General features: G+C 45.4%; 2 protein-coding genes across 2 annotated transcripts in view; one reads left to right on the top strand and one right to left on the bottom strand.

The window, feature by feature from the left end:
• The window catches only part of rgs19 (regulator of G protein signaling 19), a 55660-nt gene extending 50367 nt beyond the window's left edge, over positions 1-5293 (top strand). Inside the window, exon 6 of the mRNA XM_056274155.1 lies at positions 2001-5293. Coding sequence (XP_056130130.1) covers positions 2001-2189 — 189 coding nt within the window. The 3' untranslated portion in view covers positions 2190-5293. The remainder of the gene's footprint in view (positions 1-2000) is intronic.
• A 10894-nt stretch (positions 5294-16187) lies between these two features.
• Positions 16188-50957, bottom strand: tcea2 (transcription elongation factor A (SII), 2). The gene is made up of 11 exons (XM_056299638.1): positions 50796-50957; positions 45120-45182; positions 37774-37879; positions 36253-36334; positions 30848-30981; positions 28597-28653; positions 26548-26702; positions 24183-24329; positions 22639-22710; positions 22200-22257; positions 16188-16420 (listed from the first exon to the last, which is right to left on the bottom strand). The coding sequence occupies exons 1-11, from the start codon at positions 50889-50891 to the stop codon at positions 16188-16190; spliced, it is 1203 nt and encodes a 400-aa protein (XP_056155613.1). The 5' UTR covers positions 50892-50957.
• Positions 50958-72089: the final 21132 nt, after the last annotated feature.

Here is a 72089-nt window from a genome sequence, read left to right on the forward strand (position 1 = left end):
AGCATCGTGTCAACGCCACAGCCTACCTGAGTATTGTTGCTGACCATGTCCATCCCTTTATGACCACAGTGTTCCCATCTTCTGATGGCTACTTCCAGCAGGATAACGCGCCATGTCATAAAGCTCGAATCATCTCAGACTGGTTTCTTGAACATGACAATGAGTTCACTGTACTCAAATGGCCTCCACAGTCACCAGATCTCAATCCAATAGAGCACCTTTGGGATGTGGTGGACCGGGAGATTCGCATCATGGATGTGCAGCCGACAAATCTGCAGCAACTGTGTGATGTTATCATGTCAATATGGACCAAACTCTCTGAGGAATGTTTCCAGTACCTTGTTGAATCTATGCCACGAAGGATTAAGGCAGTTCTGAAGGCAAAAGGGGGTCCAACCCGGTACTAGCAAGGTGTACCTAATAAAGTGGCCAGTGAGTGTATATACACAAACACACACACACACACACGTGTGTGTGTGTGTGTGTGTTATAGAACACTGGTTGCTTTATTTAGAGTGAGTGCTTAAGGTTTTGCTTGTCAGACCTCATCACCAGAGTGTGTGTGTGTGTGTGTGTGTGTGTGTGTGTGTGTGTGTGTGTGTGTGTGTGTGTTATAGAACACTGGTTGCTTTATTTAGAGCGAATGCTTAAGGCTTTGCTTGTCAGACCTCATCACCAGAGTGTGTGTGTGTGTGTGTGTGTGTGTGTGTGTGTGTGTGTTTCTGTGTTAACGCATGTTTGAGTTTATGTGAATGGTCATTTGCATACATGTGGTTATGTGTGTGTCTACAGTGAGTTTACAGGAAACTATAAATTGCTGTCCTGTTATCATGGTCACACACACACACACACACACACACACACACACATGCACCCACACACACATGCACCCACACACACACACATGCGTGCACGTGGGCTAAACAAAATACTAAAGTGAGCAGACATGTGAGTTAGCCAGAGAAGATGAGGAAAAGGCATGTGTGGGTCTGTCTCCTTCTTTCCTTCTGTTAATCTTTCACTATCTGCTCGTGTCTACACGTCTGTTTATCGCTCTCTTTCTCTGCATGTCTGTCTCTCTGCCAGTCCATGACTCTACCTGTTTGTCTGTCTCTCTGCCTCTAAAACGAGGTACTGATAAGAGGAGAAACATGCCCTTCTAAAAATAACTACTAGCGCCTTGACTAGTCCACGCTGATAAGAGTCTGCTATGATTAGAGTAGAGAAAGGAGTGGGAGGATATATATATATATATATATATATATATATATGGGTGGCACGGTAGCACAGTGGTTAGCGCAGTCACCTCACAGCAAGAAGGTCCTGGGTTCGAGCCCCGGGCTAGTCCAACCTTGGGGACCGTCCCGGATTGTCCTCTGTGTGGAGTTTGCATGTTCTCCCCGTGTCTGTGTGGGTTTCCTCCGGGTGCTCCGGTTTCCTCCCACAGTCCAAAGACATGTAGGTTAGGTGAATTGGCCGTACTAAATTGTCCCTAGGTGTGAATGTGTGTGTGTGTGTGTGTGTGTGTGTGTGTGTGATGGCCTGTCCAGGGTGTCTCCCTGCCTGCTGCCCAATGACTGCTGGGATAGGCTCCAGCATCCCCGTGACCCTGAGAGCAGGATAAGCAGTTCGGATAATGGATGGACATAAATGTAGAAAAAGCTCTAGTTGGATGATTGATACTCTGTTATATATATATATGTGTGTGTGTGTGTGTGTGTGTGTGTGTGTGTGTGTATATATAATATATATATATACACAGTGGAAAAAAGTTCTAGTTGGATGATTGATACTCTATTTAAACCATGATGACGTTTAACAAGTCTGCAAAATCCGCTTTAATTACAAAAAAATATGAATTAAATTGATCAGAATCTACTTTTCATGAAACTTTGCTATTTCTTGTTTTCTTGCTCTTTTTGTCAAAGTTTTTGTGAAGTACGCTTTCGGGCTGAAGTGCAAAGAAGTTTGTTTTTGTTGTGTATCTCAACTGTCTCCAGGTGAGCCTCGACTCTCGGGTTCGTGAGGTGATCAACAGGAAGATGCAGAGTCCCACGCCCCACACCTTCGAGGACGCCCAGCTGCAGATCTACACACTGATGCACAGAGACTCTTATCCACGGTTCCTCTCCTCCAACTTCTACAAATCGCTCGTTCACGGCGGCTCGCGCACCTCCTCCGAGTCCTAGAAGTGCTGCCTGCTCCTCTTCTCTCCTCTCAGTCCTGGACTTAGAGAATAGATGCCAAGACCTCCTGCTCAGCTCTCCTGCACACACTCCGCTCCTCAGAATTGTAGACTTCCGAGAATGTCGACAAGACATGCCCTTACTCTTCTCCTCCTCCTCCAAATCATAGACCTCCACCTCTGCTCTCAACTTCTCCGCCCCTCACCTCCTCCTCCCTTAATTCCAGATTTCTCTGGGACTGGTGCCAACATCTTCTTATTTCTCACTGTGCCTCCTCTTCACTCCTCTTAATCTTCTCTTTCTAATCAATTTCAAGTCTCCCCTCTCCTCTCCAGAGAAACCTGTACCTGATTGCTCTCTCCTCCTTTCTTTCTTCTTTTATTCCTCCCTCTCTCTCTCGCTCTCTCTTTCTAATTTCCTCCGCTCCTTCAGCCTTTGTGTCTTTTTCATCCGTCTACAGGGTTCTTGTGGATGTTGAAAGTTTAGACAAGTCACAAAATTAGCAAATTGCTTTTTTTCCAGGCTTGAAAGGGTTAAAAGCAGAAAAACAATCACTTTACTGAAGGGAGCAGGAAACTCATTTTTATTTTCAGTATGCGGCCTTTTTTTTTTTACCTTAACAATTGATCCCTAGGTACTACCTAGGTGATCGTTTTAGCTAGCCAAAACAATAACTAGCACCACAAAACCACGAAAAAAATATGCCTTTCTTTTTGGCATGGCCATGGAAAAAGTTGGAACGGCGGCGTTGCAACAGAGGAAAAGAGGCCTTGACTATTCTGTCCTTTCTCCTCTTCGCTTGTCTTTTCAATTCCACCTTTAATTCTGTCTCAATCCCCTTCTCTGTCCTTGTTTCCCTTCTCTTCTTTCTCCTCACCGTCCTGTGCATTCTGTTCATTGGTACCACTCAACAATCCTTCAGTCCCTCCCCTCCTTCTTCTCTCTCCTCCTCTCTGGCCATCTGGTCATCGTTCCTCACTTGTTTTTTTTTTCACCAAAAACGATGCGGACCACCAAAAAAGGAGAAGGAGGCATTTTGGGATGCATTAGTTTGGGATACAGTGTATTTCACAGAGGAAGTCATACATGAATATATGTTAATTTGGGAGATTGCGTCTCAAAGGGGGATACAGGTCTCCCCTGCCATTGGATTCTTACTGGTTTTGTTGCCAATACCCCTCCCACTTCAACCAGCCACCTTGAGGAGCCAACTGAGAAGTGGGGATCCTCCTGTCAAACCACAGCACTGACTCCGCCCCCAACCTATTTGGCACCTCCCCCTTCCTTTATGGCTGCCGTTAACGTACGTTTATCCTCCCAGTCTCAACTGTACCGACAGACAGACAAACAGACCTCTGTTCCTCTTCTTCTCTTTCTCTCTTTCAACTGGACAACACAGGGTGCTCCCTCCAGCCATTCCACACCGATGCCAACACAGTTCCTGCTTTTTTTAAGTTTATCATTGTTTATGTTTTCCTGATTTCACAGCTCCTCTCTCTCTGTCTTTCAGTCATTCCACCTTTGTGAAAACGACACTCCCACCTCCTTCCGACTACTGATTTACAGACATACAGATGGACAGACAGAAGGATGTCTATTTTTTAAGAGATATGTATGTGACACATATGATAATGTTGCTCGTGTTTTTTTTTTGTTTTTTTTTAAATTAATCGCCATGCTGTCCTCCTGGACTTTATCCAAAAAAGGAGAGGATTCTTCTTAAACTGTAACGATGCCCTTTCCCGCAACGCCAGAGACCCTGCAATAAAACACTGGAGTTCTGAGATAAAACACACACACAAACACACACATACACACATATACACACACACACACACATGCTATGACAAGCTTACTTGTGTTACTGCACTTGTGGAAATATAGCCTTAAATTCAATCCTACATCCACTTAAAAACAACAACAAAGAACATTATCTTGATTTAAAGTTTAGGAGTCCTGATAGTTAAACTGTTGTCTGTTCATTAACCGAGAGGCTAACTGCCCGGCTTTTTAAAAATATACATCATTTGTTTTAATTTTTGTGCTTATAGTCTTTCTCTTTTTTTTTTTGAAGACTAGGTGTTTTGTCAAAGAAGGTTGAATCAGTTTATCTGGATACAGTGACTCAACTAAGTGACAACTATTTGCAACTATAGTTGCAAATAGTTGTCACTTAGTTGAGTCATTCTTTGAATCAGTTTATCTGGATACAGTGACTCAACTAGGTGTAGTTGCAAATAGTTGTCAATTAGTTGAGTCATTGTATCCAGATGAACTGATTTTCTTACCTGTATTATTGAGCATGCATAAAGGCTAGGTGTTTGGGTTTTGGAGGACATGACACTTCTAACGGTTGCACTCATTCTTAAGTAGAACCCTTTCTTAATCCTCAGCCCTCAAAGGACCATATTTACTGAGTAAGGACAGGCTGAAAAATATTCTTGTTCCTCCATTAATCCTTGATCTTACCATATCAAGACTCAAACTTTCTCTCACAGGTATTGTAATACAGGTGCACACAAACACATGCGCGCGCACACACACACATAAACACACACGCGCACACACACACACACACACCAGGGCGGCCTACCTGGGCACTGCTGCTGTTGACCTCTGCCTCTGTGACCTCTCACATTTGACCTCACCACTGTTTGTCGGCGTCACGGTGGCCTGCTCATGACTGGCCGCCTGAGGCCCCGGGACCGAGCCATGGTTGGTCAATTCAGGGAGGGGGGCAAGAGGAAATCCCAGGTGCAAAAACAAATTTTATAAATATATGTGTATATATATATATATATATATATATATATATATATATATATATATATATATATATATAGTGTGTATATAAAGAGATAGATTATAACGATTATTATGAGACAGGATTGTTACACCCAGGACTTTGTGGGAAACGTAGTTTGAGGACATCAGAAATCTTTGTTATTCTCCGAGGAGCAGGAGAAGACAAAAATTTATGATGCCTAGGTCTTCAGCAGACTGGTCACTGAGAATGCATTTATCTTAGTATTGTTAATGTTATTTATTTTATATTTTGTTAAAACTGTGATTTTAATTGTACATATATAAACGGAAACCCTTGAACATCCAAAGCAAAGCGGTGTCATTTGTCTGCTCTCTGAGTGTGCATGTGTGTGTGCATGTGTGTGTGTGTGCGTGTGCGTGTGTGTGTGTGTGTGTGAGAGAAATGAACATGTCTGATGTGATGTTTGGGGAATTATTGCTTGACGAATGACTACAGATAGATGCATTCTCCCCCTGGGTGTCCCCGGTGGGAATGGGACCCTTAACCCAGGCGGTGCTGGTGCCTTGCTCCACCCATCATGCTGCATAAGACTACTCCTCAAGTAATTTTTTACAACATCAGCTCATTTTTACAAGTCACTGGCATGAATCTAGCCTGAGAACCCTCTGATAAGGTGTATTCATGTTACCCATAACATGTGACTTTTCTGTAACAAATCAAAAGAGATGGACAGACCCGTTTCGTGATAAGACCCAGTAACGATATTATCTGTGCTTCAGGCCTCTGTAAAGACCCCCTGAATGTACAGCGAGTCACACATCTGGGGTGATTTCATTCGTTTGATCTTGGTACTCATTCATTAATTCATTCATTTTTTCCCCAAGCCGCTTATCCTGATGAGGGTCGCAGGGTGCTGGAGCCTATTCCAGTACTCATCGGGCGGAAGGCGGGGAAACACCCTGGACAGGTCGCCGGTCTGTCACAGACATTAATAAATTAATTTACAATATACATTAATTGTAAATGAAACGAATGAATTAATTGTTCGACCGTGTGACATGGTGTGATCTGGGGAATAATTAAAAATGCTGAACTGTTGCCACATAGATAGTAAGACAACAGCATCTGTCTCAAAGGAAATCCACATCAAAGACTTTTCTCGGAAAACAGGGGAACAGCTGAGGTGGCGGGTGGCATCACAGTCTTCAGACAAGTTACTCATTGCTTGTTCATTTCAAACCTAACATTACACCACGGGGGGCGTAGTATGTTTCACTACAAGGCATCCGGGTAGCGTGGCGGTCTTCCTTCCCCAGATAGCATCCGGATATGGGCCATTTCAGGCAATGATGCCGCACTCATGGCCTTCTTCTGGCCCTGAGAAAATGGATGTGAGCGTGAAGTGGCCCACATGTATAATAGCAAATATGGCCCAAATATGCCAGATCAGATGTGGGCCTTTTTTGGCAAAGATGCGGCGCTCTCAGCAATATGTGATCTGGACGTGACCCTGAGTGGCCTGTGTGGTAAATGGTGAATGTGGCCCAAATATCACAAAACAAATATGTGCCACCCTTGGCAAATATATGTGACACATGCGGCATTGCTATGGCTTGGTTCTGGCCAGGTTCTGGCAAACAGGAGCGGGCCGCCCAAGTGCCATCATTCCACGCGATATGTGGGCCGGATGAAAAAAAGATGAAAGTCGGGTGTGGGACGGGTCCAGGCCACAGCAATTTTGCTATCTGCCTACCAACATGAGGATCGCCGGCTCGAATCCCAGTGTCGCCTCCGGCTTGGTCGGCCGTCCCTACAGACACAATTGGCCGTGTCTGCGGGTGGGGAGCCGGATGTGGGTATGTGTCCTGGTCGCTGCGCTAGCGCCTCCTCTGGTCGGTCGAGGCACCTGTTCGGGCTACATTCCCCCGATGAAACTCCTCACTGTCAGGTGAAAAGAAGCGGCTGGCGACTCCACATGTATCGGAGGGGGCACATGGTAGTCTGCAGCCCTCCCCGGATCAGCAGAGGGGGGTGGAGCAGCGACCGGGACGACTCGGAAGAGTGGGGTAATTGGCCGGGTACAAGTGTAATATCGTGTTATACACTTTGAAGTGTAATATCGTGTTATTTGTATGCAGATTGGTGCTCATATACACACATCACACACCAACACCTAGTCGACACTGGTGCCTGGAACTGTCGTTTTACAATGCTCGACTCCTCTTTCTCCGTGTGTTTGTGTACGGTACATGGGAAGAAAGAGACAGAAAGAATGTATGTCATCTTTTCCATGGTTCACAGCAACTCGATCTGTTTATGTTTGGAGGTGCTTAACCAGTGTGTGACTGACACGCACGCGCATTGGGATAGGTACATATTCCACCATGACAACACACACTATCTCTTTTTCCCCCCCACATACACAGACAACACAAGCACACACAAGCACATCCACTAACCTACCTACACACACGCAAACCTAGCCACACCTGCACAAATTCCCTCTTTCCCACATTTTTAAAACCACAACACATACACTCCCACGCTCACCTATAATTTCTTTTTATCTCTTATCCAGGTTTCTCCCAGCATGCTCTTCTGCCTGCCTCTGCAAATCTGCACCACTAATCTTCATCTTTCCTCTTCGCTTATTTCTACTGTGCAAGTAGAAAAAAAAGCAGGCAGAAAAAAGCAGCATAGTGTATTTAAATGGTTAATAGTGACTGTAATGTCTCTTTGACATGTCACAAATAAAACATGATCGTCTCCTGGGATGTCCCCCCACCCTGGAGAGGTTGTGCTCGGTGAGAGAAAGATACTAACAGGCAATCTAATATATGTGAAGTTTCTAACACAAATCTTACACAGCCTACCACGCTGATTAGCACATCAAATTGTCTTCCCCACTTCTGCTCATTACAGCAATCATTATTGTAGCGAATTCGGGGGACAACGGAACCACAGGAACTGCCGCGGCCGGGAAGCGAACCTGTATTGTCCGCACCGCAGGAGACATCGCTAACCGCTAGACTAAAGGGTCAGATCCGTCAGCCAGCGGCCAGCGTGTCTTCTTATCCATGCACGTTACAGTATCATCCAAGATCTGTAAAAATAAAAAAAGATTCCTGTCTGCAGAAATATTACAGCTTTCTCTGCCATGGGGTTCAGTTACATGTTAAATTTGATAAAAGTTGCGGGCGTTCGGGTGGCGTGGCGGTCCACTCCGTTGCCTGCCAGCACGGGGATCGTCGGTTCGAATCCCCGTGTCACCTCCGGCTTGGTCGGGCGTCCCTGCGGACACAATTGGCCGTCTCTGCGGGTGGGAAGCCGGACGCGGGTATGTATCCTGGTCACTGCACTAGCGCCTCCTCTGGTCGGTTGGGGCTCCTGTTCGGAGGAGCTGGGGGGATGGCGTGAACCTCCCACGTGCTACGTCCCCCTGGCGAAACTCCTCGCTGTCAGATGAAAAGAAGCAGCTGGCGACTCCACATGTATCGGAGGAGGCATGTGGTAGTCTGCAGCCCTCCCCCCGATCGGCAGACGGGGTGGAGCAGCGACCAGGACGGCTTGGAAGAGTGGGGTAATTGGCCGGATACAATTGGGGATGGAACAAAAAGAGGGGGGGGGGGGTCCAAAAAAAATTGATAACATTTCTTAAATTCTTCTAATTCTGCACCAACAATTATTTTGTATACAAAGGCACCTGGAGTCTACCTTGTGCCCAAATGCATGCTGGGAAAGACTCCAGTGCCCCACCCTGACCAGAATAAGCAGGTATAGTAAGTAAATGGGTGGATGGATCTTTTTTTGGGGGGGGGGGTTCGTAATGGTGGAACTGTTTTTGAAATCAAGCTTTTTAATTCTTGTTCATATGCAGTAGCGGCCCGTGGCCATAAAGACTAGTGGGGCGCACACTGGCTCCAGCTCCTGGACCGCTAGAGATGCCTGTAGCGGACTCTGTGGACATAATTCACCACAGAGCGGTTGAAAAACATCTCTCTCAACGCTCTGATTCACCGCAATCGGTTGAAGTTCTGTTTTAGGGAGACACGGCCCCTTTAAGAAAGTGCTTCCGGGTTGACAGGGTGGAGCTACGACTATAGACCACTGCACTTCCGCGTTCGAACGTTAGAGCGGGGGGCGCTAGAGGGGGATAGAAGCCGGCAAGTTTGAACACGGTTTAAATGGTTAACTATGTCGCTACGTTGCCTGCTGCAGACATGAACCGATATTTGCGAAAAATTCGCAGTATCGGTGGCCAGTGTCCTTTCAAGGGACAGTAGTCCGGGTGCATGGGGTCCTTTGCATTACACCCTGAAATGATAAAAGGCAAAAATTAAATCACGCATCATGACCTAGAGCAGCCATGGGGAAAAGACATAGGAACTAGGCTACATTTTCAACAAATGTTTGCAATTTATTTCATTATTAATTTTTACTGGATTACACATGACTGCATACAATGATGCATGATATACTACTCAATAAGGATGACAATAATAATGTGATAACAATGTTTGTATTTTAACTGGGTAAGGGAGACCGGGGTTACCCCTTGTTTCTAGGAAAGATAAACAAAATTGAGCATGTGACCAAATATTCAGGGGGGAGGGACCATTTTATGATTTTTAATGGATAAAAATACATATGGTTTTGAAGAATGTGATCCCATTCAGACAGGTTTAGCTAACTGTGGAATTCCACATAGCCACCGGCTCTTGACATTTTGGTGATTATAAAATGTAGAATAGACGTAACCTATTATTAGCTAGTTAAACTAGCTAACATTACCAGTGATGAAGTGCAGACCGCAGACGTAAACATGTTTGCTGTCAGGATCCCAAAGTTGTCCATCCTTGTCTTTCCTTCTGATCGCCTGGAGCCATTTCAATCGTTTTTCTCCCTCCTTCTGCCTTTTAGGCAATACAAAAAAACGAATATTTGGGTTGTTTTTCTTGTTAACAGTACAGTCCACCACACAGCAACTTTTGGGCATCGTAGCTATGGCTAGGCTGCATATCTAATACAGTGCGGCTTGGGTTTTCTATCCCCCTCTCCTGGCGTCCTGTTGTCAAGGTACCCGTAAGTGTTCCAGTGGTCTATGATCATTCGAGCAGCGCCATGTTGCTCCTTCGTGTAGTCAATACGCCCAGTTCTGGGCGGCAGGTGGGGAGACACTCTGGACAGGCCGCCAGGGCCATCACAGGGCCCACACACACACACACACACACACACACACACACACACACACACACACACACACACACACACACACACACACACACATTCATACCTAGGGGCAATTTAGTACGGCCGAGTCACCTGACCTACACGTCTTTGGACGGTGGGAGGAAACTGGAGCCCCCGGAGGAAACCAACCCAGACACGGGGAGAACATGCAAACTCCACACACAGGACGACCCCCAAGGTTTGACAACCCCAGGGTTTGAACCCAGGTCCTTCCTGCCGTGAGGTGACCACGCTAACCACTGCGCCGCTATACCGCCCACAGCCAGACTCACTGACAAAAATGTTCATGTTTTTACAAAAAGTGAGTGGAAGCATGCCTGGGTAAGTTGTATTGATAGGGATGTATGACCTGAGGTCTGACCACGACAACCAAACGAAATGAAGATGGTTTGAAAAGTCAAACTGAGAGTATGGCTCCTCTTAAACAGGAGTTTTCACGTCAGATTGGTTCAGTGTACGTCATCGTAACTGGCTGGCTAGATTAGATCTGCCCTAATGACGAAAACTCGTGCTGAACTGGCACGCATGAATAATAAATAACGTAAAACAAATGGCAAGACCTGTTTGAAAATGCTACCTGTGCCTGTGCTGTACATGCATGTTTGGCTCACTCTGTGTGTGTGTGTGTGTGTGTGTGTGTGTGTGTGTGTGTGTGTGTGTGTGTGCGCGCGTGCGCGTGTGTGCGCGTGTGTGCGCGTGTGTGAATGCCAGAGGGGATCTCCAATCAGACAGTTTTTAAAAAGATGGAGACAGAGAGCTTTGGCTTGGAGGCCAATGAGATTTACACCTCTGTGAACGCTCTCTCTCTCTTCACAGCCAGCAAATTCTTCTTTCGCTTTCAAACATAGTCGGTCCATTTATTCTGAGCCCATGTGACTAACCCTTCCTATCATTCCTTCCATCTCTCTGTCAGCCTTTCTAACAACGCATTGCTTTCCAGACACCTCTCGTCCATGTCTTTGTTCAACTGCCCACTCGTTTCGTCCACACTCGTCAGTGATTGAAATTTCAAGTTACTTAATCTTGCTTGTGTTTCCTACTTATCTGCACCCAATTTCATCCTTGGAATTATTAAATCACTTCTTTGTATCCAGCCATTAGTCCATTTAAGATCAGAAGGACTGAGTGGAAGCTCTTGCTGTACTTCTCTTCCCTCTTCTGGCTTTCCTCTCTCTCTCTCTCTCTCTCTCTCTCTCTCTCTCTCTCTCTCTCTCTCTCTCTCTCTAAATCTCCTATCGCCATTTCTACCCAGCTCTCCGCTAACGTTGTCATTTCAGACTCCCTGTTTCTGTCAAAACCAACAACTTTACATAGAGAGACTACAAACTGTTTTCCAACAACCCCTTGATGGGACCAGAGACGGCCGGTTGTCAGGCTGTGTTTTGGCTCATTTCCCCACAAAATATACATCTGTTATGTCACAAGGCAACGTTTCTCAAGACCAGCGTCAACGAACCAGTAGTAAGATGGGGAATTTTCCTTTCGTGTACAATAACAATAACTCTCTCTCCGTCTAAGTTCTATTTATTCATTCCTTTTTATTTTATTTTATTTTGGCTTTAGGGCTAACGGTTTCAGATCGAGTTTGTTTATTGGTTTTGGACTACTTTTGCTGTAGTCTGTGTGTTTGTCATAGTTTTTTTTTTTTGTTTTCAGTGTGAGAGAGATGGCATCTTCGGAGACGACCTCCCTCTCTATCTGACGCGCAGTGCGGGTTCAGCCTGATCCGGTAGAGGCGGTTCTCCTGGCTGTGGGAGACCGTGTGGGAAACGCCAACCTGTCCCACGCCTCCAGGATGATCAGAAGTGTGACTGTTTTCCATAGAAAGTGTTTTGTGGCTGAGCTAATAGCAAGCGGCGTCCATCTGCACGTCTCTCCGCTCGCCGTGCCCTCCACGCGGGTCACCGCCTCCGGCGTTCCCCCGTTCACTCCAAATGAGGTGTTGGAGCAGGAGCTGCCGCACTTCGGGAAGCTGGTGAGCAGTTTTAGGACTGCGGGGTTAGGCTGTAAGAGCGATAAGCTGAAACATGTCCAAGCCCTCCGGAGACAGGTGTTCATAAATCATAAGTAGGGTCATGATGAGTGTGTTGCATTGGGTGATCTTCCTCTTAGTGTTTCCTCCAACTGTTTATATCATCTCTCTCTCTCTCTCTCTCTCTCTGTGTGTTTTATGCACAAGGTGAGGGTCAGCTAAGAAAGAAGAAAACCACTTTATTGTGTCATTGTATTCTTACAACAAATTGTACTGTTATAACGAATGTGTTCTCTGCATTTAACCCAACCTATTGTATAGAAGCAGTGGGCAGCTGCAGCGCCCGGGGACCAACTCCAGTTCTTCTTTCCATTGCCTTGCTCAGGGGCACAGACAAGAGTATTAACCCTAACATGCATGTCTTTTTGGTGGTGGTGGTGGTGGCGGGGGGCCGACAAAAGAGGGCAGTCACTTCAGAAATGATCACACAGCAAAGTTAGACCTAGTTTTTATTGTTGCAGGAAACGCACGGCGACAAAGAGAACGAGATAGACTGGGGTTTGTGGTGGAAGGGCCAGTAGTTTGTGTCTCATGGGACTAATTTCTCTGATGGTGTAGCCATTCCATTTTCTCCATAATAATGATATCAGAGATAGTGACAGGCAGGGCTTTAGTGGTCAGAGCAGAAATACAGGACCCATCTTTCTGTTTCTTTCATATATATGCTCGGAATCAGGGTCCAGACAGGCTGGACATCTTTCAAAAAACAAAGGTTTTCTTAAAACAGTGTGTGGTCAGAGCGAATGTGTAGTGATGGGGGGAGATTGGAATAGTGCTACATTAGACAGAACAGGAGAGGAGCCCCACTTACAATCATCCACCACTTTATCACAGGTGATTTCACAATCAGGTGTAGTAGCTGTATGGAGAGTCAAACATCCCCCAGGTAAGACAGTATACATGGGTTAAGGTGCTAGATGGGAATGTAAGTGCAGCCAGACTGGACAGGGTTTACATATCACATAGGTTTAGCAGCAGGTTATGGAACAGTCACTTTCACCCAGTAGGTTTCACTGACCATCACTTAGTCACTTTAGGCTTTCACATCTCATCAACCACTAAATTAAACGCATACTGGCACTTGAATGTTAAGCTGCTTCAGGAAAATGATTTCTGTCAAAAAAACTTTTTTGGACCCCCCCTTTTTTTTTCCTCCCCAATTGTATCCAGCCAATTACCCCACTCTTCCAAGCCGTCCCAGTTGTTGATACACCCCTTCTCCCAATCCGCAGAGGGCTGCAGACTACCATATGCCTCCTCCGATACATGTGGAGTCGCCAGCTGCTTTTTTTCACCTAACAGAGAGGGGTTTCACCAGGGGGACCTAGTTGCATGGGAGGATCACGCTATTCCCCGCAGTCCCCGAATAGGCGCCCCGACCGAACAGAGTAGGCGCTAGTACAGCGACCAGGATACACAGGCTTCCCACCCGCAGACACGGCCAATTGTGTCTGTAGGGATGCCTGACCAAGCCGGAGGTAACACAGGGATTCGAACCGGCGATCCCCGTGTTGGTAGGCAACAGAATAGACCTCTACAATACCTGGACACCCTGTCAGAAATTCGAGACATTCTGGGGAATCTAGAGAGAAAGGAAGAGGGACTTTGTGTCCCTGAGTTCATTGTGGGAAGTGGGCAAGGCACATATACGAGTTTTCTGTTAACAGTATACAAGTCATTCCATAGTGAGTGTCAAAAGAGTGATTCAGGATTTAGAAAAATAAATCAGGGATTTGGAAAACAGTCCATTCACTCACAACAGCACAGATGGTCTCAGGCCTCAACAAAAGAAACAGGAATTAGGTTAATTTTTATATGAAAGAGTTAAAGGGGATTTGGTCAGGTCAAGGTTCACCAGCGTTAGAGACATGGATGCTCCCACCTCCTTTTTTAACCTGGAGAAATCTGTCTATCAGACTAAATACATGGTTTGTTACCGCCTCCCTGATGGTGCAGTGACACCTGACCTGGTTGAGATGAGATAACATGCCGTAGAATGCTACAGCGCCCTCTCCAGGATAAAGGACTGTAACAGAGTGTGCAGATGAGCTGCTGCAAGGGCTTCCTCAGTTGAGCTCTGAGGATAGAGCCATCCCTGGATGCCAGAATCTCCCTGGAGGAGCTCAGTAATCCTATGGGTCAGATGGCTTCTGGTCGAGCCCCTGGGTGGACTGCCTGCAGACTTTTATAAGCACTTCTGGAAGTGTTTGGGAGCTGACCTGTGGGAGGTGCTACAGAAGTGTTCTCAGACAGGTCTGTTACCGGCATCCTGTCAGCATGCAGTTCTTTCACTTTTACCCAAAAAAGGCTGGCTTCACTTTAGAACTGGAGACCAGTGGCTTTGTTATGCACAGACTACAAACTTCTTTCAGAAGTGCTTGCCAATAGGCTTAAAAACTTTCTGGAATTGATAATCCAGAGACCAGTCATACTGTGTACCAGACAGATCTATTATGGACAATATTTTTCTCATGAGAGATTTGACATTTATAAAATGTATAATTTTGATGTTGGAATTATATCATTAAGATCAGGAGAAAGCATTTGATAGGGTTGACTGTGGTTTCTTGTTTTCCAATTTAAGAGCTTTTGGTTTTGGAGATGGTTTTGTGTCACTGCTAGGTTTGTTGTATGTGGAAGCCTTCTGTTTGGTGAAAGTGGGTGGTGGGCTAAGTTGTCCAGTACAGGTTCAGAGAGGCATTAGAAAGGCATGTCCTATCTCTGGACAGCTATACTCTGTAGATATTGAGTCTCTTCTGAATAGATTAAGATCCAGGCTATCGGGACTTATGCTACCAGGGTTTCCTCAGCACCCCTCGCTGGTGATGTCAGCTTATGCTGATGACATTACTGTGTCAGAAACCAGAGAGATTTGGGGTTCCTCGGTAGTAGTTTAGACATGTATGAAATGGCATCTTCAGCAAAAGTGAACTGGGAAAAAAGTGAAGCTCTGCGGGCTGGGCAATGGGCAGACAAGGACAGGCCAAAGATACCAGGAAAACTTAAAATGGGGAAGGCAGGGCATGAAAATGTGGGGTGTTTTTCTGGGAACAGAGGAGTTTCAGAGGAAGAACTGGGATGATGCTATGGAGAGTGTGTGTGCCAAACTGTCTAAGTGGAAATGGCTGCTACCTCAGCTTTCCTACAGAGGAAGGGTCCTGATTGTCAATACCTTGGTTGCCTTGATCCTTTGACACATACTGATAAGTCTTACCTCCACCAAGTGGCCTCATTGAAGGAATTCAGAGGGCCATTGTGGATTTCTTCTGGTCAGGGCAGCACTGGCTGAGATCAGTGATACTGCACCTTTTGGTACAGGAGGGAAGACAGGGCCTGGTAGACATCGAATCACGGCTCGCATCCTTCAGGCTGCAGATAGCTGCAGAGACTGCTTTACAGCTTTGGCCTGCCATGGACAGATACTGCCTATTTGCTGCTAAGGAGGGCTGGATGCCTAGGATACAACAAACACTTGTTCTTGCTTCAGCCCCAGTCCATGGATTTAACTGGTCTGACACCTTTTTTTACCAGTCTGTCTTACAGGCATAGCAGGTTTTAACATTCCACCGGGACGCTGTGATGACACCAGGGCTGTGGCTCTTTGAGGAGCCCGTCTTTGGAAACAGTTCCATCGCTGTTTTGTCTTCTGTTAGTCCGATATCCAGACTGAGAGAAGCTGGGTCATCCCATGAAGACATCCATCATCCATTTAACTGAACTGCTCAACATCAAATCCAGCAGACTGCTGCTAATCCTGGTGGAGGAGGTCCGTACTTCCCTGCCAGAAGCCCTCAGTGTTTCCTGAAGATCGTATGGGATGATGAATGAGTAGGTCTTTATTTCCCTGGCTGTTTCTCCTGCTCTTAGACAGTGGCAAGATAAGAACATCCTGCTGTCTCTAAAGACCCTAGAGTTGGAGACTTTTTAGACTATAGGGGGGATAAGCAGCCTGTTATATCAGTGTGAAGGTTTCAAACTTGCGTTCCCTGGCAGGGGGGAACGTGTTGAGGTGGACAGAGTTTTTTTGGTGTGGGGTCATTCCCAAGGGGCTGTTGGCAGTCCCTGTACAAACCTCCCCTTTAACAAACAGACAGGTGACCTCCAGTGGAGGATTGTACATGGGGCCATAGCTACAAATAGGTATCTGGTGCACCTCAATCCTGGCACAGGGGACAGCTGTCCTTTCTGGTTGCAGACAGAAACAATACGTATATGATCTGTTTATTCAGTGTTCCAAACTGGTTAGACTATTCAGCCTACTACAGAAAATGGTTTCAGGGCTTAGGAGAACATTTTTTCTTTGTCTTTTTTGTCTATGGTCCACACTACTCTGCAAAGAAAAGATCTATACACACATTAATGAATTTCATTTCAGGACTGGCCAAATTAACTATTTGGAAAACAAGGAAAAACCTTGTGATAGGCGAGGGGTCAGAAGACGTGGTTCTGATTCTGCCTGGGCTGCTGGCAGCTTGGCTCAGAGGGGAGTTTGAATTTTACAGACTGACAAAAAAGGTTTTGTGAACACTTCCCGAGTGTGCAGGGTGTGCTGTGCTCAGTCAGATAATTTTTTGGTTCTGAATATCAGATTTTTTTTCTTTGGTATTTTTGTTTTGGGTTTTTGAATGAATTTGTTTTGTTGTAATTTTTGATAACAGAAAAGGTTGTGTAAATGGAACCAGATAGAAATAAAGGTGTTTTAAAATTTTTAAAAAAAACTCTCTCCCTCTGTTTCCACAACAAACAGTGGATGAGGTTCTCTCTGCTCTGGTGTCAGCTGGCTTTCAATCAGGAACAAAAACTAACCTGGATTTCTCACCCGGCGTCAGAGAAAGATAGTTTGTGTTGTGTTTATTGTAAACCTGGTTTAGAAAAATGGTGGCATGTGGAAAACAGATAGGTGTATAGTTCTCCTGCTACAATCCAAAGGAGGATATCAAAAGCAGCCATCACCAGTATTCAGGCTGACTTGGATTCTGTTTTGTGGTCTCTAACCAGACACCGTTTTAAAAAGTTCAGATGTGTTAGTCTATAGTTATAAAGTTGTACTTGTGATGAGTTATGAGTTCCCTCAGGGGAGGAAAATAAAGCTCTATTGCATTCGATTACATCTCATGAGATAGGAGAAAATGTTTTGTGGTAAAATAAAAAAGATTCTAAAAATCAGATTAAACTATCTTTACTTTAAAAACACTTTAAGACATTTTTTCCCACTTGGGCATTTTATCTGCTGACCAAGATTCCTGCTGCTAAATCCTGTCCTATGTATCCTGCAAAATAGCTTGCAGAAAAATCCAAAAAAAACGAAAAATGAACAGCTTTGCTTTCTTCTCGTTTGCTGTGACACTTGCATCCAGGAGCGATGAGGAATGGTCCGTTTTAAACTCTCTATACTCTTATAAGGGCTCAAAGCTCCCTCAACTTTGTCTCATCAGCCATGCTGCCAAAAAACATTTATCCTCCTGTCCTCCAAAAATAAAACTATTCCCATTCCCACAAGTCCAGCTGGAGCAGAGCGTACAAACTGATCCAGATTTGTGCCAAAGAGAGCTAAAAATGGACTTTTCAATCCTCGTATGAACAACAAGTACACAATACCATCTCTCTTCCACGGTGTTTTAATCAAACTGATGCCAGAACTGATATGGACAGATTTTAGAGCGACACAGCTGATATGGACAGACTTTAGAGCGACACAGCCATCTTGCTAAATCTCCCGTCTCCTGGTTCATGGATCTTTGGCAAACCATAATCTGATTTTTAACTGGGCATCACAAAACTTGTAAACCACTCGAACCTTCAGTTTAGAGGGAAACGGGGGGGTGGGGTGGGTTATAGCACAGCAGCAATAATAACTAAAGGCCTCCCATCTTCAAATGACCTATATGCAGAGAAGCCATGTGGATCACAGAAACACAACAGACAGCCAAAGGTCCTGTTCACAACGACTGTAAACTTTGCGAAGAAAACAAAAAGACTGCATCACAAATAATGTTTTCCTTCTCCTCCACGTGTCTTTAGCTTGGTGTCTGAGTCACTTCATTTATTTATTTGGGGGGGGGGGGCATTCTCCCCCATTGTATCCGGCCAATTACCCCACTCTTTCGAGCCGCCCCGATCTCTTCTCCACCCCCTCTGCCGATCCGGGGAGGGCTGCAGACTACCACATGCCTCCTCCAATCAATGCGGAGTCGCTAGCTGCTTCTTTTCACCTGACAGTGAGGAGTTTCGCCAGCGGGAACGTAGCGCGTGGAAGGATCGCGCTATTCCCCCCCCAGTCCCCCTCCCCCGAACAGATGCCCCGACCAACCAGAGGAGGCGCTAGTGCAGCAACCAGGATACATACCCACATCCGGCTTCCCACCCGCACACACGGCCAACTGTGTCTGTAGAGGTAACACGGGGATTCGAACCGGCAATCCCCGTGTTGGTAGGCAACGGAATAGGCCGCTACGCTACCCGGACGCCCCTGAGTCACTTTTTGATAATTTATCAACTATGTTCAATGAAGGACATTTTCTGTGAAAGCAGATTAGCACGTGCCTCGAGTAAGGCCAGGGGCCTCAGGTTCAGCTTGTTCTTACAGGGTTCACCTGAAGCCGTTCACATACGTTACAGTCTGTTTACACCGTTACCGTGGAAACGGAGCTCCAAACCACTGTTTAGACACAAAGGGTTTTCATTAGTTTCATAGCAAACAGGAACTGAATTCTGTTACCATCACCACTGTGATCAGCGATGTAGATATTTTCTGATCCACAACTTCAACATCAGCCTTGTTTTTTCCCCTCATCTGTCCATTATTTTTCAGTCCGTCACAACCAATAACTAAACTTAAAAATAATAATAAAACCAAAAGCCATCTTATTTTTCATCTTTTTGCAGATTGTGTAGCAAACCAAAGACATTTAAAGACATTTTTCAAGTGAAATATCTTAAGATACTCAAGCTAAACCAAGATGCACAGATTAAACTTCGACCCAGCCGCCAATTTCAGTAAAGCAGCACAAAAAAAAAACTCATCCAAAATTATACCAATCATTAATTTCAGAAGTGATCTGCATGTTTTCATTCTGTAGTTGTGGTTGGTGAACTTTTTCCAGTCACAATGATGATGGCATGGAGCATGCTTTTATTTATGGGCAGCAGGATGGTGCCTTCAATACCACCAAATCACATTAATACCCCTTACATACCATTTCTTCTGTAAGGACTGTGCGTGTGAGAGAGAGAGAGACAGACAGAGACAGAGACCAAATGGCCTCTGTGAAACATGAAATCAAACAACAGTCCCACTGTAGCAGTCTTTTCTTTTGAGCCTTTTCTGCGAATAAAATTTAATTTTTAATCGTGACAAGCCTGTTTACTGTTCCAGTTGAGGACCTTCTTCCCCAGTGTACCAGAGAAGACAGTTTCCAAGTAGATGTGCAGATAATGACTAAACGTGGAAGAAGAAAAAAAAAAAGCACCACTGGGAACTTCTGCAAAATACATTCCACTATAAGAGAAGCAGGCCAGCTGTCTCATGTTTACCATGTATGTGTGAACTCCTAGAGCAGCTTCAAAGATCCAAAATTTGGTCATCTCACAAAAGAGACATGTCAGTGTAAATATCAATTGGATTTAAAAAACAAAAAAAACAACTATGTAGCAATGATTTTTTTTTTTTATTCGTGATCAGCCTCCATGTAAATCGAAGAGCAAAATAATTTGTGACACACTAAGGCATAGAAAGGCCCAATGACTCCAACAGGCCTGAATGGGATTTCAAGTTTTAGGCTTCACACTCTTCATCGTCAAACACACAAGTGTGAATCAATCGCGCTTCACAAAAATAACAAAACCAAAACCCAAAGACTACATCTGATATTACATTTCATATATCAGGTTTATGGTTATGTAAAAAAGAAACTGTACAAAACAAAAAATAAAAAAATAAATAATATTTTAGACGGTTCTTCATCCAAATTCATTTCATCTCTTGTCAGGTCACTTCATAAAGGGACGACATCCACATGTTTCCTCTTCAACAGAACTGGGGAGAAGGAAAAGAGACAGTGACACAAATAAAACAGGTGAGACAGGGAAAGAAGAAGAAAAAAATGAATAAAAAAATAAATACAAGTTATAATTAAACTACTCAACTGAGGATGCAGGTTTTATCTGGCACATATCTCCTGAGACTGTGCCCGTCTTTGCCGGGACCAAATTGACAGATGGTATAGACTGTGTTACAGAGACGAATGTGAACCAAACTGTCGGCCAGAAGACACAATCCCACCACGGTGACCACTTCTAAAGTACACAGTTTACCACACTTTAATGATGGCTATGGCAATACTTATCGGCTAACAAGAACTAGTTAGTGATATTTTATGTTTGTTTTTTGTTTTTCTAATGGTTCCTTAAACTCTACACTTTTCCTTAACCATTTTATTTTTATGGTTCTTTAAACGGTAGACTTTTCCTTTAGACTTTCTAAAGTAACGGAAATACTTCAGCTATTTTTATTTTATTTATAATAATAATAATAATAACTATTATTATTATTATTCATTTTATTTATTTCTAACTATTTTATTTTTATGGTTCTTTAAACTCTTAGACTTTTCCTTTAGACTTTTCTAAAATACCAGGAATATTTAAACTATAATTTTTTAGACAGTACACATGTGATAGCAAGCAGTGTAGTAAAAACATTCAATAACATTTTCCTGCAAGATTGCATGGAAGTCCCTTAACCACAGTGAAAAATACCCTGTTGGGGTACATGCCCCTTTCAACTGGGAGAAACAGATTTGTCCCACGGAAACACAATTGACAGGATACTCAACATATAAATACACTCGTGAGGAACCAACTTGTCTCCTGTTGGCAGATTCAAGCCACACATCATCAAAATGTCAATGACCCACACTGAAACGTTCTCAGCCAGTCAAAGATAAAAAAACAAAAAAAAGAAAACATGTCAGCCTCTATTTCTGGCTGCCTCCACTGTCAACAGGACCGTGACATGTTCACAATTAATCACGTTGTAATGCTAGGACACATAAAGAATGACTGGTAGCAATGCTAGCTAGTTACAGTACCCTACAAACTCCTGGATAGGCTGTGTGAATCTGCACGTCCTCTTGTCATTTGTGCAACAGGAACGTGTGATTAACTAGATTTAAAGTGTTCCTCTCTAAAGCAGTTTGGCAAATCTGTACCCCAGTTTTCTGCAAGGATCCAAGGATTTCTGCAAGGGCAAGGATTCTGTCACTTTCCGAGATGTTTTCCTAAAACAAGTGTTTGATACATTGGCATATAAGTTCTTTTTCTTGAAATACTGTCTCTCTAAATCCGCATCAAATACAAGTTTTCGCTAAACGCTTTAAATCTTTCTTCCAAACCTTGAATATGCTGTTTCAACAGGTTTGACCTTAGGCTCACCCTTACTGTAAATGGGAGGATCCCCACCTATGAAAGATGCCTACCATGTGAAACTCTCTTTTGTTTCCTACTAGACAGCGGTCTGTGCCTCACAACAAAACAGACATCCCACAAACCACCAGCCTTCTCAAATTAGTCCCTTCACCTCTGCTTAGAGGTGAGAGCTGAATAACAGATCCAGGGTAGCAGGGGAAAGGGGGGGGGGAATTATAGGGGATTATGGAAAGAGTAATGACAGAAGCACAAGGAGGGAAGAGGTGAGTGAGGTTGTGATAAAGTGAAGGTAAAAGGTAAACAGTCAGAAAGAGAAGGATGAAAGGGAGAGAGAGATGAAGCAGGGAAAGTATAGAGAAAGAAGGTAAACAAAAAGCATTGCTTACAGATGGTGAGCAGAAAGGAAGAGAGGGAAAGGTGGGCCATAGAGAAGGAAGGAAGGAAGAGAAGGGAATTAATAATTGATGGTGTCTGCTGCCATCTTGTGGTGAGAAAGCCCCGTACACCCTAAATGCCTCATGTCACCCTCAGTCCTTACCAGCAAACCCAGCACTTCGACTTTCCATTGACGTCCATGACAACAGTAACTCATGCACCTATTGCGAAGGCACAAACTCAAATGCACACTTTGTTATTTTTGGTCATAGACGTTTTGTGATGAAATTGTTTCATTAGTGAGTCAGTAGAATTGTAGGTTATGATAATGCAATTAAGGACTTGGTCAGTTTTATTTCAGTACAACTGAACCACAGGCTTCATCCATCCATCCATTATCCAAACCGCTTATACCTCTCTCAGGGTCGCGGGGATGCTGGAGCCTATCCCAGCAGTCATTGGGCGGCAGGCGGGGAGACACCCGTAATTACCATATGTAGCAGCCAATATGAGAAGTTAGGGTAACTCTAGCCTGGAAAAGTGCACTTTTTGGGTGATTGTTTAGTGATGGTGTGTCAGTAGTTTAATAAAGAGGGTTGTACCTTCCATCTGTTGCCACAGAAGTTGCATAGCACAAATGTAGTGACGGACTCATCAGCGCTGACCGTCTGCACCTGACCAAACACATACACAGCACCTCACAGTCAGGAACACAGCAGGCAGTGGGACATTTCCAGAGTGCTGGGCATGGGCCCTCTCCAAACAGCATTAGCACTACAGGTCAGTAATTCAGTTTTACACCTTGATTTGGGTAATTTCTGTCTGTAGTCTGGACAGTAAAATACACTGAGTGGAACACAGTGGGAATCAAGGGACCTGTCCATGCAGTTATGTCACACATGAGTCCCCTTTTCAAATGACCATCAACCACATCAAAACCTCAGTGGCTCCGTTTCCATCTCTAACCCACCATGGATCAAATAACCCTGGTAATCAAGACAAGGGCAAGTAGGCAATTACATTAACCACCAGATGTTTTAGATGGGGTCAAAATTACTCTCAGGTATTGGCATTTACTCAAAGTAGTCAAATTTGACCCATCGTTATGCATGCTCAATAACCCAGGTAAGGAAATCACAAAGTCGAATCAGTTCATCACAGCATTTATAGGGAGGAACATTTCACACTTAGATGAGGGATGAAACGTTTATCTCAATAAACTGTGTGCTGATGAACTGATTCAACTTTCTGTGAATAAATTTGACCGTACCTTTTATTTATAAGTAGCCTTAGACAACCACTGATATATTTATTATAGACAGGATCCTGGGACGATAACACAAGACCTCCCCTGGAAACACTAATCTCTTCTGAATACTTCAGCAACTCACTGATATATGCAGCAGCTCTGCTTTATTAAATATTACAAAGAGTCAGATCATATAGTATAACCTATCCCAGCGCATCCAGATAGCATGGCGGTCTATTCTGTTGCCTACCAACACGGGTATCACTGGTTCAAATCCCCGTGTTGCCTCCGGCTTGGTCGGCTGTCACTACAGACACAATGGGCCGTGTCTGCAGGTGGGAAGCTGGATGTGGGTATGTATCCTGGTCGCTGCACTACCCCCTCCTCTGGTCAGTCGGGGTGCCTGTTCGGGGGGTGGGGGACTGGGGGGAATGGCGTGATCCTCCCATGCGCTACGTCCCCCTGGTGAAACTCCTCACTGTCAGGTGAAAAGAAGCGGCTGGCTACTCCACATGTATCGGAGGAGGCATGTGGTAGTCTGCAGCCCTCCCCGGATCAGAAGAGGGGGTGGAGCAGAGATTGGGATGGCTTGGAAAATAGGGTAAATGGCCGGGTACAACTGGGGAGAAAAGGGGGAACAATTTTCAAAAAAAAAAAAAAAAACTCTGCATAAAGAAAAAAATAGCACTGCAGCTGTTCATAATGGTTTGGGGAACTCCCCCCCCCCAAAAAAAGAGAATAACATCCCATATCTTATTATGCAATCACTATACTGAGATTACAAGTATTATTAATATCGGGTATAAGTGTTGATGATGGGAACACACTTTTTTAAGGGTTACAACTTGAATCAATATGGATGGATAAATACGGTAGTGTATCTGTCGTGGGTTGTACCTGTGTATAAGTGCAGTTCTTGCTCTGACAGTTCTTACAGATAAACATATCTGTCTCCGTCCCTCCTACTTTGGACAACTGGTGGTTTCTGAATGACTTTTTAGTCAGATCGTCCCTGATCTGCTTCAACTCAGCGCTGGCCATCTCCTAAAAAACACACACACACACACACACACACACACACACACACACACACACACACACACACACACACACACACAGTCAATTTTATATAATGTTTGAAAAAAGCTTGTCACAAATTGCATCATGAAGGAGCTGAATATTATGAGGTCAGTGTGTGTGTGTGTGTGTGTGTCTGTGTGTGTGTGTGTGTGTGTGATATTCATGAGAGTGGATATGAGAGCACCACGTGAGCTGCAAGAACAGGAATTAACAACAGTTAAAAATAAAACAACAGCAATACAGTATCTATATGCCATTAATCCTTAATAACCTTGTACTACAGCTTACAGGTCTTGGAGATCATAATCTTAAATGGTGACCTATTGTGTTATTGAGGCATTTCATTTCATCCAGGCATTCTGAGTTGATTCTGACAAGTGCAAACAACTCCATGTTTACTGTTTACTATGGGCTACACCAGTGTTTCTCAAACTTTTTTTGGGGGGGGGGGCACTTTTTAAAAATGGTAAACCATCACGACCCAATTTCCAACAGACCTATCTATCTATAAGTTGTGAGAAGAGTGAAGTTGTGCATAAATGACCTATAGTGGTCAGGTGACCAGTTTTACTGCCATTTCCAATCACCTTACATTATCTTGACTAGGTAAGCCAGCCACTTCAAATATATATATGGTTAATAAATCACAACTTTGTTTCATGCACATTATTGAAAAAAAAATACAAATTTTAGAAACTTTTTTGATTTTCCCTCATTTTCTCCCTAATTGTATCTGGCCATTACCCCACTCCCGAGCCGTCCCGGTCGCTGCTCCACCCCCTCTGCCTATCCGGGGAGGGCTGCAGACTACCACATGCCTCCTCTGTTACATGCGGCTTCCCGCCCGCAGACACGGCCAATTGTGTCTGTAGGGACCCCCAACCAAGCCGGAGGTAACACAAGGATTCGAACTGGTGATCCCCATATTGGTAGGTAACGGACTAGACCACCACGCCACCCCTTGAAATGCTCACGTCTCTAGCTATTGTAATCAAACACTCAGTCAATCAAGTCTGAACAGTCAACAATCAATCCGTTAACCACATCAGGTCTACTCCACATCCAAGTTCATTAGGCCCATTATGTGCTGTTTATTAACCTGAATATTATCCTTTTAGACCTGTTCCAAATATGCAATTGTGCATATTAATTTTACTTACACCTTGCTTATGTGGTAGGTGGCCCTGCTTGCTTTTTAGCAGTGCATTCCAGTCCGGTGGACAAGAGGACTGGATGCCACCCGGCTTTGTCAGGCATCCCTACAGACACAATTGGCTGTGCCTGTGGGTGGGAAGCTGGATGTTGGTATGTATCCTAGTCACTGCATTAACGCCCCCTCTGGTCAGTCGGGGCGCCTGTTCGGGGGGAGGGGGGGTTGACTGGGGGGAATAGCATGATCCTCCCACGCGCTATGTCCCCCTGGCGAAACTCCTTACTGTCAGGTGAAAAGAAACGGCTGGTGGAGCAGCAACCGGGATGGCTCAGAAGACTGGGGTAATTGGCCAGATACAATTGGGAAGGGGGGGGGGGTAAAAAAAAGGTGTACTAAGGTGTACACCCAAAGGTGTACTAAGGCTGGAAGAAATTCTGCAAATGTTATTTAGCAACCTGAATAAAATCTCACGACCCGGTTTCTGGGAATGATCTGCCACATCTTGAGGGTCACAATTCACTTCCAATCAGACAGCAGTACAGACCATTTCTGATTTGAAAGTATTTTCAATAAAGTCTAAACTGCTTCAAAGAAACAATGACTCTACCACATCATATGTAAAGAGGCCCTCAAACTGCCTTCTTTAATGGAGGAGTCAAGATGCTGATGAGATGCCAAAAGTGCAGTAAAATAACTACATGAATAAAAATTGTGGTTACAGTGAAATAATATGGACCATTATCTTAAGGCATATCACCAATAAACACACACCCGAGTTGAGAGAGGCGCATAAGTATGTGTGCAGAACAACATTAGGTAGGAGCAAAGCTTGTGTTGATGTTTGTGTCAATAAATGCCTTGCCCCCTGCACAACATTCAACCACGTCCACAATAATAAGTATATACATTATACAATTTGCACATGCGCACACACACAGTGAACACAACACACACCCTATACTTCCTCCACACACAAGAACTGTACTTACACACACACACACACACACACACACACACACACACACACACCTCAGCAGTCATGGTGGCAATGCGTTCAGGTGAGATGGTTCCACACAGGACGTTCTTGCGGAGATCTGGGTTCTTCTGGTCCTTCAGGTTGGAGATGCGGCTCCGTAAGCGGTTTTTGTACTTAATGTCTGTCGCCTTGAACTCCTGGAAGATCAGTGGCCACGAGGAGCAGTCAAGAAAAACACATATCATGTACGGACTCAAACACAAAGACACACAAAGTGTAGATGGACATGCGCGGACACAGACACAACGGTAAAGAAGCAAAAGCCTAGGTAAACACAATTTATAATAAGTGGCTGAGGGTCTGACTACGCTTCCTCAGGTTGACTCCCCTCAGTGGCTACAAAGGGTACTACTGTAGTCTGCAAGCCCAACCAGACATATACCTAGAGTCTGTTAGTTCATCAGGCAAAGAGGAGCAGAGAACAGGCTCAAGTCTCTGTTAAGCAGAGCGCTGCAGTGACCAGCTATATAGAAAGAGGGCAGTACAGTGCCACATGAAGTTCCTCTCAAAACCACGCCCACTTTTGGCTGAAAACAAACCCGTCTCCTCATAGAAAGTAGTTTGGGGGTGCCCCGGTGGCTCACCTGGTACCACATAAGGCTGAGTCCTTACCGCAGTGGCCTGGGTTCAAATCCAGCCCGGGCCCTTTGCTGCATGTCATCCCCTCTCTGACTCCCCCTGCCTTTCCTGTCTCTCTGTCAAATATAGCAGAAAACACCGACAGAAAAAAAGTAATGCTAAACTAGAAGATTTTGATAGAAAATCAAAGGGTATGATGATATTATCTCAAAAAGCTGTTGTGTGGTCGTTTTTTTTTTTTTTTGCAATTCCACTTTAACTAAATCCTGAGTTGAGGTTCGCAACTTTTCCAAATATTAAAACAAAGCCATTTGTTTGAACATTGTGGGCCAATGCTGCTCAAAGGGATGGTTGCCAACATTTTTCCAATTCCTATTGGTCGCCAATGGTGGTCGACAGAAAATATTTTACTTACTGTATCTTTAAGACTTATCAACGAAATGCATTGATTATTTAACATGCTTGTAATTTAAGCAGATATATAAAGATTGTGCGGCACGGTGGTACAGTGGTTAGCACGGTCGCCTCACAGCAAGAAGGTCCTGGGTTCGAACCCCAGGGTAGTCCAACCTTGGGGGTCCTCCCGGGTCATCCTCTGTGTGGAGTTTGCATGTTCTCCCTGTGCCTGAATGGGTTTCCTCCGGGTGCTCCGATTTCCTCCCACAGTCCAAAGACACGTAGGTCAGGTGAATCGGCCATATTAAATTGTCCATAGGTGTGAATGTATGTGTGCGTGTCGGCCCTGTGATGGACTGGAGGCCTGTCCAGGGTGTCTCCCCACCTGCTGCCCAGTGACTGCTGAGATAGGCTCCAGCATCCCGTGACCCCCAGTTGGGATAAGCGGCTTGGATAATGAATGGATGGTTAAAGGTTTTAAGCTTTCAATCAAACAGTTGACTCATATATTGCTTAAACATTTACAGGCCAGATAAAATCAGATAAGTAATCATTTCATATTCAAAATGTGTTGACATACATAATTACGGTTATAATGACACATCAACCATAATGACGGTTGATATATGGTGAAGAAACAGGTTCTTGTGAAAGGATGAACTTAAGTATGCAGAGACTTGAACCTCCCTGGCCTCGGGGTCCTGTGAAGTACTGAGACTATTAACGTTTATAGATTCTCCCATTGAATAACACTTCCTTCCCTGTAGGCTTTGTGATTCCCTGTAGGCTTTGTGACTGCTTTTGCGGATACTTCCTCTCATAATATGAATAGAAACTACGGCAAAGTTGGCCAATCAGATCAAACCTACCGATTCCTGCAGTTGCATTCTTCATTTCAGTTCCAAGAACACAAACCTACACACAATATTTGGACACACTGATGAACAATGTCCGACTTAGTTTTTCTGGTACCACTGTCACCAGATCCTGCTCTGGAAAACAAGAAGGTTGGAAGAGTTTGAGACAGCGGCCTTCGGACAGCAGGCGAACAACAAGAGAAAGGATATAGTCTTCTATCTGCTCTGCAAGGTGGTCACAGTTGGCGCCAATGGTCATGTGGTCACCTGCAACAACAACAACAGCAAGCACCGAGTGATGTTTGTTGGAAAGTTTTAATGCCGATACTAATCTGTGTGTGTTACAGATACTCAAAACAAAATGCTTGAAATCACCCTTTACTCCCTCAACACACAAACACCTGCTTTTCTCTACACTTGCATAGCATACATGCCAGCCCCACAGACATACAAACATAAACACGTGCATGCACACAGGCATCAAACTCAACTATGAAAGTCTCAGTTTTGGCCCAGCAGTTATGCAACACACACTTTCCATATGATGAGATTATTTCTTGTTGCTCTTTCGGTTTCCAGAAAGTTTGTGTTGTTTTCATTGTCATCTCATTCATTTGTCACTGATTAGATTTAGGGATGTCGCAATCAACTTTTTTGTCCCCAATCCTATCTGAGTCATTTTATATTGAATATCTGCCAATATCATTTCCCGAGCTGATGCTTTTATTTTCCGCTGTAATACAGTAGCATAGCGCACAGTTTGAGCACATTAAAGTAAGTCAACCCAACCCAGTTTAGGCGAGATATGCTTTAAAAACTAATGGCTAGGATGTCTGGGTGGGGTGGCAGTCTATTCCATTGCCTACCAACATGGGGCTCGCCAGTTCGAATCCGCGTGTTACCTCCGGCTTGGTTGGGCGTTCCTACAGACATAATTGGCCATGTCTGCAGGTGGGAAGCCGGATGTGGGTATGTGTCTTGGTTGCTGCACTAGCGCCTCCTCTGGTCAGTCGGGGCGCCCCTCGGGGGGGGGGGGGACTGGGAGGAATAGGGTGATCCTCCCACATGCTACGTCGCCCTGGTGAAACTCCTCACTGTCAGGTGAAAAGAAGTGGCTGGCAACTCCACATGTATCCTGAGGCATGTGGTAGTCTGCAGCCCCCCCCCCCATCCCGATTGGCAAAGGGGGTGCAGCAGTGACCGGGACAGCTCGGAAGAGGAGGATAATTGGCAGGGGACAATTGGGGGGGATTAAAAAAAAAATCATAGCTCTGCATAAAGAAAAAAATAGCATTTCAGATATTTGTAATGGCTCATTTCTTTTAAGAAAATGGGCCAGCATGGCTCAGGAGGAAGAGTGGGTCGTCCAGTAATCGGAAGGTCACTGGTTCAATCCCCAGCTCCTCCAGAGAGTGTGTCAAAGTGTCTTTGAGAAAGACACTGAACCCCTGACTTCTCCTGATGAGCAGGTTGGCACCTTGCATGGCAGCGCCCACCATCAGTGTATGAATATGTGTGTGAATGTGAGGCATCCATTGTAAAGTGCTTCAAGTGGTCGGTAGCCTAGAAAAGTGTTATATAAATGCAGTCCATTTACCATTTAAAATAAACAAGCAATAAAAAAAAAATATTGAAAACAATGGGTCTTACAAATATAAAAATACTGAATAAAAAAGACAGGACACCCCAAACTAACATGTGAACTCTTACTCCTTTGAGTCATTTCTTTTTCAGTGCATTGAAAGTAGCTCGGTTACTATCTCTTTGTAAAATACTGGCATTTCAGACTAAAAGTGGCTTAGCATGTTCCAGTTTTAACAAGTTCCATACTGCAGAAGTTTTAGCTGCTTCTTGTTGGTGGCTTTAAAAAAAAACACACTTGCCTCAGTGCACCAAGTTGTAGATAACAACAGTCTATGGCACCCAGACAGAGAGCGACAGGGCATTTACCACTCCTATATGACAGCTGGCCAAGACGGAGCGGGGGACGGTAAAATAAAGATAGGATCAGAATTTGATCGGGCTTGAAGCAACAATACGTACAATATTTATTTATCTTATGTTATTTTTGGATTTCGCAACAAAATATATCGTAAAGTGGACACACTGCCTCAGTCTACCGAGTTTGGTGAGTTTCATGGACCGGTGTAGTGGAGTTATTCCACGCTGAAGCCTCGCCCTTCTGACCAATCAGAGAAGCTGAAAGGGAAGGGGCGTACCCCTCCTGGTTTACAATCAACTCTGCATATAATCCACACCTACGCTCGGCAGTTCTTGGGTGAGGCCCCATTTACAGTAGGCTTGTGTCCCTCGGGCACATGAAAATAGCGATATTTATCATCATAAATACTTCACCCATAAGTAAAACAGTACTTCACAACAAAACTTTGATCTAACCATGACACTCGCTGAATTTTTTTTTCTTTTAATGTGTAGCTTATTGAGTTGATGTCTGTCTTACCATCTGTCTGCAGCGCAGCCACAAGTAGCTCTCGACACTTGAGCCGCACACCGTCAGCGATGACGGGGTCAGGGGGGAAGGACGTGATCCGAGACGGGGGGGCAGGGGTGGTAGAGGTTTTTGGGGCCTTCTTACTAGAGAGAGAGGGAGAGAGAGAGAGAGAGAGAGAAAATTCAGCTTTATAATACCTTGCACATGCCAAATTCTTCAACCCAACTTGAGCTTTGGTGCACATTCAATAGCCTGTCATTCCAACCTGTTTCTGCCCCCAAGATTCTGTAAATGGATGTTGAAACACTGCTTTGGAATATTCAAATGCAGAACAGCCCACATTTCTCAGCAAATTCTTTCTCGAATTAGATACAACACGAGGCATCTGGGTGACATGGCGATCTATCCCGTTACCTCCCAACACGGGAATCGGTGGTTCGAATCCCCGTGTTACTTCCGGCTTGGTCGGGCATCCCTACAGACACAATTGGCTGTGTCTGAGGGTGGGAAGCTGGATGTGGGTATGAGTCCTGGCCACTGCACTAGCACCTCCTCTGGTCAGTCGGGGCACCTGTTCGGGGGGGGGGTTGACATGTCAACTCCTCCCACATGCTATGTCCTCCTGGCGCAACTCCTCACTGTTAGGTGAAAAGAAGTGGCTGATGACTCCACATGTATCGGAGGAGGCATGTGGTGGTCTGCAGCCCTCCCCGGATCAGCAGAGGGGGTGGAGCAGCAACCAGGATGGCTCGGAAGAGTTGGGTAATTTGCCAAGTACAATTGGGGAGGGAAAAAAAAGGGGGGGGTTAGATACAACACATTTCAATGGAAACCTAAAACCTATTCCAGACTGTGAAATAGAGATGCTTGTTGATGAGGGAAGAGGCCATGAAGTTATTTGGTGGTATACATTTGGTTGCTTGTCAGTTGGAATATTCAACAAGAAGGGAATGTGTGTTGAGGGGCAAATTATTTCTAAAGGGGTAAATAGAGGCAGCTCTCCATGCACTGTTAATGAGTTATAGAAATAGTTGGACATGGAAGTCAAAAGCAAAGCTGCTGCTGGCGGGGGAGAGGGAAACCAGAGCTAAGTCCCTCTAAAATGGGCAAAACTACAAATCTACCAAACTAAAAGAGGTGTTTTGCCAGCTTGTATGTAAAAGGGACTCTGGTAGTGAATAGAGGTGCTGATGGCGAGTCACTGATGACCTTGTCTAATTTCTAAACGCCATTTACACATTGCCACAATTTTCTAAAATGCTTCTTAATGTGAAAATCCGGCTGTACATTTTAGTTCAATAATTATTTCACACAGTGACACTAACGGGAGCATCTGGTGGTGGAGACAAGGCTCAAAGTGACAGGGGAGAGTGATTGGGTGCCAGCAGACCAATAGACTGCTGTGGGGCAACCAGGATGAGTACTCACAGATATCAGCTGTGTACTAAAATAACTTGTTAAAATTAAACATTTGCATTAAGTATGATCTTATCACCATTTCAGGCTAGGGTCTCCATCCTCAACCATCCTGCTTTCAGGAGAGACAGTGGAAAGTCTGTTTTTTTCTAATTCAGTAATTCACAGAAACTAATTTTCAACTAATGAAGCAATACTTCTGTGGACTATAAAGCAACATGCCATTAGCTTCATCAGGCATCGCCAAAAACTTTTTAGCCACCTTGTCTGTTCCTTCGCAGAGAACGAGCCGAACAATGTGTCACTGATGTGGCTGAGGAGCAAAATGTGTATGGGTAGCCATACGGATATGGAAAAAGATAAGACATTGACATAAAATACAGTTTTAAGGGAAAATTCACCAATTTTCAACCTTATAGAATAGAATACTCTTTATTAGTCATTTTGTATATACATACAATGAAATTTACTCTGCATTTAACCCATCCTAGCTGTGTAGCTAGAAGCAGTGGGCAGCGGCCATGCAGCACCCAGGGACCGACTCCAGTTATTTCTTCCTATTGCCTTGGTCAGGGGGACAGACAGGAGTATTAACCCTAACATGCATGTTTTTTTTTCCCCCCCAATTGCACGTGTGCCACTATCCCACCCCTCCGAGCCATTCCGGGCTCCACCCCCTCTGCTGACACGGGGAGGGCTGCAGACTACCACATGCCTCCTCCGATACATGTGGGGTCGCCAGCTGCTTCTTTTTACCTGACAGTGAGGAGTTTCGCCAGAAGGATATAGCGCGTTGGAGGATCTCGCTGTTCCTCCCAGTTCCCCCTACCCCCTGAACAGGCACTCCGACTGACCAGAGGAGGCGCTAGTTACAGTGACCAGGACACATATCCACAGCCGGTTTCCCACCTGCAGACATGGCCAACTGTGTCCACAGGGATGACCAACTAAGCTGGAGGCAACACGGGGATTTGAACATGCATGTCTTTTTGACGTCTTTTTATCACAGTCTATCTGCAACAGGGATAGCACATGAAAAACACCAGCAGCTGTTCCTGATCGTTTCTGCACATATAGAGCAGTAGTTAAACAGAGTTTCTTTAGACTACAGCCTAGCAGGGTTTGTAATACTCCAATCTACTCTAAACATACTGTTCACAAAACACATCCTGATTCACTGGTCTAAGCCATGTTTCCGAAAGTGGAAATGATGTCACACAACACTGATGCAGAGGAGAGTATGGATGACGATGCAGAGGCTGAGCAGAACACCGATTCCTCCATTGATGTAGTACACAGGGATGACTTTAATGCAAAGATTGGCTACATTACTGATCAGTACTGATTGCACATACACATATCCCTTTAAGATGACATCACACAAAATTAAAAGCCTCAACTCGCCAAGAAGCCAACGATCGCAAAGCATGATGGTTGTGAGTACAACGTTGGCCAAACCTTGTATGCATATTGTAGTTAGGCACACTTCAAAAAGCCCCAACCATTGTGTTGACTAGAGGCTACATCAAGATGTAGGCTTTATCAGATACTCTTGGGGGAAAAAAAACAAAAAAACAATTGTACTTTAACAGTGGAATGCTTTGAGGGGAAAAATTTCTTCTGTTTCATTTCCCTGCTTCGCCAAAGGAGTCACAAGATTCTCACCATCACAAAACGTGCATATACATGGGACAGAATTTGCGTGGAAATACGTATTCACATCAAGTTTCCATCCATCCATTATCCAAACCATTTATCCTGCTCTCAGGGTGGTGGGAATGCTGGAGCCTATCCCAGCAGTCATTGGGCAGCAGGCGGGGAGACACCCTGGACAGCAGCCAGGTCATCATAGGGCCGACACACACACACACACACACACACACCTACCTAGGGACAATTTAGTATGGCCCATTCACCTGACCTACATGTCTTTGGACTGTGGGAGGAAACCAGAGCACCCGGAGGAAACACACACAGACTCGGGGAGACCAGGCAAACGCCACACAAAGGGTGACCTGGGATGACCCCCCAAGGTTGGACTACCCCAGGGTTCGAACCTAGGACCTTCGTGCTGTGAGGCAACCGCGCTAACCACTTCACCACCTTGCCGCCCAACATCAAGTTTACTTTTTATAAATCATACATGCGTTGGAAATTGCATATGCCTAAGATTCGTGCATATGTCGTTTGTACATGAGATGCCAGTATTTTTAATAAAACAACTGATATCAAAACTGTAGTAAAAAAACAAAACAAACTAAAATCAGCTTTACACAAACCAAAGTACACTGCTCAAAAAAAATAAAGGGAACACATAAGCAATGCAATGTAGCTCCAAGTCAATCACACTTTTGAGATATCAACCTGTCCAGTTAGGAAGCAACACTGATTTGTGAATCAATTTCACCTGTTGGTAAATTGTCTAATTTCCACCAGGTGGAAATTAGACAATTTGCAAGACAACCCCTATAGAAGGAATGGATTTGCAGGTGGTAGCCACAGACCATTTGCCTGTCCTCATCTTTTCTGGCCGATCTTTGGTTAGTTTTTCATTTTGCTGGTGCCCTCACCACTAGAGGTGGCATGAGGCGGTATCTGCAACCTACAGAAGTTGCTCAGGTAGTGCAGCTCATCCAGGATGGCACATCAATGCGTGCTGTGGCAAGAAGATTTGATGTGTCTCCCAGCACAGTGTCCAGAGCATGGAGGAGGTACCAGGAGACAGGCCAGTACACCAGGAGACGTGGAGGGGGCCGCAGGAGGACAACAACCCCGCAGCAGGACCGCTATCTGGTCCTTTGTGCAAGGAGGAACAGGAGGAGCGCTGCCGGAGCCCTACAAAACGACCTTCAACAGGCCACTAATGTGCAGGTTTCTGCTCAAACAGTGAGAAACAGAATGCATGAGGATGGTATGAGGGCCCGACGTCCACAATTGGGGCCTGTGCTCACAGCCCAACACCATGCAGCCCGATTGACCTTTGCCAGAGAACATCTTGGTTGGCAGATTCGCCATTGGCGCCCTGTGCTCTTCACAGATGAGAGCAGGTTCACACTGAACACATGTGACAGACGTGAGAGAGTCTGGAGACGCTGTGGAGAACGTTCTGCTGCCTGCAACATCCTCCAGCATGACCGGTTTGGCGGTGGGTCAGTGATGGTCTGGGGAGGCATATCCTTGGAGGGCCGCACAGACCTCTACGTGCTAGCCAGAGGTACCATGACTGCCATTAGGTACCGGGATGAGATCCTCAGACCCATTGTCAGACCATATGCTGGTGCAGTGGGCCCTGGGTTCCTGCTCATGCATGACAATACTCGTCCTCATGTGGCCAGGGTGTGTCAGCAGTTCCTGTATGTCGAGGGCATTGATGCTATGGACTGGCCTGCACGTTCCCCAGACCTGAATCCAATCGAGCACCTCTGGGACATCATGTCTCGTACCATCCGCCAACGCGATGTCGCACCACAGACTGTCCAGGAGTTGACCGATGCCCTGATCCAGGTCTGGGAGGAGATCCCTCAGGAGACCATCCGTCGTCTCATCAGGAGCATGCCCAGACGTTGTAGGGAGTGCATACAGGCACGTGGAGGCCACACACACTACTGAGCCTCATTTTGAATCGTCTTGAAGAATTTCCACAGAAGTTGGATCAGCCTATGTTCTCTTTTTCCACTTTGATTTGGGGTATGATTCTGAATCCAGACCTTAATGGGCTAATGATTTTGATTTCCATTGATCATTCTTAGGTTATTTTGCTCTAAACACATTCCTCTGTGTAATAAATAAAGATTTTCTGCTGAAATATTTCATTCATCGAGGTCTATATTGTGTTTTTAGGTGTTCCCTTTATTTTTTTGAGCAGTGTATTTCACTCTCATAACATTTGTTCAAGTAAAGAGAGCAAGGATGGAAAGACAATAAAACAGACAATACAGAGAGAATAGAAAGGAAAGAAACAGTGATGAAGACAGCAAATACAAATAGAAAGTACTGACCTCTTACTGGTCCCAGAGTCTTTGGAAGTGGAGGGCGATTCCACAGGATCACTCTCTCCTTTCTTCTTTTTCTCGTCACCTTCTGTTAAATAGGCACACGCACGCACACACACACACACACGCACGTACGCACACACGCACACACGCACACACACACCTGGTTAAAAAGAGAATTAAGCCCTCTTCTCCGTCAACCTTCTTTCTTTCTTAGATGGCAGCACAACACAGATGTGTCATATGGGTGTCCACTATGGCTATAGTTGTGATTCAGCAGCTATTTTGACTTGGTTGAAGGTAGGGGTGCAGAGACAATAAAAAAAAAAAAAAAAAAACGCTTCTCGTAATAATCACGATTCTTCTACGATTCTCAATAGATACACTTTTTAAAAATGTTATTTTCAGTCTTAACTAGCCTCCTTGCTGCTGACAATGTTGACTTGCCGCACACCTCTTCAAGCTTCCAGAAAACATTACAGTGGCCAGTCGGTCGCTGCTAATGTGAGCTCTTGGTAGCCTTTCTAAAAATGGAGCAGCAACAAATTCAGCCAGTCCCATCAGAGCTTGACATGACTCAATCAATATGCAAGATTTGCAAAACAATGTTGGGTCTCGCATCATACGCCATCACCCAGAGTTGACAGAAGTGGAACAACAACCTCCTGCAAGGTTAACAACCAACCAACGCACACTGCACCACTTTACCAAACTCCCAGCCAATTCTGAACAGGCAAAAAAACCCCAAAAAACTAGATCCACTAGTCCAGTTGCACTTGATTCAGTTCCTTTGGATAACCATAACCTGGATGAATGAGAACATTCACAGACATAGATCCATCACCTGTTTGATTTCAAAAGACCTGCACCCCTACAGCATAGTCGACAGCGAAGGCTTTAGATTCATGATCCAGACAATTGAGGCAAAGTACGACATACCATCGCATCATTTTTTTTTTACTGAGAAAGGTTAAGTTTGCCTTTGTGTGTTCCCATTATTGCATGATATAATTCTTTCAAATAATAATATAGCAATAATAATAATAATAATAATACAAACTACATAATCTTATACACACTTTAGTCTGCTTTCATGCCATAATTTGCCACACCACCTTTCTAAGCGCACAGCAGACTGGAGTAGATCCTGAAATTAGCACCTGTATGTACCAAATCTAGAATCAATTTTGAATCAGGACTCCTTTTGAATCGAAAATCGATTTTAAATCGAATCGTGAACCCAAGAATTGAAATCGAATCTTGAGATTCCGAAAGATTCCCACCCCTAGTTGTATTCTTTGGCTAAAAGTTAGTTATTTTAATGCGGAAAATCTGAAGGTGGACTCGAAACACACACAACACAAGTAACCACAAGACAAAAGGACCGTCTTCCTACGGAGCTCTAGCTAAACTGTCCCGACAAGCAACCTCTCACACTTTTTCCTTTCATATAGGGACAACGGAGGCCCAGAACAGTGTAGTCTCTCTTACACACACACACACACACACACACACACACACACTTACCCAGAAGTTTCTTCCAGGACTTAATGAGAGACCTGGCCAGAGTCTGAACTTCCGCGTCTGAGCTCTGCTTCCTCACAGCATTCACCGACATCCCAATCCTGGTTGACTGTAAGGTAGACATGCAGAATATATACACACAAAGTACTAGGGATGGGTACCAAAACCCGGTATTATATGGGCACTGATGCTAAATTATTAAAGACCGTAGTATCGATAACCTCTGACGTTAACGGTTCTGCTATCCGTATTAGAGAAATTAAGAAAATAAATGACATTTATTTAGGCTACATAAACATTATCTTTCACCAAAATGTCTTTATGCATACTCAATAATCCAGGTAAGAAAATCAAAGAGGGAACGACCATCCCTCGCACAGGGATGGTCGTTCCCTCTTAACATAGGATAGCCTCTTTGACTCCACGTTCAGATTAGACTGAAGAGGTCACTCAGATGAGTGATGAAACATATCAGCCAATAAACGTTGTATCCGGATAAAACTTAGATGAGTGATGAAATGTATCTGTCAATAAACGTTGTATCCAGATGAAACTTAGATGAGTGATGAAATGTATCTGTCAATAAACGTTGTATCCAGATGAAACGATTCCACCTTCTTTGATGATCTTTTATCTCACCAAGTCTGTTTCTAATCTGCAATAACACTAAGACATTTGTCTATGATGCATTTTCGCTATTCCCAATCCAGAAGATAGATCTCTCTCGGAGACTGACATATGTGCAAGCCAAGGGCCGCGTGCGCACACGCACAAACCCTGCCTGCCTGCTCTTAGTGAACTGTCAACTCTGGTTAACAGTGGTTAAATGAAAATAAATAAATAATGGCACGGGGATGTGGACATGTGGAGTTTAAGGCATTCTTTGTTTTGTAGTAGGGGGCATTTCAAGTTGAGAAACAAATTTGTGGTACTGCTACCTTTTGTGGCAATGGTTTTGCAGACAACTGTTCGAACATCTTCCTTGTGATACCCAAACCACTGCCGGACAACGGAGCCAATGCCGTTTCTTTTTGGAAGCAATTCCTCTGCCTCCATCTTGTAGCACCGTTTGCGAACTCAGCATGTTATGTGCGGATCGGCTCTGACATCATCAGAATCCGCATGTACCCACGAATTATCAACACGCTACCCACACGAACGAATTATTTTCTCCGATTTAGACACCCGCACCTGATCACACATACAGCACTTCTCCATGATGAAAGTGTAATTTCTCCCCCAGGTCTAACTCCACCTACTACATAATTTTGAAAAATATTAAAAAGTAGGCAAGGGGCTGAGAGGGGACGCGGGGATGTGTGAGGCAGGAGTAGCTGGGGAGATCTAGGGGCCTGCCATGCTCCAGAGCTGCTGCCGCACCGAGTCCTGTCCACCAACCCGCCTTCTGTCAGACACCGCCCCGCAAAGACACCCTGACCGCTGAGACAATGATGCGTTGCAGACCAAAGGGGGTGATGGGTCGCCCACCTCTGATTAGAAGACATATACATATATATATATATATATATATATATATATATATATATATATATATAAAAATGTGTTGACATTTTAGAGAATATAATTAAACATTTCCTCAATGATGTATTATTGCATCCACCTGCAAGCCATCTGCTGTTAATGTGAATGCTACTTTTTATGACTCGCTCCACCCGATCCATTGACCGTGGATATAACCGGAATCCCTGCATCACTACAACACATATAAACTCACTTTGGCACTTCACTTCTTCTGCCCTTTCCCTGTTCCCTCCAGATACAAAAACACACACCTCACCTATATACGCCACACACACTCGCCCAGGTGGTCCAGATGGGTGGACGAGTGTGCGACATATGCATGTGGGTTTCTTTTTTCTTTTTGTGTCCATGAAAGGGAGAGAGCCATAGGAGAGAGTAAGAAGCGAAATGTCCAATCGAGTCTGATGCCGGCGGTTTAAAAAAAAAAAGGTGATAATTTGTACTCATTCATAATAGTCATTTACTATATCCCACATAGGACAAGTCCCAATACATTGAATATATTCAACATGTTTTGTCATACAAGTATTGTAATCCTTAAATAGGTTGTAGGTATGATCTTTAGGTGTTTATATATTTTGTTATTATATTTGTAATGTATTGTTATCTGCTTTGGGAAAACCATTTTTGACAGTCATGCATCTTAAAATGAAATTGAGACCCAAGTCAACTAGGAATAGCCATGTTTTCAATCAACATCTTTTGTCCAAATATCTAAGCTTTTTAAGAAGAAAAACTGAATGCAAATTAAACTTTGACTAAAAAGTCCCATATACTGTGGACAAGTTTTAATGCTACAATTTTTGACACGATGCTCCAGTTCTGTGCAATTGTGTGCTCAGCTTGACCTCTCACTGGGCTGTGGCTCACTCGATGCTACACAGCACCACCTGCTTTCCTCTGCTCTGCTCTGCATACGACTTCAGCCACTCTCAGAGACCTTTGGGCCACTGTGTGATACAAGTCACCAGGGTCCGAAATTAACTTTTTGGCTTACCGGCCAAGGGGACTGGTAGATGAAAAAAATCTACCGGCCAAGCATATTTTTTACCGGCCAAAATAATTAGTAGCTTTTTTTGTGCCATACATATGTTTTCAGTACACATCAAAGAGAGAATAAGATATTGTGTTGAATAAGAGCTTTTAAAAATGTGCAGATTTGAAGCAAAAATATTTTTATGTAAAATTAGTCAATGGTTAAATGTTACAAGTATGATTTCATGTTTTATTTGCAGTATTAATGTAACTACTCGTGTGCTCCACATGCCCATCCCTTGTCCCAGACTACTTCTCACTCTACAGCAGCCACTCTCTTTGTACCATCCATGAAGTCTGGCCTCCTGCTCCTGACAGAGTCTTGGTGCCACAGCTCAACAGCACTGGTTGGGTCATACTCCCTGATCTCGGGAGATGACAGCTGCACCATCAGTAGATACGAGAGTGTGACTGAGTTGGGTTTTTTTTTTTAGCATTTTTATTTCTGATTTTTCCTTTTTTTTTTCCTCCCAATTTAGTGGCCCAATTTAGATCCCTATTTTAGTTCAGACATCCACCCTCGTACTGCATGCGTTCGCCAACTGCATCTCTCTGGCTGGCAGTCTCGAAGGAGACGCCTCGCCACTTTCGTGACAAGGCGAATCCAGGCTGAACCACTGCTTTTTCCGAAACCCAGAGACGCATTCATGTGACGAACACAAGCCGACTCCGCCCCTCTTCCGAAGACAGCGTTGCCAATTACTACTGCTTCATTGAGTCTGGCTATAGTCGGATCTGACGAGACCGGGGCGCGAACCCCGGTCCCCAGTGGGCAACTGCATCGACACAAAGCCAATGCTTTGACCGCTACACCACCGCAGACAAGCCAATCAGTTTTAACCTGTTTCATGGTGTTGAAGCTAGCACACAGCTAACGTTAGTGCAAACTAGGTGTCACATACTAGTGCTAGCTGGCTAATGTTAGCTATAGCCAGCACTTTGTTTACGCTGTATAAGGATATTTTGAGACGACAACTAAATTCACCTACTCGCACATCCATTCGAAGTCGGAGAGATTTTCATGCTGGTCTATTCGGACATGGCCATTAGCGCCTTTATGGAGGATGTTGCGAGGCCAGGCTCTGACTGAGCCCGAGAGGCATTCATACAGGTAATGTGACATCGGGAGGTCTCATGTTCCCTGATGTTTTCTACCTTCATTATCTTGTTACCGATGACAAATTAATTGCTACAGTTTTTGGCATACTGGTGACAGAAGGAGCAACTCATTATCACGGTCTGTGCATTATACTCCAGCCAGCCTCTCGCAGCTCCTTTATCGTCATACCTCCACTTTTCACTAAACTTTCTTTTTTTCGGTTTGGTGGTGATGGTGGCTTCTTCCTCCTCTTCAGGGCATGGTTGTCTTTTTGATGGTGGGTTTGCGTCTTCTAAATATCGCCACATAACTGGTGTTGCTCGCTAATGTTAGTTAAAGAATAGAGTAGGTTAGTACCGAGTTTGACGGGTGCTGCTGTCGTTGTTCGTCTCGATTGTGTGTGTAATGTTACCCGCCAGTAGCATCTAGCAACATTCTAATGCACTTTGATTGGTTAATGTCTGTTATTGCTGTACCTATGTTATTGCTGTTGCTAAGGAGAGAGAGAGGGAGAGAGAGCAAGAGATATGGGGGGGATTAAGTGGTTGGATTTCACTTTTTTTGTTACTTGCCATTTGGCGGGTAAGCTTATGAGATTTACTCGCCAATCAGAAAATCTACTCGCATTTGGCGGGTGGCGAGTGCTAATTTCGGACCCTGCAAGACGCTAATCTCATTCCAACAGGAATTTCCATTACATCCTCTCTCTGTTAGAATTTGTGCCATCACTGCAATGTTCTCTGTAAAGCGACTTAATAAAAGAATCAAGTGTTGAATGAGACTAAGATGCGGAATTCTCTTACTGTGCACAATTACTGTAATAACTGTAGTCAGGGCTCTCTCTCTCCCTCTCTCTCACTCACTCACTCACTCACTCACTCACTCACTCACTCACTCGTTTTATCTAGTGAAAAGAAAAGACGTCCATATCCAACTTCTTTTTGAAATTGATAGATAAGCAACATCAAAAACAAGGATCAGTCGGGAGTCCAGGTAGTGTAGTGGTCTATTCTGTTGCCTACCAACATGGAGATCGCTGGTTCGAATCCCAGTGTTACCTCTGGCTTGGTTGGGCGCCCCTACCCACACAATTGGCCGTGTCTGCGGGTGGGAAGCCAGATGTGGGTATGTGTCCTGGTCGCTGCACTAGCGCCTCCTCTGGTCGGTCGGGGCATCTGTTCAGGGGGGAGGGGGAACTGGGGGGAATAGTGTGATCCTCCCATGCACTTCGTTCCCCTGGCGAAACTCCTCACTGTCAGGTGAAAAGAAACGGCTGGTGACTCCACATGTATCGGAGGAGGCATGTGGTAGTCTGCAGCCCTCCCCGGATTGGCAGAGGGGGTGGAGCAGCAACCGGGGCGGCTTGGAAGAGTGGGGTAATTGGCCAGATACAATTGGGAAGAAAAGGGGGGGGGGGAATTTAAAATAAATAAACAACGATGAATCGATGGGTCAGTGATAATCAATTTTACATGCAAATTCAACTTCTATGACATGGGTATATGAAAATCTACAATGAATTTCAGTAGGGCATTTGAAAAAACACACTTGCACCACATAGACAAAATAGAATCAACACTGAAACTATAGTATGCCTCCGCACCCCAATCACAGTGTTTCACAGTGCAAAGCGCCAACGTGTTCACTCTCATCAAGTAACATGGACGCTAGAGCGAGGCTTGAGCTGTTCCATGAGCGCTTTACATCATCTGGTGTGTTTAGGCCCCAAGGCAAATGTTTCTCCTCTTTTTAGAGGCGACATCACCTTCCCCGCCGCTTCTAAAACCTGTTACTTCTGTTCAATTGATCCTATCCTCTACATCCATTCTGTCAAAAAAAACCTGCCAATAGACTGGACTTGGTCTTCCTTTGAAACTTGCTCCAATACTAGCCGCTCTATTAGTCCTATTCATCTTTCTGATCACCGTTTCATTTGCCATTCCTCTCTGCACTAATCCTTCTGAGCTGGTTATGTCCTCATACCATCAGCACTCAGCTTAACCTATAGTCACGCTATCTCTCCTCACTTCCTCCCAAACGCCTCCCATCTGTCTCTAATGCTACCTCTACACCTTTCTGCTGTCCCATTCTCTTACGACTGGCAGCAGACAGTCAGGATGGGCAGCCACACATCAAATTCCATCTTAGTGAGCACAGGTTCACCCCGGGGCTGCGTCCTGAGCCCCTCTTCTTAACCCTGCTAATCCATGACTGTACTGCAAAATTTGACACAACCACATCATCAAGTTTGCAGATGATACAATAGTAGTGGGTCTCGTCAGCAATAATGATGAATCTGCATACAAGATGGAGGTGGAGTAGCTAATGGTGTGGTGCGAATCCCACAACCTCTCCCTGAATATAAATAAAACAAAAGAGATGGTTATTGACTTCAGGAGGGCCGGTAGGCACCATCATATGCTGCTGATTATCGATGGCACCACTGTGGAGAGGGTCAGTAAGATCCAAGTTCCTGGGACTGCACCTGGCACACAACCTGACCTCAATCATTAACATCTTGGCCATTGTTAAAAAGGCCCAGCTGCGACTCCATCCCCTTCGGAGACTTAAAAGGGCAAGTCTCCCAACTCCAGCCCTCACCATCTTCTACAGGGGCACCATTGAAAGTATTCCAACCTATGGTCTCACTTCCTGGTTCAGTACCTGTAAAGCGACTGAACAACACCAGCTGAACAGGATAGTGAAGACAGCTAGCAAGATCATTTGTGCTCCTCTCCCATTCCTGTTGGAGATTTACCATCAACTCTGTGTTTGCAGAGCCTCCAGCATCATTAAGGATCCCCAACATCCTTCTCACCACCCGTTTTCCCTCCTGCTATCTGGGAAGAGGTACAGGAGCATCTGTGCCAAATCCAGCAGAATGCTAAATAGCTTCTACCCACAAGCAGTCAGGATCATTAACAAATTGTGTCCCCCTCGCCCACAGTCATGCCCATCCACCTACCCTCTAACCCCCCCAACCAGTGCTGGTCACTTGTTGACAGACACCGGCTGTCAACATTTAACTGAAATGGCACTCTAATGGACTGTGTTGCACTTGAATGGACTGTGCTAATTGCTTGTGCTTTTTTTGTTTTGTTCTCTCCGTTTTATGTTTTTAGTAGTATCATTTTTAGGGAATTTTTAGATATATGTTTTTGTCTTTTCTGTCGCACTGCTGTGAGCTGAAACAGCATTTCATTTTTATTTATGTGCGCAGGTACATAATGAGATGACAAACTAAATCTTGAATCTTAAATCCTATGACCCTTCTCTTTCCTCCTCTGTATTACAACTTCCCGTGTCAGTCGGCTCTCTCCTCCTGTTGATCTTTCATCCTGTCCAGCTGTGTAGTGTTCAAATCTCCCCTCCCCTGCTGTTGAATTCCACATTTTCCCCACTTTTCCAATCTCCACTCCTCCCAAATGTCCCTCCATTCACTGATGGTTACTTTCAATTATGGAATCTTTTTAATTCACTTTACTCTGCTGTTGTAGTTCCAGAAGTTGCTCTGGATAAAAGCATCAGCTAAATGTACAACGAATAATATCAGAGATACAAGCACTATTAATAGTACAAAAAGTACTAGTAAAAGAAATATGTGCAGAGGTAGTAGCAGTATAAGAAGGAGCAGAAACACAGCATTTGGGGATAGTTGTGCTTTCAAGTCTACCTGCAGGGTCTCCAGAGACATTTTAGTACTTTCCAGTTGCTTCAGCAGGTCAATGGCGCCATCCTACAGAAACAAAAACAAAGCTTGATATCAACAACTTCTTATTCAGCGGCAGTTCAGTTATTGTGTTGTTCTGGTGTCTTGATGCTTGCTCAATAACCCAGGTAAGGAAATCCCAGAAAGTTGAATCAGTTCATTTGGACACAAAGCTTAGTGGCAGAAAAGTTTCATCACTCATCTAAGTGACTGATGCTCCAGAGAATAAAGAAACTTGACATTCAGAGGAAGGATTAAAGCCACACAAAAAAAAAAGCTACAGCAAGTACAAATACGGATAACCATTTGTGTAGCTTTTCCTCGCTGGAGAGCGGTGAAAGAAGTAATTACTCTCACTGCCAGAAGGGAGAGAAAAAATTCTGCACTGTTAGTTTGAACTATAGTGTTTAACTTATTCTGCCTAAATGAAGCACTGTAGATCTGCGACTTGCATGTCTGTTGTTACAATTGGTACATTGGAAATTATTAAACCAGTGGGTACACATAAATAAGCGTGAGCTGAACAAGTATCTAACATGGCTTGGTAGCCAAAACGTTTTCCAGTTTCTCTTTCAAACGTATAGTGTGAAATCCCATTCACAAATCCTCATTGCAGACAGACAGTCATATAGTATTAGATGCATTCAACAGCAGTGTTTACTCTAGGTCACTATCAGTGTACTGCATAGTTTAAGATGGGTTAGAGTTAGGTAGGATTTATGAAGATGGGTTTGGAACCCAGACAACTGAGGCAAGCCATTGGGTGAGATAGCCATGGCAGCTGACACCCGCTCAAGATGGTTGTGGTTGATGAGAACCCGCAGTTGGAACCCTTCTGCAGGCAAAGGCTAATTTGGTTTTTTTTTTCTGCCCCACTCAGGCAGAAAAAACAGGCTAAGGGGCAAAATGCTTGTGACCCTGAGATACCCGCTGAAGATGCAGAAGGGTTCACCGCAACACGAGTGCTCTGACCATGCTGCCACCAAGGAATACCATCACAGGGACTAACTTGCAACACCTTAAGTAGCTCCTGCAGTTTCTGCTTGTAGCAAAGCATCTCCGATGTTCATTTCACTTGAAATAGGTCGGGCTTAAAAATCCTACATCGGTTGGTCTCTAGACAGTAATACCTTCCTCATTTACATTTGAAAAATGACACTTGACAGTGTAAACATGTAACCTGCTGGGATATAGACATTGGAGATAGGGCAGATAAGAGAGAGCAAGTGTAGAAGGCAAGTAAGCGAGACAGGCATATTTACATTCTGGATTATGTAAAGATGACAGCGTCACATTCAGCTTGCCAAATATTCTTTTATTTCGCTGCACTGTAGCTGCAGTGTGGACCAACTGACGGAATAACAAAGACAAAGGGACTGCATGTTGTGCAAATACAACATGTGAAAAATAGCACAAAAAAGGGAATAATCTAGTCCACCCATCATTTTTCAAAAGTAAACAAGGAGCTGACAATACACAGGCGATCATTGGAAATGCCAGAATACAGTGAGTGCATCTGAAAGGGGGCTTTATAAACAATCTTGGGATTTGAACTTAAGGAAAATACCAGTATTTTGGTGTAAAAGAGGCTCATGAGATAAACAGTCCCTGTGTTGAATGCACAAGCACCAGTAGGGATGCAAACCTGGATCCAATCCAACGCTGCCACATCAGCAACAAGACAGACTGGAAGACAGACAGACACACCGACCTGCCAGAACAGTGATAGATGGGAAGGAGGACAAACAAACCCAAACTAGCTGGAAGAAGACATGCAGGAGCACAGAAAGACAAGGTCCTACACAATAGGGCGAGGTATTCAGCCATCTCAGGCTGGGCAAACACTATTCAAATCATTACTGAAATTGAAAACATAAGAGACATGGAGCTGGGCAATATTAATATCATGATATGAAACCAGATAACACCTGGGATATTGGTTATCATATTGTTGTGACATAACTTACATCTTGTCATTCCCTGGTCTTAAAGGCTGCATTGTGGTAAAGTGATACAATTTTCTTTATTAGATTGTTTTAACTGAGCGAAATGAACAATGAATACATGTTCGGTTACCATATTCAAATTACTAATGACAATTTTTCAAAATTTATTGCACATAAATATCTTAAGAAAGCACCAAAAGTCATCCCCAAAATATTCACATCATTCGGTCAAAAATATCTTGATATCCTTGGTCAGGCATCCCTACAGACACAATTGGTCATGTCTGTGGGTGGGAAACCAGATGTGGGTATGCGTTCTGGTTGTGGCACTAGCTCCTCTTCTGGTCAGCCTGTTTAGGGAGGAGGGGGAAATGGGGGGGGGGGGAATAGCGCGATCCCCCCACGGTCCCCCTGGTGAAACTCCTCACTGTCGGGGGGGAAAAGAAGCGGCTGGCGACTGCACATGTATCGGAGGAGGCATGTGGTAGTCTGCAGCCCTCCCCGGATCGGCAGAGGGGGTGAAGCAGCGACCGGGACAGCTAGGAGTTGGGTAATTGGCTGGGTGCAATTGGGGAGAAAAAAAAAAGGGGGGGGGGGTTGGGGAATAAAACAAATAAATACATAACTACAAATTAATATTGATATCCGATTCTGTCACTACCGCCCAGCCCTATGAAGACTGCACACATAAGAGCAAGTTGAGTAGATTTTTAGGTCTTTCAGAACACACACACTTGACAATACAGCACATCATGCACTCCACGATGATACGAATGATCTATCACTCTCAGAACCATTTTATTCAAAACCAGCAGCTGGCAGTGACGTAACACTTTGGATACCAACCGCATTAATCAAAAATCAAAGAAGAAAAAAGAAATAACTACTGTGATCCAGCGTGACTTTAGAGCTACACAAACATGCAGGTTGACAGACAACTTGTCAGGCTTTTGCACTCATTGTATTGGGACTTTTTTTTTTAACAGAATTAAAAAATGTTTTTAATTCTGTCAGCTCCAGATTCCATTGTTGTTTCTCTCCCACTACAGGATTTCCAGTCATAAAAATCAAACAAGGTTAATATAAAAATCAGGGTTGTCCTGACTGCGGAGAGAGAGAAAGATTTTGTTTTTGTCTACCCAACGGGTCCCAACTTCCGTTTGGCCAGTGAGCCCACACCGAGTTAAGCAAATATATCAAAAATCTACATCATATGAACTCAACAAATTCAAAACCGTTTTCAGAATGTAGAGGAGTTTATGATGGGGGAAAGGGGAAGTAGGTTAAAGAAATCTATTCCAAAACATTCTGTTCGTTTTCATGAAAAATTAAGAACTTCCTGGCATTTAAAATGCAAGGCCTTATAAAAAAAAGGACACAGCCCAGACTGTAAAACCCATTTATTCAACCAGGCATAAGTTACCTAATATTCCTTCCATTTAAAAAATAAAAAGATAAATAAAAAGGAAAAAATGCCATCATTTGTTTCATGGTCGGTCCATGTTTTTATAGGTGCAGGTGCCACATTTTAGGGATCGAATTTTGCAAAATGAAAAGTACAAGAATGCCCGTGCACCAACTGTACATTCAATTAATTCTGGGTATAACAAATGTATTTCACAGATGACAAAATGCTACCCCCGTATACGTGTCCTATTCTTGGGTTTGTTGAGCAAGTAAACAATCAAATGTAATCAAACACAATAATATCATAAAAAAACAAAACAAACATATGCCATTTTAATGCTGCATCTTGTCAGGGTGCTGCAAATCTGACCTTTGACCCTCCTTTACTATTCGCTGCTTGTGATACACCGATCAGCCAAAACATTAAAAACAACCTGCTTAATACTGTGTAGGACCCCCTCATGCCACCAAAACGGCTCGGATCTGTCGAGGCATGGACTCCACAAGACCTCCGAATGTGTCCTCTGGTATCTGGCATCAAGACGTTAGCAGCAGATCCTTTAAGTCCTCCATGGATCGGATATGGTTCCTCAAACCATTCCTGAACAATTTTTGCGGTGTGGCAGGGAGCATTATCCCGCTGAAAGAGGCCACTGCCATCGGGGGATACCATTGCAATGGTCTGCAATGATACTGAGGTAGGTGTGTGTGTCAAAGTTACAGCCACATGAATGCCAGAACTCAAGGTTTCTCAGCAGAACATTGCCCAGAGCACCACACTGCCTCTGTCACCTTGCCTTCTACCTATTCTGCATCCTGGTATCACACACACGATGTAAAAGAAATGCGATTCATCAGACCATGTCACCTTCTTCCATTGGTCCATGGTCCAGTTCTGACACTCACATGCCCATTGTAGGAGCTTTTGCTGGTGGACAGGGATCCTAACGGGCACTCTGTCCGGTCTGCGGCTACACATCCCCGTACGCAGCAAGCTGAGATGCAGTGTGTTCTGACACCTGTCTATCATAGCCAGCATTAACTTCTTCAACAACCTGAGCTACAGCAGCTCTTCTGTGGGATCAGACCAGACGGGCTAGCCTTCCCTGCCCACACATGGATGCTAGCTCATTGCTGGATGCAATGAGCTTTGAGTACCCATGACCCTGTCGCCGGTTCACCGGTTGTTCTTTCTTGGACCACTTTTGGTAGGTGCTGACCACTGCATATTCCCGGGAGCACCCCCACAAGACCTGCCATTTTAGAGATGCTCTGACCCAGTCGTCTAGCCATCACAATCTGACCCTTGCCAAAGTTGCTTAGATCCTCACGCTTGCCTATTTTTCCTGCTTCCAACACATCAACTGAAACAACTGACTGTTCACTTGCTGCCTAATATATGCCACCCCTTGACAGGGGCCACTGTAACGAGATAATTCACTTATCTGTCAGTAGTTTAAATGTTTTGGCCGATTGGTGTATCTGATGTAGTAGGACTGTGACACTTGTTCCAAAACGGAAGCCATTCCAAGACTGTACTCAACAAGGACCCGTCAAAGCGTCTAAACATAAAATAATGAGGCTGGAAAAAAAAGAAGTTCAACTGCATGAAAGCGGATAAAAAAAAAACCAAAACACAAATTACTGCGGTGTGGAGAGGTCAAGCTTGGGGCTCTTTATTTCTGACGCAGTCAGCAAATCTGGATTTCAAAAATCAGAATACGATGCAGGAAAAGAGAGAGTGTATGAAAAGAAAAAAAAACTTCATGATGAAAATCACCTGCAAAACTTTCGACACGTTACAGCGAATAAAGCAGATTTAAACAGGGGGCGAGCTAAACGGTCCCATTCATGCAAACCTGATTAATAAACGACTGATCGCGCGCAAAGAGCAGTTTTGACGGGTTAATTGATGAAACGTGTGGTTGGTGAAACCTTCCACAGCCAATCGCCGCTCTGCGGCAACATTCACTATTTCCATCGGCGGCCAATGTGCCAAACAAACCACAGAAATAAAGAAATAAAGAAAGAAAGAAAGAAAGAAAGAAAGAAAGAAAGAGCATTGCTATTTTCAATAGTCCGTGAAATAGTTACAGATGCACAGCCGGGTGAGTAGAGGACGCATAGAGGTTGGGGGGGGGGGGGACAACCTATTTTCTAGAAATTTCCACGCTGTCGTTACAAATGTGGAGGACATCACATCGACTTGAAAAGCATCGCTACCTAGTTGTTTTCCGGATGCTGCCGTGCTAAAAACAACAAAAAAAGAGCCGACAACTCAACTCACCGTGTTTTTCTTTAGCACCATTTTGTCAAGCCTTTTAGCGATGCGCACCACGTCTTGGTCTTTCGCCATTTCGCCCTTAATTTCTCCGTCTGTCATCCGCGTCGGCTACGGGTATGCGTTCATTTATGTGGAGGAAAACCTCTCCCGTCTCCTCTGCCGTCCCGAAAGCATCCACCTCTCCCAACCAGCTGCGTCTCGCTCTCTCTCTCTCGCTCTCTCTCTCTCTCTCTCTCTCTCTCTCTCGCGCTCGCTCGCTCGTTTGGTTGTTAGTGACGAGTGTGGGACTTGTAGTTTTTAGACCAAAAACTGCCCAGGCTGTCAAAAGTAATTGTACAAACTTTTGAGCTTTCCGGATCTTTAAAACGACTCTTTTCATGCTCACTCCGTAGAAGGGTGACCGGGGAAAAAAAGAAGCGTAAAATGACGTGAGCGTTCAAACGATTTCTTAGTATGTCTGAGGACACGTTTCGCCTTAATAAGTGCACCTAAAGCAGCGGCTGCCCTACGGAGCCCGGGAGGTCAGACAGACGTAATTATGTTTCTATAAAATGCACGTGCGCTTTATAACACGCACGCGCAGTCTACTAAAGCGCACGCCCCCCTGCCCTACGACGGCGTTTCGAGTCCTCGGTTAGTGTCTGGCGTATGACGTAAAATGCACTTGCGCTTTATAAAAGAAACTAGAAGAACCCCGCTACAATGTAGCGGTTTGGTTATCCACCCGTCTAAATCTCCCTCCTCTTCATCCTGCCAGCTAACCGCCTTCCCCTTGCCCCTAAACCCCCCCCCCACTCCAGCCCCCCCCCCCCAAATGATCAGAATCATCTGAAATGCCGAGAATAGTGGTTTTTAGTCATTTTTAGAAAAATGCATATTTTGCATATTTATGCATAATTTTAATTTTCTGGGATTTTTCCCTTACTCTCTGAGACAATACCTACCACCTCCAAAAAGAATTAGGATCATAGGTGCTTTAGTTTTCGGTCCCGCTATCTACACTAACTAACACACACACACACTAACACCACACACACACACATTACGAAAATATATGAGTAGATGTGCCTCAGCGGCAGCAGCCACTGGGGTGTGTGAGGGTGCATTGACGTCCCGCTGTCTTGTGCCTGGGGTGGAAAACTACGAAATCGGTAAATTCATAGAAATGCTAAATTGTGACGGCAAATAACGGCACGTTGTGTCTCACATTGTAAAGGTCGGCTGACTTTAGATCGCGCTTGGCGGTAAAACGGTGAACCGGATGTAGTTGCCATTTCGCGCGAGTAAAACAACGGGGGAATCCATTTCATGCGATTCGTTATCAGCAAAACCAACGGTGCCTTGACTTCTGTGCATCCATCCATCCGGCTAAAGGGCCCGACCCGTTAGGCAAGGGCTAACGAGTCTACTCATTCATGCTCGTTACAATACAAAACCCATTCCATGAAGTACCGCCAGCTGTGTCTACTAAGTTAGTCCACTCGCAACTAACCGTCCCTCCTGTTGTCTATTATACATGCTCAATAATCCAGGTAAGGAAATCACAGAAGGGTGAATCAGTTCATGTGGACACAACGTTTATTGACATACGTATCATCACTCATCTAAGTGACCTCTTCAGTCTTAACTGACTGCAGGTACCCCCCCCCTTATAAACAATACAGTGGTATAACGACCGAAACCAGCGGTTGGTTTCATGTGCAAATTGCCGTGACCATTAATTAGAGTGACAATGTCAATGTGTACTATTCACAGAGGACTGGGTAATGTTTGCAATGACATCGTTGTAAGATGGCGACAGCCGACAGATGTATTACCCCCCCCACCTCCGTTCAGGGATGGTCATTCCCTCTTCACATAGATTGCCTCTTTGACTCCACGTTCAAACCAGCCCCCCAGTATGCGAAATACTTGGACTGAAAACACAGCTTCAGGGGCAGACACACTTGGTCAGTGTTAAGGGTGGTGTTATTGCTAAGGGTGGGGTCGTTTTGTAATTTCATAGCGGGCTACTTCCACTGCTTCATCAGCTTGGTCTAGTCAGAAAGGCACGATCTGAGGAAGCCTCTTGGATGAGAGGCGAAACGTCTTCACGGATATATACAAAGTCCAGTTGCACTTGATTCAACTCCTTTGGATAACCATGACCTGGATGAATGAATGAGAACATTCACAGACATGCACGTGCAGAGAGACGCAATATCATGAGACACCATTGTTTCACCCCTCCTCCCATAATGATGTCCCTCGCACAAAATCCGTAGTGTTTGTGGGCTCCACATAGTGACTCCACAGTCTACAGGCCGGTGGCCACTCTTTCAAAGATGAGGATGTGCACATCATTAATAGGGAGGAACGGGGAGTCAAAGAGGCCATCTGTGTGAAGAGGGAATAACCATCCGGGGGCTAACAATATAGTCCATGAGCCAAGACCCCAAAATTGACCCACGACAATAAATCGGGGGGGCAATTTCTAGTTTGTTTTTTTGAGTCGCTATACATCTCTAGTTCACAGTTTGGCATGATAACCATTGCAGACTGGCAGCTTAGTGATGGTTATCATGCATTTGATATATGGACCCCTGTAGCGGAAATACGAGAATTGTGTATGGTGCTTGTTTGGTATTATGGGGCTTGTGGACTACTTGTTGACTACTCAGCCCCCCTAAATCAATCTAATATATTCCTAAGATGTTGGAGAACTGAAAAAATTGTATTATTAGTTGCCCAGATAAAATCTGAGACTTTTACAGCCTTTTTAAAAACTATTCATAGGTGGAAATTACATTTTTATTTTTCTCTTGTGTATCTATTCATAGCAGAGTAACTAGGTAATATTTACATTATTTTAGACACTGGATTTGAAATCTGACAAGTCTTACCTTTCATCAGGTACCAGATGTATGCCGGTAGCCCTTATAGTTTTGGAAATGTATATGTTGTTTTAGGCCTCCTTCACAGCACTCATGGATGATGCATCCTGCAATCACATCGTCCAGTTGTTCCAAGAGTACATTTACTCCCTCAGGAATGGTCACCCTTTGGCAGCTTTCTGGATGTCTTACCTTGACATGGCTGAGATTATGCTAGTCTTGCTCCGCGCAGCAAGAGAGGGGGATTGGATGCTGCACCTAGCATCAATTCACGACATGATACCATGGTGCTTTGCCTATGACAAGCTCAATTATGCATGTGTCCTGCCGTACTACCATGCCACCATGACACGTCTGCCCATTGACCATCCAGAGGTGCACCAGCAGTTCATGCAGGGTGGCTTCAGTGTCCAGCTTGGTAGCCAGAATCCCTTTGGCCGGATCTCTATAGATCAAACGATTGAGGAAACTGTCAATCGAGATACCCAGACAGCAGGATGCACAAAGGGCTTCAGCCTGAAATGGGCTGCTGTGGAAAGGTACTACCTGACTTCTGAGTACCGCAGCATGTTCCTCAAACAGCTGAGAACAATGGTGGGATACAGACAGTCTCACTGCAGCCACCCAGACCTGCAGATAACCAGAATCACCAGAGATGAAGCACACGTACAATCCATAGTGAAGCTTGTCGAGGATGACTGGACAAACCCGTTCAACCCAAATGAAAGTGAGTTTGTCAGCTTATCTACAGGCACCGTCCCCCCTCCAGATATAGCAAAGGACCTTCTTGATACCCATGAAATCAGCAAAGAAGCATACGAGACATTCAAGCAGGATCGACTTGAAGGCCACAAACCAAAGACCCAGTTCCATGAGAAGATGACCAAGAATAAACTGAAGACATTCACTGACATCCAGAAGAAGCATGCATGCAATCCAAACAAGATTGTTTTGCAGGCTGACAGAAAGCTCTTTGGCTTCATGGTCCTGGCAGCAGAGAGCTGTCATCTCCAGATGGGAGATGTCCTTTCCCACCCTCTAGGGCCATTGCCATGGTCACTTACCAATGGAGACAGGACACTGAGGAAGACGAGCAAATCGGTTCTGGCCAGACATCTGGAGAAGCAAGTCATGCCAGCAGAGACCATCCCTGTGCCATCTGCTACCATCATCGATGGGATGTGTCTGATACAGAAGATTCAGGTCAATGAGGTGACATTTTCTCAACTCGCAGACTCTGTCCTAACACAGATCTTACACGAAGGAGCCAGCAGCCAGAGCATTTATGTGGTCTTTGATGTGTATCGGGAGGACTCAATCAAGAATGCGGAGAGAGAAAATCGGGGTGGCACCACAGGAAGCACAGCACCACAGTTCCGTAACATTGCACCAGGCCACCGGATACAGCAATGGAGAAAGTTCCTCAGCAGCTCGGCCAACAAGGAAAACCTTATAAGATTCTTAGTGGTTGAAGACACCCAAGGTGAGAATGAAGCTGAACGACAAGGATCTGTACGTCGCCAGTAAGGAGAGCTGCTTGCATATCACCAAGGATCAGTGGGCCGAGGTGGAAGGCCTGCAGTGAAATCAAGAGGAGGCTGACACAAGAGTGATTTTGCATGCAGCCCATGCTGCGGAGGAAGGCTACAGTGCTGTAGTAATAACATCTGATGACACTGATGTGCTGGTGCTCTGCCTGGCGTTTTCTTCAGATATCTCCTGTCCCTTATTCCATAAATGTGGAACAAAGAACCGGGTCAGGTACGTATCTTGATATCACCAAACTATGCCAGGGGCTGGGAATGGTGTGTGTAATGCTCTTGTTGGCATGCATGCATTCACTGGATGTGATACTGTGAGTGCCTTCGCAGGCCGTGGGAAGCTTGGAGCTTTGAAGCTTATCACAAAATCAGAGCAGTTCCAAGAAGTGTTCCTTGAGCTGGGAAAGTCCTGGAGTCTATCAACTGACCTGTTCGAGAGGCTGCAAGCATTCACATGCAAACTGTACTCCGCACCCGCAACAACAAAGGATATCAACACAGCCCGCTACCAGCTTTTCTGTGCACGGCGTGGAGAGCTCGAATCTAGCCAGCTACCACCATGCGAGGACTGCCTCTTTCTGCATGCTATGCGTGCCAACTACCAGGCTGGCATCTGGAGAGGTAAGAGATACTTCTGTACATTATTGTCTGTAAATGTAGGCCTACCGGATCAGTGGCCTAGCAGACCGAATCAGTGGCTTAGTTGAACCGGATCAGAGGCTTAGCGGTAGAGTGCCTGCCCTGAAACCGGAAGGTCGTGGGTTTGATCCCTGGCCGAGTCATACCATACCAAAGACTAAAAAAATCACACCCTATGTGAAGTATGCGGCGCCCTCTGCTGGTCGCTATAGGCCCTACAGGCTTCAGGCTTCAGACAGGCTTCAGACCTCAGAATAACAGATGAACAGAGTCAGCTAATGAAGTGGCTAGCTCATGCTGCGCCGCTTAAAAATGGGACCCATTGCCTCCCTGCCTTGGAAAAGGGGGGTTAGATCACCAAATGATTACCCAGCACGGCACCGCTGCCGCTCACTGTTTCCCCAGGGGATGGGACAAATGCAGAGACGAATTTTGCACTCTCAGCCTGAAGTGTGTTACTATCATTGGGACTTTACCTTTTACCTTTATTATCTAAATGTACTGTTTGTAAATATCTACAAATATCTGGAATCTGTAAATCTTAATTTCAGAATTATCTGTATAAATATTCTGCGTATATTCAGTGAATATTGCTAGCAAGAATAATTAACTCAAACTCAACTCAAACAGGTAGTCTACAACAACACCTGCAGTCCCAAGCCCAGTTGAGCATGGCTGGGCCAGAAATGATGATGGTCAGCTCACTCTGGAATGGATACGGGGATCTCCAGCCCCTGAGGCAGTGCTGCAGCTGCGGTCCTGCAACTGCAGTCGTAGATGCAAGCTCCCTGAATGCCAATCCATGAGCAATGGCTTGAAATGCACCAACCTGTGCAAATTGCAGACATGTGACAATCAACCCCAAGAGGATGACCTTGACATGATCACAGATGCAGACCTGACTGACTCTGAAACTGAGGACTGATCTTGAGTAGGTGTCACTGTCTACTTGACCACTGAAGTGTTTTTGTATTTTTCTCTGACTGCATTCCTCTAGCCCTGTGCTCACCTGTGTTTCTCTCACTCCCCAGAAATTCGCCCAGACCTCTCAAGACACCCTCGCCGCCTTCCCTGTGACCCTCTCGAACCTCACATTCCAAATTGACCTCTCCCTCGCGCTTCTGGGACCTCAGACTTCCTACCGCATGCCCGTGGACCTTTCAGCCCCCTCCCCTGGACTTTCACATTCACTCACGTGCATTCAACACCCCATTCAACATCCAAGTAATTGCCACACATAGTCTCCGCACCATGACTTAGATAGATCCACACTCCATAACCTTTGTAAATAAATACGCCTATACACTGTGCATTCAACACTCCATTCAACATCCAAGTAATTGCCACACATAGTCTCCACACCATGACTTAGATAGATCCACACTCCATAACCTTTGTAAATAAATACGCCTATATGGTTTAAAGCATTCCCCCGCCTCCTTGCGTCTATAGATTCTTCATAAATTCATAGTTTAAAGGGTTTAAAGTTTCTGATGTATGGGATGACTCAAAGACAAATGGGATGACACAAAGCCACAATCCCCTCTGTAATTTTGTCATTTTGTATTGTGTCAACATAATGAAACAATCATTTTAAATCTGGCTTTATCCAATGTTCAGATTTTGTGTTTTGTAATATATGCAAATTAGAACATATTTAATGAGGTAATACCCAATTTGCATATAAAAACATGGAATCTCAGAAAAATTGCAATACATTTTTTTATGTTGGTAATAAACTGGGGAAGTTTCATAGTGATATCTATCAAATCAATTTTTTACCCTATTACCTAGAATATTGATCGAATTCAGGCGAAATTCCGCATAAAACAACATGCATACACATAAATAAGTATATCTCCAAAACTATAAGGGCTACAGGCATAAATCTGGTACCTGATGAAAGGTAAAACTTGTCAGATTCCAAATGTGGTGTCTATAATAATGTAAACACTGCTGTGAATAGATACACAAAAGAAAATCATAATTTTGATTTCCACCTATGCAGAATTACATAAAAGAATGCTATAAAAGTCTCAGATTTTATCTGGGCAACTAATAATACATTTTTTTCAGTTCTCCAACATCTTAGGAATATATTAGATTGATTTAGGGGGGCTGAGTAGTCAACAAGTAGTCCACAAGCCCCATAATACCAAACAAGCACCATACACAATTCTCGTATTTCAGCTACAGGGGTCCATATATTAAATGCATGATAACCATCACTAAGCTGCCAGTCTGCAATGGTTATCATGCCAAACCATGAACGAGAGATGTGTAGCAACTCAAAAAAACAAACTAGAAATTGCCCCCCCGATTTATTGTAATTGGTGGTGTGGCTCATGGACTAATACATCTGTCGCCATCTTACGATGCTGTGACTGCAAACTTTCCCAAATCCTCTGTGAATGGTACACATGGCCATTGTAACTCTAGTTAATGGTCACGGCAGTTTGCATGTGAAACTGTCCGTTGGTTTCGGTCGTAATGCCACTGTATCATTCATGCGCTTTTGCAGTTGTGTCGCTGAACTAAAGTGTTTGGCTGCAGTGGATGATTGCATGCATGCTTTGCAGCCAGTATCATTTATTTAGCTTTTGTCACTTTGTGTTTTCTAAGACACTGGCTCAATGTGAAATTGAGTACTGTGACAGACATGAGTATATGGCTTCCCAAGTCACACTTATTTATTTTTTAACCTGTAGTTTTCCCAGGCTGGCTCAAGGCATCATGCCACATTCTCTCGTCATTGATTGACAATTCATCTCCCACTAATAGTCTGTGAATGTTCTCATTCATCCAGGTCATGGTTATCCAAAGGAGTTGAATCAAGTGCAACTGGACTTGGTATATATCCGTGAAGACATTTCGCCTCTCATCCAAGAGGCTTCCTCAGTTCATAGCTCTCTGACTAGCCCAAGCTAGGTCAGACCGGCTTGGTCTAGTCAGAAAGGCACGAACTGATGAAGCCTGGGACTGGGATCTAACTGCACAGGAGAAGCATTAATGATGGGATACGTGCTGTTATATGTTTACCTTCTCACCATTTGTCACCGGATATGCTGATGACACTTTATATCTTGTAAGTCTGCTTCTAAATCCTTTTGGGTAAAAGCATGCCCTAAATGACCATCTGCTATTTTCCCACGTATTGGCCCCAAAAGTAGTGTTTTTAATCGATCTATAGATCACCTCAATACATATATGATCTCAACGTTCTGTCACCTCAGCACCCATTTTATTTGCATGAATTCACTCTCAGTTCTGCTATCAGTCATTTTATTATACATCACGATACTGGCAAGGAATTAATGAAATGGTACACAATTTAAATATATGTATTTGTATATTTTACATACATTAAATTACATATTTTTACCACAAATGTTGCTTCTTTGTGTTGTGTTTGTGTTCTTTCTTCATTTCAGGTAATGTTTCAACAATATTTACAAATAGCATCTCATAACTGCTGTTTGTAGTGACCGCAACGAAATCCACAATGGTTTGGGAGCTCTAATGGTGTTACTTAGTCATTTCACAGCTAGCAAAAAAAAAAAAAAAACACACTTAAAACAAAGAAAAAGTACTTCATATATACATTGACAGTATTTTTGTTTAGGTTTTCATCTGGAATGTAGTGCAGCCAGGGGGGCACACTGTTCTAACATGCTGGGGCAGGTGGAAGAATGAAGAGGGAGCAGCTTGTTATGAAGCACTAAAGAGCGAGACAGGATGTAATTTGGATTTGTGAGTGCCTACTGCCTACCCAGCCCCTGACCTCGCCGCACGTCACTGCTTTTATATACCTTTATTTTCATTTTAAGATTGCAGAAGTTATATGTGACTCATTTGTTTTCCCGTCAGCTGTATTGAGCAAAAACAGCCATCCCTCCTGAGTGTGGTCATAAATAGACTTCTGATTTTCTGTGCTTTTACTGCTGAACTTCAAATGGTGCAGTTCACATTGTTTAAGTGGTCTGGAAAAAGGCATCGGCTGCCTGTTATCCTCATGGGCTGGAGAGTGCCTGGTTGGAGTTAACGCCTAATGAATGGATCAGTCAAATGAAACGTATTTTAGTACCTAAGTCGTCTGTATTTCTGCCTGCATTATTCGTATTCCCGAATAACCCCAGTTTGCCCTGGGGTAAATGTAGGATCACGTGACCAAGAGGAGGGTAGCACAGCTATTGTTTTACGCACTGGGGATAAATTAAATGACATGCATGTATTTACTACATGAAGCCGGTAGATGGCAGTGTTGCCACATGTAGTTTTACTGGAGTCGCGTGTCGTTTGAGGTAGAAGAAGGCTGTCCGTCCTGCCTCATCGTGGAACTGTGGTCTGCTGTGGCATTAGGGCTCACCATGTGCGTCTTTTCCCTCACCAGCACACCGTTTTCAGAGATAATGTGGGCGACACAACACCGGCTGCCTAATTCGTTGCTATTATTAGCTGTAAAAAAAGACCAAAGATATTAGGAGTCCAGTCTTTAAATCGTCAGACATGATATCCTACGTGATATCCCACCAGCACTAGATGGGCTAATAAGACAAAAGCTGCTGGTCCCAGGGGCTTGTGTTGGACTGGTGACCTTGCGCGGCACTGCGGAGAATGAGTCAAATATGTCAGTGTGGATACTCGGGAGCGGTGGGGTGACCGATATTTTAAGATGAACCATTCTTTTCCGAGCCAAGATGACTCACAGGGGACGTAGAGACACAGGAACCGAGCAAATAAAAACAAGCATGGTGAAAGCAAGAAATAGAATAAAGTTGGTATACTTAGTGATGTACAAAAACTGTGTGTGTGTGTGTGTGTGTGTGTGTGTGTGTGTGTGTGTGTGTGTGTGTGTGTGTGTGTGTGTGTGTGTGTGTGTGTGTCTGGTAGTAGTAGTAGTAGTAGTAGTAGTAGTAGTATGTGACACCTGAGTCAGCAGCACTGTCTACTCTTGTTTTGCAGGAAAAAATGAATAGGTCAAATCATCCATCCATCCGTTAACCCGAACTGCTTATCCTGCTCTCAGGGTCGCAAGGATCCTGGAGCCTATCCCAGCAGTCACTGGGCGGCAGGGGGGAGACACCCTGGACAGGCCGCCAGGCCATCACACAGGGCCCACACACACACACACACACACACACACACACACACACACACACACACACACACACACACACACACATTCATACCTAGGGGCAATTCAGTAGGGCCAGTTCACCTGACCTACACGTCTTTGGGCTGTGGGAGGAAACCGGAGCCCCCGCAGGAAACCCATGCAGACATGCAAACTCCACACAGAGGACGACCTGGGACGACCCCCAAGGTTGGACTACCCCGTGGCTCGAACCCAGGGCCTTCTTGCTGTGAGGCGACCGCGCTAACCACTGCACCACCGTGCCGCCAAATCAATCGTGGAGGAGAAAAATCATCAATGATCCTAATCCAATATTTCTAAAAAGCTAGAGATTACCTCGGCTGCGACCCTCATCTCCAGTGGGACAATAAGGTGAGAAAGCTGAAGCTGAATCCAGACAGTAAAAGTGGGATCAACTCATCAACCAAAGACTTCAGTTATCTGCTGTAGGTGACTAGCAAACATTCTTTCTTTCTCTCCCTCCCTCTCTCTCTCTCTCTCTCTCTCTCTCTCTCTCTCTCTCTCTCTCTCTCTCTCTCTCTCTCTCTCTCTCTCTCTTACTCTCATCTACTAAACACTTGCAGCCTCTCGTCTCCGGCCAAAAATCTCCCATCGCTCGGGGTTCAACATGTTGCCAAAGAGGTAAAGCATGGAAACTTGTGTCCATATAAATACCAGCAGCTGGGTGCATGCTTGGCGTGTGTATATCTGTGTGTGTGTCTCTGTGTGTCTATACCTCACAGGGCCGGGGACAGATGGAGAGAAAGATGACAGAGAGGGAGATGAAGAGTAGAGAAAGTGAGAACCATCCAAGAGCAGAATGTAGGAAAACAAAAGGATCTTTCTCCTCCGACTCTCTCCAGGGCTCGATCTGTCAGAAGAAGAAAAATTCTTTGCGCTCCCTCTTTCATTGTCATCTCCTCTAATCTTTCCTTGTGTCTTTTCTGTTTTTACCCTCCCATTCTTTTCTGATCATGTCCCTCACCTCGTCCCTCCTCTGTTGCCCTTTTCTTCTGTCTACTCGGCCTCGTCCCTCACTTCTCCTGCACTCTCCACATCGTCTGTTGTTTCCTGTCATCTTGTTTGTTTCCTTTCCTTCAACTTCTCCCGATCTCTTTCCCGCTCTTCCCCTCCTTCATCCCCTCCTCCGTCCCACTCCACTCCTCTCCTCCTTAACTGAGACAAAAGCGGCCTTGTGAGTGGTGACTGTGTCTAGGGTCCTCTCTGTCAGAGCCGAGGACCAGTCTTGATTTCTAACACATGTACTGGAAGACATTACATATAAAACGGGGTGTGTGTGTGTGTGTGTGTGTGTGTGTGTGTGTGTGTGTGTGTGTGTGTGTGTGTGTGTGTGTATGAGAGAGAGACAGAGACAGAGAGAGACAGTATGTGTGTATGTGTGTGTGTGTGTGTGTGTGTGAGGGAGCGCGAGAGAGAGGGGGAGAGAGAGAGTGTGTGTGTGCATGCATGTGTGTGTGTGTAACAGACAGGCAGATGGGAGTTAGAGCGAAAGAGAGAGAGAGAGAGAGAGAGAGAGAGAGAGAGAGAGAGAGAGAGAGAGAGAGAGAGAGAGAGAGAGAGAATGTGTGGATGTGCGTGTATGACAGCGAGAGAGAGAGACAGAAAGACAGAGACAGTATGTGAGTGTGTGTGTGTGTGTGCATGTGTGTATGTGAGAGAGAGAATGTGTGTGGACGTGTGTGTATGACAGCGAGAGAGACAGTGTGTGTATGTGTGTGTGTGTGTGTGTGGTTGTTGTGTGTGTGTGTGTGTATGACAGTGAGAGAGAGAGACAGTGTGTGTGTGAGAGAGAGAGAGAGAGAGAGAGAGAGAGAGAGAGAGAGAGAGAGAGAGAGAGAGAGAGAGAGAGAGAGAGAGAGAGAGAGAGAGAGAGAGAGAGAGAGAGAGAGAGAGAGAGAGAGAGAGAGAGAGAGAGAGAGAATATGTGTGGATGTGTGTGTGTATGACAGTGAGAGAGAGACAGTATGTGTGTTTGTGTGCATGTGTGTGTAACAGAAAGGCAGATGGGAGAGAGAGAGAGAGAAAGAGAGAGAGACTGCAAGCCATTGCTCTTGGTGTTTGTGGATGTCTTATTGGAGTTTAAATACAACACAAGCTACAACAGGAAACAAGAACCAAGGTTTGTCAGAAGGGGAGGAATTCTAAGCTTTGTCTCCAGGTTATTCCATCCATCCATTTTCCAAGCCGCTTATCCTAATCAGGGTGGCGGGGCGCTGGATCCTATCCCAGCTGTCATTGGGCGGAAGGTGGGGAGACACCCTGGACAGGCCGCCAGTCCATGACAGGGCATCTCCAGGTAATTGAAGTTTGAATTGGCTAATATGCACCTCAACAGGAAGCAGGGACAGACCGGATGGTTAAAAGCGGCGATATGGTGGACGGCACTGAGGAACTAGCGTATCATGCACAAGTGATGAGTTCATTTGCAAAACAAAATGTAACCAATTTTTTTTCTATGATAAACTTAAATTCAATATTGCGTAAATCTAAAATTTAGAGGATCATTTGTAAAAGTAATGACCGACGTTGCCATGCTAACCACAGACGGGGTTTAACCTAGTATCCTATAAAAAGGTGCCGTTGTTAGTGAATTCTGAGCAGGAATTATCTTGGTAGAGAACGTCCCGCTTTCTTCAAAAGGTGAAGAATTCAATCTTTTTTAACAGAACTTTCAAAAGTATTGTTGGCTGTAATATTGGCTTAAAATTATTTACATTTCCCCAAAAATATTATGCAATTGTTATTGGAAAAATGCTTCTGTTCCAAGGTAGCTCAGTGATTTAGTGTAATGACCAATTTCCAATCGGAGAGGAAGAGGATGCTGGCTCCAGACAATACTTGGCCTGCACAAAGAGGAAAATAAGAACGGAGAGAGGGTGCTTCCTGATGAAGGCACTTGATAGCAATGACTCCTTAGATCCAGAATGAGTAGAATCGACCCTCCCTGGCTTTACAGGAAGTAAGACTGGCTCCATAGAAGCCGACAGAGAGGTCACTTCCTGTTACCAGTAATGGTTGCCATTCCAAACGTGGGCAATCAAGGCTCAACGACATGCAGATGGCTGGGCTACAGCGCTCCCTATTCTCTCTCTGAAGGTCACGCCATTGCATGACTCCTACAGCAATTGGGAGGGCGTAGGTTTCAACATGTGTCCTCACATTCATGTGGGTCCAGCCATAATACGTGCCGAACCAGGAGCCAAATCAGGGTTTGAACCGTGAACCTCAGAGATGCGACATGAGCATATTAGACCATAGTGCCACTCAAGGTACTTCGACATGCGTACAATAACCCATTTAACTCTGTTCTAAGTAGGACGATAGGCTGATGAAGCTCTTTATGCAAGTTGTGTTCAACTTTCCATTATGCTAGTTTACATAAAACAGAGCATGGTCTGAATAACAAATAATGTTCAAGTGTTGATCTTGAACTCGCCTTTTGCAACACGCCCATATTTTGTGCCTACATGCGAGTTTCCCTTCTGCTTTTTGAAACCACAGTGGGACAGGATTTCTGTCGCATCCAATCAACTACAGCTAAAGCAGTAAGCGTGAGGAGAGTTACAGGTTCACCCCCCCCTTCCAAAAAAAAATCCTCATTTTCTTTCGCATTTCATTCACTCTCCATTCAATAACTTCTAGCTGTTGTCAATTGTCAGATAGCGGCAAGTGTCGGAAAGTGCTGCAAAAACCCAGCTCATCCATCCATTATCCAAGGGTAGATGCTACTTCCCATCGATGCAGAGAACGGAAATGGAGTAGAGAACGGTCAACTGAGCATGCGCGAAATGCCTCTACCATGCTGATCCACACGCCCCGCGTAGCATCCAGGCGCTAGGATCTAGGAAGACCCACCCCTACTCTAATTTTAACCCTAACCCCGCCCTAACCCTAACCTACCCAAACAACGGAGGCAACGAGTACTTGCGCATGCTCAGTGCCACGCCCCCGAAATGCAGACCGGCCTGTCACAGCGCAGCATATGGCAGGCTCCGGCAGAGGTCCGACACGTTCATGGCGGCGCTCCGTTGACCACGATGCAAACGTTTCAGATTTTCTTCATTTTCGAGCTGTTTTTGCGGACTTTTAGCTAGCTATGGTTAAACGTTGTGCCTGGGGCACTTGTAACAGTGACACTCGTTACCCGGAGAGGATGGAAGGAGATGTATAACCAAAATCAAACCCTGAAAAGTGTAGGCTGTGGATAAAGCTACGTGGACGTCCTCAAATCCAGTTGAACCCCTCAAAGATCATCAAGCACAGCTTTGTCTGCTCCAAGGTAAGTAATTACTTTAATTAACCGTAAAATAATGTTATGCTGCTGTTAGCAGATGTTAGCTTGTTAGCCTAAATTATCGTAAGGTACACGCTACTAACGTTAGGGCCTATGGCCTAGTAGCTATCCGTGGCGCTAGCAAGCTTAGCCAGCTAAGCTAACGTGGCTACGGATTGAATATATCCTTCAAATGCATATTGTAGACCCTGCTGTCTGCTTCTGTCTGAAATCGCTTTTTTTGTTTTTCCAAAAATTTGACAATATTTCTCCAGGGAGTGCAGTTAGCGCCAGTGGGAGCACCATGCTGGCTCTGAAAGCTTGACGGACTTAGCAACAGTAACTAAGGGGGCGGGCCTTAGCGAAGGGTGAATTGGGGTTGTGGGATGCTGGAGCCTATCCCAGCAGTCATTGGGTGGCAGGCAGAGAGACATCCTGGACAGACCGCCAGGCCATCACAGGGCCCACACACACACACACACACACACACACACACACACGCACACGCACACACACACACACACACACACACACACACACACACACACCTAGGGACAATTCAGTATGGCTGATTCACCTGACCTACATGTCTTTGGACTGTGGGAGGAAACCGGAGCCCCCGGAAGAAATCCACGCAGACACGGAGAGAACATGCAAACTTCACACAGAGGATGACCCGGGACGACCCCCAAGGTTGATCAAGGTTCAAACCCAGGCCCTTGCTGTGAGGTGACCGTGCTAACCACAACACCACCATGCTGCCCTAAATATATATATTTTTTAAAAACAGCCACTAGTGCAATCGAAATATTTGTCAAAACAACCATAAAAGGAGCAAATATTGGAATACTGGAAGTTTTAATAAAAATATGGTAACTTTGAAAAAAATTCAAACAAGAAAACAGTTTACATGATCACATTTGAATCAAGCTAATATTTGCAAAATATGTTTTTCCACACACTGACATGGTCATTGACAAACGTGTTCTGACACTGTATGGGATCTACTGAGTACATCACCCCGTAAATAAAACACCCCGTTCTATTTTAGGTTTGCAACAGTTCAATACACAGTTTTTAAATTAACCTTTTTAATGTTACTCCAATCATACACACACACACACAGACATACACACTCACACACATGCACACAGAAGTCAATCACATGCAGATGTTGCTCTTCCTGATTTCACAATTAGTACACCTTTCAACCAGAAAGAGGGAAAGGAGTCAGTAAAATCAGCTGTGATTGGTTGTAATGTAACCCTGCATTGCTCCACCCTCAGCAGAACATGATTGAGAAGAACTTGTAAACTGCAAGTATGAGTAGAACAGACAGTGGGATGTTAAAATGGCATAAAAATGGAGTTAACATGGATGACATTCCTTGACACCAGCAGTAAGAGGGAATATCATCACAATTACCTAGTTTGGTGAAAATTAGCATTTGTTGGTTTTAGAATTTCAAGAATGTTCTGGGTTCGAGCCCCCGGGTAGTCCAACCTTGGGGGTTATCCCGGGTCGTCCTCTGTGTGGAGTTTGCATGTTCTCCCCATATCTGCGTGAGTTTCCTCCGGGTGCTCCGGTTTCCTCCCACAGTCCAAAGACACGCAGGTCAGTTGAATCGGCCGTACTAAATTGCCCCTAGGTATGGATGTGTGTGTGTGTGTATGTGTGTGCTGGCCCTGTGTGATGGCCTGGCAACCTGTCCAGGGTGTCTCCCCGCCTGGCGCTGAATGACTGCAGGGATCCCCGTGACCCTGAGAGCAGGATAAGCGATTCGGATAATGGATGGATGGAAGATTATTGTTATTGATTAGTGTTATTAAGCAAGTAAATGTTTATGCAGTACAAGCAATTCTACTTCACAGGATGTGTTTATGAAACAAGAGACATTGTGCAGCCTTTTCAAGTAGGGAGGTTAATAGTGCATATGACTATCTACAAGAAATAATCTGAGACTAAGACACGAGACACTAGACATTAAGAGTATCCATGTACCAAGGAATATGAAGTTAGCAAGGCTGTTAAGCTAATTAGGCAATAACTTATTTACAGAGTTCCAAATAAAAACTCAACACTTGAAAATGTGTAGATAGAGGATCTCTACTACTCAGTTTTTAGGTCTAGCCAGAACAGAGAGGAACTTCATGGTGTCGGTGGTTCAACGCAGTGGCTCCACAGATCTAGTATGAATAGAGCAGACTCTACTAGGTTACAATGGAATTAGGAGCAACTCCATAGATCAAGTTCATATCGAACAGGCTCACTTTCTTTCTGTCTCACTAGAAACAGCAGTAGTCCCTTAGATCAGCTAAAACAACACATTAAGTGTAGATAAGATAAACTGTATGAATCCACACAGTGCACATGCAGAGACTCAGTGCTGCAACAGTGCAAACATAAATGCTGCAAGATGCAAGCTAAACAAGGTACAGGGGATGTAAGTGTGTGTGTGTGTGTGTGTGTGTGTGTGTGTGTGTGTGTGTGTGTGTGTGTACCATGTTTGACTATACTTGTGGCGTCCCCACAAGTAGGGTTAGGGTTAGGTTAGGGTTAGGGCTAGGGTTAGGTTAGGGTTATGTTAGGGTTAAGGTTTAGGGAAGGGCTGTCAATGAATGGGCGTCAATGAGTGGGCCCCACGAGTATAGTTTTACAAGTGTGTGTATGTGTGGTACATAGTATAGTGCAACTGCTTTCAAAGGTATAGCATCCTGTCAATCTAAGCAATTGACAAACAAGATTGTTGTAGAGGAGCTCAATCAGGAGTCGTGACAACTTTCTCTTTCGGCTACACAACGTGCACCATTTATTCCTTCACCTTAACAACAACAACAAAAACCCGCGCAGTGGAAGTGTATCACTGTAAACCCGAACTGAGAAAACAGCAGCTGTAAACAAACGCTCCTACTAGCTCAATAAGGGGAATTATGTATCCCTATAACCACTACACACGTCCCCCCAGAATTCTCCTTAATACGAAAAGTCAGTGTGGCGAGGGGGGCGGATCTAACTGCCCCAACGGCTCTGCTGAACAGGAGCTGGGGGCTGGTTAACCGCAGGCAAAGGAGCAGAGTCCTCATAGCTGGACCGGGGAAAGGGAGGGGCTGGGGAAGCAGGGGGCGGTTCGCTGGGGGAGGGGAGCAGGGCTGGGGGGCGCCCCCGCCGTGGGGGCAGGGCCAGACCAACAGGGCGGTCTAAGTCCAGGTGAGCAGGCTTGAGGCGTTCCACAGAAACCCGCTCCAGCCTGCTCCCAACCACCACCACAAAGTGCTTATCTCCAGTGTCCCGTACCCGAAATGGGTCGTCGTAGGGTGGCTGCAGGTGACCGCGGTGTGCGTCAAGACGGATGAAAATGTACTCCGCCGACCACAGCTCTTTTGGGACATAGGACTGAGAGCCGCCATGCTGAGAAGTGGGGACTGGTGCAAAAGCCCTGGCTTCCTCCTGCAGCACAGTCCTTTGGCAGCTGGCGGACCAGAGAGCTGTGGCAGTGGGAAGGAAATCCCCCGGGACCCGAAGTGGCTGTCCGTAGACCAGTTCGGCGGATGAGGACTGGATGTCCTCCTTGGGTGCCGTCCTGAGCCCAAGCATGACTCAAGGCAGTTTGTCGACCCAGCGGTCATCCTTGAGGGTAGCCCGCAATGCAGCCTTCATCGAGCGATGGAACCTCTCGACCAATCCATTAGCTTGAGGGTGATACGCTGTGGTGTGATGGAGCCTCACCCCTAAACCCGTGGCGATCTCCTCCCAGAGCGCTGACGTGAATTGCGGCCCTCTGTCCGAGGAGAGGTCAGATGGGGTGCCAAAGCGGGCGACCCAGGTTCAGATGAACGCTCGGGCAACCTCAGGCGATGTCGTGGACGAAAGCGGGACGGCCTCTGTCGACCATGGTGAGCAGGTATGTGAAACCACGGGAGGGGGGAAGGGGGCCTACCAGGTCCACATTCACGTGGTCGAACCTCCTCTCGGGTACCGTGAAAGGTATCAGGGGCGCTTTGACGTGCCGGAGCACTTTGGAGCGTTGGCACTCCACACAGGTGTCAGCCCAGTCCCTCACATCCTTTTTGAGTCCATGCCAGACAAACTTTGCCGCCACCAACCTCTGTGAAGGCTTTCTGCCAGGGTGAGACAGCCCATGGACTGCGTCGAAGACCCGCTGCCTCCAAGCAGTCAGAACGACGGGGCGGGGCTGACCCGTAGAGACATCGCACAGGAGCGTGGCGTCGTCGAAAGCCACATCCTCCAACTGCAGCCCTGTGACAGCAATCCTGCATGCCTGCACTCATGGTCAGCCGCCATCTGGCTGTAGTCGAGTCCCAAATGGGCCGCACCAGTGATGGCCCGTGAGAGACAGTTGGCGACCGGGTTGGACTTCCCAGCGACATGCCTCACGTCGGTGGTAAACTCTGAGATGTAGGCCAACTGTCGCTGCTGGCGGGCTGACCACGGCTCTGCCACCTTGGCCATCGCGAACACCAGCGGTTTGTGATCGACGAAAGCCATGAACTGACGGCCCTCCAGTAGTAAACGAAAGTGCCTAACAGCGAGGAAAAGGCCAAGCAGCTCACGATCAAAGGTGCTGTATTTGCGCTCTCTCAGGTTCAACTGCCAGCTGAAGAAGGCAAGCGGCTGCCATGCGCCGCTCACCCACTGCTCGTAAACCGCACCGACAGCGTAGTCCGAAGCATCTGTCGTGATGGCGATGGGCGCTCCAGACACAGGGTGTGCCAGCATCGCCGCGTCAGCCAGGGTGGCCTTCACATCCTTAAAAGCCTTGTCCCTCTCTGCAGACCAGTCCACGGCGTGTTTGGGGGCTGTGCCCTTCAGAGCCTCATATAGGGGGCGGAGGAGATCGGCAGCCCGGGGGATGAACCGGTGGTAGAAGGACACCATGCCAATGAACTCCCGGAGGGACTGGGCCGTGTGTGGGCGTGGAAAGTCTGCGACGGCCTCCACCTTAGATGGAAGGGGGGCTGCCCCATCCTTGGTGACCCGGTGGCCCAGGAAGTCGATGGTGCTCAGACCAAACTGGCATTTGGCCGGGTTAACTATCAACCCGTGCAGGCTGAGCCTCTCCAAAAGGGCTCTGAGGTGGGACAAGTGCTCGGACACGGAGGCGCTAGTGACCAGCATGTCATCCAGGTACACAAAGAGGAAAGGCAGGTCCCACAACACTGAGTCCATGAGGCGTTGAAAGGACTGCGCGGCGTTCTTGAGCCCAAACGGCATGCGCAGGAACTCGAACAGTCCGAACGGAGTTGTCACAGCCATTTTGGGGACATCAGCGGGATGGACGGGCACCTGGTGGTATCCACGGACGAGGTCCACCTTGGAAAAGATTACTTTCCCAGCCAGGTGGGCGGAGAAATCTTGGATGTGAGAGACCGGGTAGCGGTCCGGTGTTGTTGTGTCATTGAGCCGATGGTAGTCACCACATGGACGCCACCCACCGCCAGGCTTAGGCACTATGTGGAGGGGTGAAGCCCACGGGCTGCTGGAGCGGCGGATGATGCCGAGGCACTCCATGTTCTCAAACTCCGCCTTGGCGACAGAGAGCTTGGTCGGGTCGAGGCGCCGAGGTTGGGCGTGCACCGGTGGGCCAGTGGTGACGATGTGGTGCTCAACCCCATGTTTGGTCGTAGATGACGAGAATGTGGGCTGAGTGAGGTCAGGGAACTCAGAGAGAAGATGGAGAAACACGTCCTCGTTGGAGAGCATGCTGGACAGCCTGACGGAGCCTGTATCGCTGAGTGTACACACGTGTGAAGCGAAGGTGACGGCATCGATCAGGCGTCGATTCCTGACGTCCACCAGCAGCCCATGAGCACAAAGGAAATCTGCACCGAGGACGGGAAATGCCACGTCGGCGGTGACAAAATTCCAGCTGAACCGCTGTCCGTTAAAACACATGTCAATGTGCCTCGTGCCGTACGTACGGATAGAGCTGCCGTTAGCAGCTTCCATGGGAGGGCCGTGAGCGCCCGACAGGGCGTCCACACTCGATGCAGGTACGACACTCCTCTGCGCCCCAGTGTCGCATAGGAAATGCCGCCCCGAGATGGAGTCTTGTAGGAAAAGTAGCCTGTTGTCCTCCACGCCAACGCCCATGGCCACTAGTGAGCACCGGCGTTGGCGTTTTTTCGACGAGCTGAAATTGCACGGGGAGGTGCATTTTTTCGCCTTGGCCCCGAACTTTGCATGGTAAAAGCACAGGCCGGGCTCCTGTCGCCGACCAGGGGTTGCCGCAGCGACCACCATTGAGTCACCAGGTGGTGGCGTATGGGGGTGGGCAAGGGTGAGCGCGGACACGCAGTGCTGCTGTTGGCTGGCCAGCAAGAACTTGTCAGCTTCTTCAGCTAGCTTGCAGCAATCGGTAATGCTGGTGTTAGCCAAAGCGGCCCTCACCTGAGCAGGCAGTTGTCGCAGAAACAGTTGGACAAAGAGGAAATCAGGTGTGTGCGCCGGTCCCAGCACATTCAACATTTTGTCCATGAGCTCGGATGGCTTGCTGTCACCCAAGCCTTGCAGAGAAAAGAGACGATGGGCCCTCTCGGCGTCGGAAAGTTCAAAAATCTTCAAGAGGTGATCTTTGAGCCCCTTGTATTTGTCTGCCGCCGGAGGATTTGTAAGGAGACTCACCACTCTAGTTGCAGTCGAACACCCGAGCGCCGATACCACGTAGTAGTATTTAGTAGCATCATCTGTTATTTTGCGTATAGCAAACTGTGCTTCCGCCTGGGTGAACCATGTTGTTGCCGATGACTCCCACAACTCTGGCAATTTGAGAGAAACTGCGTTGATTTCGTCAACCAT

Source organism: Lampris incognitus, chromosome 2 (genome assembly GCF_029633865.1).
Source record: "Lampris incognitus isolate fLamInc1 chromosome 2, fLamInc1.hap2, whole genome shotgun sequence".
NCBI classification, from domain to species: domain Eukaryota; kingdom Metazoa; phylum Chordata; class Actinopteri; order Lampriformes; family Lampridae; genus Lampris; species Lampris incognitus.

Coding starts and splice junctions, on each gene's coding strand:
- tcea2 (XM_056299638.1), bottom strand. CDS start 50,891: ATGACAGACGGAGAAATTAAGGGCGAAATGGCGAAAGACCAAGACGTG. Junction 45,183..50,795: donor TGGTGCTAAAGAAAAACACG/GTGAGTTGAGTT, acceptor TTGTTTCTGTAG/GATGGCGCCATTGACCTGCT. Junction 22,711..24,182: donor AGAACTGCACTTATACACAG/GTACAACCCACG, acceptor GTGTTTGGTCAG/GTGCAGACGGTCAGCGCTGA.